Below are 72,089 nucleotides of genomic sequence, written 5' to 3'. Positions count from 1 at the left end.
TATCCAAATTTTGTGGTGTGTTTATGGTAACCTATTCCGTTAATAGGAATTACGTTTTGTTTAGCCTACCTTATAAACGGGTCAGTGAGTATCCCATCCTTGTATTCTCCGTCTATCCATGGTTTCTTAACTGCGAATATAATGCAGTTTTCAGGACAGCTACCAAGACCAGAACACTTTGCTGTTTGACGACCAATCGTACAAGCAAGCAGCTTTTTTGTTGGAGTTATTTTGTCTCCAGATCGTCTAAACTGAAAGTAGAGAATAATGTCTGTATTTGTAGAAAACATTATTTCTGGAAGATTCTTTTTTAAGATCCTCTTCTTAAAAAAGATATGTCCTTGTCTTAAGTCTTGTCGAACTTGGCATCTTGGTTTCTAAACAGTAATTTGATTAAAGAAAACAATTAATATTCATTCTTTGTTTAAGTCACACGTATTTTACAATAATAATTTTGTATACAACCGCAGATAGTATACCTTTTACAGATTGTTAAGGATACACCACATACACCCACATAATGTAAAATTACGACAATATGTCTTCCGCAAATACGACAATATGTTAGTTTATAAAACCGCGGAAACGAAAAAATATTCTAAAATATTCAGGAATCAAAATGTTATCATAATTTTTTGTTTATATTGTTTTTTTTTCTATAGAAAATAAAGTAATTTTAAATAATATGATTTATAAAACCATTTTATTACATACTAATATTTCTTAATTTCGATTGGACAAAAGTATGGAAACTTGTTCAAACTTGTCACTAAACATAAATAAATCTTATCATTTAGAATTAAAACGTGTTAGAATTGACATCTTTGTTAGTTCATCATAGTTTAATTTTATATTATTCAGTATGGCACCGCGAAAATATTATTCTAGTGATATTAAAAATAAAATAGTTAAGTGTTTTAAAAACGTAATAAATCAATTGATATTTCTCGAAATTTTCAAGTTCCAATAGGTACACTTTCAAAAATTATTAAAAAATTCAAAGAAAGGGGAACTGTGGAAGTGAAAATGAAACCTGGAAGACCAAGAAAAACAACAAAAAGATTGGATAAAGTTATAAAAAATACTTCTACAAAAGATCCTAGAAAGTCATCAAAGGATATAAAAAAAGAAATCTTGGAACAGCATTGAGTTTTATTATCTGACAGGACAGTTCGAGAAGGTTAAATGATGCGGGCTTATTTGGAAGAGTGGCTGTCGAAAAACCGTTAATTTCTAAGAAAAATAAGATGGGTAGATTATTGTTTGCAGGGGAACATTTAAAATGGTCATAAGTTTCCATACTTATGACCAGGCCTAATTTAAAAATTTAATTTTTTTTCGTATATGTTAATAAAAAAAAATTGTTTTATTTTATTAAATAGTTGTATTACGACTTCAATAAACATATGCATAATAATGTAGTAAGTGTTGCATTTTTTATAAATAAATAAAAAAGCATTTTTGAAAAGTTTCCATACTTTTTGCCGCCACTGTATATATATATATATATATATATATATATATATATATATATATATATATATATATATATATATATATATATATATATATATATATATATATATATATACATATATATATATATAAATATATATATATATATATATATATATATATATATATATATAAATATATATTTATATATACATATATATATATATATATGTATATATATATACATATATATATATACATATATATATATACATATATATATATATATATATATATATATATATATATATATATATGTATATATATTTGTGTATATATATATATATATATATATATATATATACTATATATATATATATATATATTATAAATATTATATATATGTTACAAATTTATATGTATATATATATATATATATAATAATAATAATAATATTAATAAGCCTCTAATTTTATCTATAAATGTATAGTATCCCTCCCCCCCTCCTAACATCGCAGAAAGAGTATATATTGACCTAGCAGAAAGTGAATGGAAGAAAAGATGGGCTAACCACAAGCACTCATTCACAAATAAAAAAATGAAAAATTCAACCTCCTTTTCAAAGTAAATATGGCAGATAAAAGAAAACTTAAAAATAATATTAAAATTAACTTGGTCAATAATTAAACAAGTCCCCGCCTACAGCAACGTAACAAAAAAATTATTGCTTTGCCTTCTTGAAAAACTTTGCATAATATCATACAAAGGTAAGCAAAAATTATAAAATAAAAAAACTGAAACTATATCTAAGTGCCGTCACGAAAACAAATTCTTGCTTGACAACCACGAGCCCAAAGATTAAAGAAACAAACCACGCTCGCATATAGTTATAGTTTTAAAATTGTTTTTGAACGCCACGATGTTTACTGAGTATATTTTTTAACGAAAAAAACAATGTATTTTATACCTGATTTTTGCTTAACGTATGAAACTTTTAAGTTGTAAAAATCATGTAGTTATTTTTATTTAATCTCGTCAAAAAATCAATTAAATATATATATATATATATATATATATATATATATATATATATATATATATATATATATATATATATATATGTATATATATATATATATATATATATATATATATATATATATATATATATTTATATATATATATATATATATATATATATATATATATATATATATATATATATATATATATATATATATAATTGATTTATTGACGAGATTAAATAAAAATAACTACATGATTTTTACCACTAAAAGTTTCTACTAAATGTTTATTACTAAAAGTAAAAATCATGTAGTTATTTTTATTCACTTTTGTCAAAAAATCAATTATATAGCTCTAATATCATTCGTCGAACACTCTTGTTGAATATATACTCACAGCAAAACTAAACTTACTTATTTATATATACTAGCAGTACGCAACCCGTAATACGAGTTAGTAATAAATAAATAACAATTTGACTCTGAAAAATATAAAATACAAATTCATCTATTTGGGCTGCCATTGTCCCGGTTTTTTCGCCAAAGAACGCTATAAAATATTTAATTAGTTTAGCATTGTGCTCTCCTCCGTAAAAATTGGGACAATAGCAGCCTTAAGCTTTTATTGGTCTTGGCATTTAGTAAAGACCGCGTAACTTTAAATATTAGGTTGTTTTTAATAACAGCAAGCACCAGAGAAGGAAAGCCAAGTACAACTTACCAATACCAAAAGAAAAAAAACAAGATCATCTCAAACTACAAAAGCATTATTTTACAGATTTATTATTGTATATTAGAATAAGTAAGTTTATTAATGAAGGGGAGTTTATATTTATTGCGTTCGTAAATTAGCGACTCGTAGAACATTTCTTAAACATAGTCAAAATCAATTATGGTAACAAAAAAATACATTAGAGCTTAGAAATAACAGAGTGTTCCAATAGTGATGTCCTTTATTAATAAACTTTCGTTAAACAGAGGAGATAGACTGTTTTAAGGACGCTGTGTTAAAAAAAAAGGTACAATAAGTTATTATATTAATAAATTAGTTATTGTATTTAATGGCATCGGCAAAAAATATATTGCCCTAAAATAGCTATAGCACAATTAACCATTAAAAAAAAAGGCTTTTAAATGTTATCACTAAACAAAATTATTTTTAGCTCAATAGTTTAGAATCCCAATATCTTCTTAACTATGAATAATGATTAACACAGTAAATTTCATATCATATGAATTTACTAAATTAAAACCATGTTTCAACAGTAAGTAAACTAATAAAGCAATGACAACTAAAAAAAAACAAAAAAAACAAAAACGAATACAATTATGTTTGAACTTCAAAAAATATATAAAATCATTTTATTTTTGGATAATCAGTTATTTGAAAATATAATAAAATTTGATTCGTAAAAAAAATTGGTGACTAATATTAGAACTAAAATATTTATAAGAAATCTGATAATAGTCTAATTTTTTACAATCATAAAAAAGTTATTATAATAATCTTTGCCTTATCAGTCGTGATATCGTAGAATATTTGAAAGTAATGAGAAACAAAGTTGAGTATAAAAAGTAGATATACATAAGGTTGAATTTTAATTAAAATATAAATTATAGCACTTGTCTGATGGGTCCAAGATTTAATTGTTGTTTATATATAGTTGTTATATGTTATTAATTATAATTGGTAACTTTGAAAAAAGAAAAAAAAAAGAAAAAGATATGTAGCTTAACAAATTCGAGTATTTTTATTTTGATTCTGATTATAGTAAGATTTATACTTGTCTTAGTTCTAAAGTGTCTTAAGTAAAAAATAATTAACAGAAATTAAGACCACCCAGCACAATATAGTGCCAAGTAATACCACAATTTAGTAAGATCTCTTGACTTGGCAAGGATAACAATCTTGCTTTACGCTAGATTGTATCCTTGCCTTTTTCTTTCTTCCAACAAACCATTATAGCGGTTGCAGGCAAAAGTAGAAAAAAGATTTACCAGATCTTTTTATTACTTTAACTTTTTAATTGTAACCATAGCATTTTCATAGTTTTTTTTAAAGACTTTCTAAATAAATAGAAAACTATAACGCACCCTGGTCTAAAATTATGATTGTTACCAAGGTTGCTTACATCTTTATGTAAGGCATCATATTGCATGCTTCTCAGTTTGCTTTGGTTATTTCTTTGAAAGCAAAACACTGCTCTTCAATTCTAACAAATATATCAGTAGCATATTGCTTAAATAGTGTCTTGCCATGATTTAACATGATTTCTAACCAATGTTGTATGTTTAGGGTTGCAAACTAATTCTGCTATTTCTTGGAAAAAAGTGAATAAGCCGTAGGATCTAAGTGAGCTAACATATTCAATATAACTTTTAAATGACCTTTTGGGTAAATAACTTCCCTGGAAGCAGGTGGAACACCATCTTCTCCAACGAATACAACCGCAACTTCACTAACTATAGCTTGCAAATAAAACATTAAATTATGTAAGCAAAATTGATTGCGATGTTATTGCTTTCTAAAATTTACTGCTGCAAGTGGGTCAGAGATAATCAGTTGATAATGTTGCGGAAATACCTTGATCTGGCCTAAGATTACCTACACAATGAAAATCTTGACCACATATTTTAAAACATGGCGACCTTTGATTCATACCTTAAACCACATTATTAGTAAATAAAGCAAAACAAATACAGGCATATTAAATTCTAATATATTTAAAAAAACTGTTATTGGAATTATGATATATATAACTTCCTGTGAGTATTTGTAAGTCTTGTAAAGATTGCAGAAATAGTGAAAAAGGAGGCAAAACTACCTTTCTATTATAGCAACATGAAAAATATGCTTCATCAAGAAATTTTTTAGCATAACAATGCTGAGAAATCTGGTTCATTTCTCCTAAATTATTATAGAATAGTATCACTTCTTGCTATACATTGTTGTAGTCTAGCAACATTTCTTAAATTTTGAGAATGATTTATCTCGTCTAGGCCAATCTCTTTCATTTATGTGATTATTCCTTTCAACTCATCTAACCATGATGTTCTAATTTAGGTATAAATCAATGTGAAAAAAAAAAAAAAAATCAAATGCAATTACTTTAGAACATATATGATATATAAACCTCTAGAATAACTTATTAGCTTAACTACTGGTTTACCATTGAGGTCAAAAATTAATAAACAAAAGTTAAAACAATTTATTACAACTATTATTCAAAATAAAAACCTCTAACAATTTAATTTAGAATTTATTATTATCCATATTTTTTTGGCAATGTCAGTTAGTATATTTCTATCTAAAGTAATAAAAAAAAAATGGAAAAATTGACTGCGTTAATGGCAGTTTTATTTTTAAGTATTTTTTCCCTGAGTTCGTGCGTTGAAAAGTATATATTTTTCTTTTTTTATGAAGGATACATTACTTTCGCAACTAAATCCTGGTTCCGAAAAATAGTTACTATAGTAATCCATTTATCTAAACATATAGCTACTATATATTAATGTTATAAAACCTCTTTAGTGAGCAACTTAGTGAGCAAACTGGATACTGTAAAGTAACTTCAATCTAAAGATTAAAATAAAAAATATTCCCTCAGTTTTCCCTGATTTTAGAGAATTTCAAGAAAAGTTCCCTGATTTTTCCAGGTATTCCCTGATTTTTTAAGTTTTAAAAACTTTTCCCTGATTTAAGAACAAATTTAAAAACCTAAATATATATTCAGATACCTTAAAAAGAAGCATAGCACAACATTCTTTTGAGAACTTCCAACATAATTTTTTTACATTCTACTACTTTTTTCTATTTTACTTTTTTTTTACCTTATTTTTTTTCTAAAAGAAAATATACATCTAAAAGGAAATATACATATAGATACAGAGAAATATATAATACACTGAAATATACGCAAATTTATGTAAATACACTCTAAATTACATGTCCACAAATAACAGTCTTAAATTATTTAAAGAAAAGGAAACAGGCTATAAAAAATAGAAAAATACGAATAACCAACAACAAACAAACATTTATTTAAATTTTTATTGTAAAATTAAACAAAATACAACATCAATTCCACTTGAATCTAAAAATAAATCAGCTCTAATCGCCTTGTTTACCTTGCTTGAAAAACTGCGTGGTGTAAAGAAACGCTTTTAGAAAAGCCTAGAAAGTTCTTTATTAAAAACGAAAGTGAAACGACACTACTATTAAATTACCGCCTTCATATTAAAATTAACTATAGAAAAACAAAAATATAATAGTATAATTATATCCTAAACCACAATTCATTCATGCAAGAGAAACTGTAATCTTTTTTTAAATTTAAATTTAAAAAAAGATTTCAATAAATTAATTACTTAACAAAATTTTAAAAAGATTTTATTTAACCTACCATTTCAAGCTACTAAACATTATCCTACCTTAAGTTTAGAAAAGTCTGGAAACTACTTAAAAATTAAGAAATAGTGTATTTTACAGAATACAGAACTGTAACTAATATTGAACAATATGCACAACTATGCGCACTAATAATAATAAAAATATTCACTGTGCTATTTATATTAAGAAACAAAAGCAGTGAGGAGATCTAATAATGAAACTACCTATTAATCATTTTTAACAACAGACACTAACATAAAGATAAGCCAAAGGTAACAACATTACACAAAAAATTATCAAAGATGTTATGAATTTTCAGAATAGTTATATTGAAGGCTAGACAACACTTAGACCTAAAGCAGTAACACTGCTTGACTGGTAAGGTTGACGAGTCCTACTCTAAATCTATATCTCAAATATATTATGTTTTATAGTTATACTAACTATAAAACACAATATTTTTTATATGTTATATAGCATATAAAAACACCTCATTTAACAATCATGTACACATTAGATAAAATATATTTCATACTATTGTATAAACACATTTATAAAATAACTATATAACATATATCACCATATACACGTATTTATCAAAAACTTTTTAATTTTGAACATAATATTAACATATATGCAAACCTTTAACAACTATAAAACAACATTTATTAGCATCAATTATTTTTAATGTAACAAAGAATGCAGACTACAATTCACAACATTGTAATGAAAAAAATGAAACCATTTAAGAACAAAATTAAAAGATTCTAACAAATACATATTTAGATGCCTTAAAATGAAGCATCACACTACATTCTTTTGAAAAATTCCAGAAGAATTTTTTTTAATTTTTCTATTCCTTATTATTTTTCCTAAGAACGTAAAATATAAATATAGATATAAAGAAATGTAAAATAGATTGAAATAAACACAAACTTATGTATATAAACTTACATGACCACAAACAACAGTCTTATTTTATTTAACTTTCCATATTAAATACATAAATAAAATTTTATTCTCATTTTTCTTTCTACAAAAAAAAATCTTAATCTATAAATAAGAAAATGAATTGCACTTACTAAAAAAGCCATCAGCTCCTCCATCTGCTCTAGAAAATAAAACAACACTTGCTTAAAATGTTCTAAAAAGACTAACGACAAAACTGAAACAGCTTACTAAAAAAGAAACATTGTACTAAAAAAACTATTTTATCAGTCATTTTAGTTCTAACTTCTTCTAAAAAATGAAAACAGGCTATAAAAATTAGAAAAATAAAAACAACCAACAACAAAGAAACGATTATTCAAACTTTTATCAATTTAGAGCAGCAGAGAATGCTGTGGTAATGGGTGCAAATGAAATCAGAGACCATATAAAAAGCATTTCTAAGCATTTCAAATTCTCTGATAACAATTCATTTTGATGGAAAAAATTGTGAAAGAACTTACTGAAGGAAAACAGTTTTCAAAAGATAGGTTAGCTGTTCTTGCTAGGATTAAAGGACAAACCGAGTTACTTGGAATTCCAGTAATCGACTAAGGTTCTGGAGAACACCAAAAAGAAGCTATAGAAAAACTTATTTCTCACTTTGGATTAGAGGATAAAGTTCAGTGTCTTTGCTTTGATACCACTAGCGCCAACACAGGTAAAGCAAAAGGAGCTTGTAGCAGAATCATTGTGCACTTACAGCGCCCTATGTTATTAACTGCATGTCGACGCCATATTTTTGAGCGTCATGTTACCCATTTTTGGGAGCTTTATCCAAGTAGTCATACTTCAGGACCAGAAAATAAATTATTTAAACTTCTGAAGAACCATTGGAATGATCTAGATACTGAAAATCAAGATTTAAAAAGATTATCAACTCCTGTTGATTCCTGGATTAATGAACAAAGGCTGAGTGCTATTCAATTTTGCAGATATATAATTAGCACTAAAGTTTTTAAGATGGTGAGTAATAATAGCTTTATAAATTAATTTAAAATCTAATTATCTTTTCTTATTTCCAAAAAATAGTATGGTAAAGTAGTACTTTACATATAATTTTCCAGTTGTACAAATTTGTAGTAATTTAAGTTATTATAACTTAGGAAAAAAAATTTGTTTAGGATGGAAAGTTTTGTAAAGATTATCAAGAGTTGGCTGAACTTACATTGATGGTACTGTCACACACTGACAGGTTTAAACTTCACAACCCTGGAGCTGTTCATCATGCCAGATTCAGGTAAAAGTTTATTTTACCTAAAACTGTTTCTACTTATGGAAAAAATCCCTGAAATCAATGAAGAGAGCAAGAATGAAATCACTAAAATGACAAAGTTTCTTTCCATTTTTTACACTGAATGGTTTCTTAGAGCGGAGCTAAGTTCAACTGCTCCAACGCAGGTACACGGTCTGAATATTTGTTTTAAAATAAAGATATAATTTTAAATAAATACAAAAAGTAGGTATATTATTTATTTTTAAATTAAACATTAAAAACCTAACCCTTAACTATTAGGATATGAAAAGATACTGGCAGATGAAAAGGTATTATAGTCATATACTATCCATATTTAGTCTTTATAGCAATTGCAGATCAGCAGATCAGAAATGTAAAGAACGTAGCAACATGGCTAAGAGACTATTTGGTCTAAAACGACCCTCTATAGAGGAGTATTCCTTAGAAAGACAGGTGTTGGATAAAGACATTCTGAAGAACTTAAACTTTTCACAGGATGAGCCTCCCAGTTTAGTTCCATTAGTTACAGAGAAGTCCTGGCTTATATTTGACATGGTTGGTCATGGAAAAGCTGAGGTTCAATGGATGAAGCTTCTGCAGAGTATTGGATTTTAAATGATTTCTATCAAGAATTTGAAACAGCCGTCATGAATCTTGATGTTGTGAATGATTGTTCAGAAAGAACAGTCAAATTAGTTCAACAACTTGTTAATAAAGCACATTCAGAAGAGAAAAGGCAAGATACGTTTCTTTTTACTCATGTGTACAAGCGAAATCGAAATGGTAGAAAAAAGTTGGCTCATGCCAAAGCTGCACTCAATAGTATTATTTAATATCTATTTTTTGATCCATTTTATTTTTGAAACACTTGTAAATGTTTGGTTTTACTTTTGTATTCGTAAAGTTTTTTTTTATTGTATTCAAACAAATACTTATTTTTTTTTAAAAAAAAATTTTATGTTTTGATGATTTTCAATGTTTTATCATTCTTCTGAAAGTTGCTTAAAAAAATATTTATGAAGAGAGCCCCTTAAAATTAAGTTGCATAACTCATTACCATGTTATTGGATAATTTTTTTTTTATTGGTTAAAATTTAAGGGTCCCACAAACGGGGCAAAGTTTTTCTTAAAACGGGGCAAAAATTGACTCTTTTGCCCTTTGTGGGGATCTTTCCGATGATCAAAAAAATTTTCGTAAAAAATTTTAAGTACTATTTTGGGGTCAAGGCAGATCATAAGCTAGGGCTCTTTTCAAATTTTTGACATGACCTATTTTTGAACCACCCTAATATATATATATATATATATATATATATATATATATATATATATATATATATATATATATATATATATATATATATATATATATATATATATATATACATCCCATGTACCCAATCACAGATTGGTGGTGAAGATATACGAATATAAATCAATACAAACTTCGAAATATACGAAGTAAATAAAAATACAGTTGCATACAACTCAGAGACATGATTAATGTAAATACCAATTACAACAATAAAGTAACGTCTATGTAAAAATATTCCAAGAAATAAATCTCTATATTATTTCAATTAAAATAAAAAATACAATAAATAAAAATAAATCTGCTGTTTTTTCGGAGGAGTGTTTAGATGTTTCATAATAAGTTTTTTTACCACATTTCAAAATAATATTAGTGTATAAATATGATAAAAACAAATTTTGTGTAAGATTGATAAAAAGAAATACCTATTTGCAGCTATAGGAAGCTCGCAGAAGACTTAAGTCAGTCTTGTCATCGAATACCTATTTCAGAGACGTGTAATACACATAAAAAATTAGCTGTATACGTGGTATATATGTATGTGTTACATATATACCTTGTTATTAATAATATTTTTATCGATTTGTATTATAAGTTGAGTTACATTTATTTATTATTTTATTCAAATTTAAAAAAATTCCTTATAGTTGTTTAGTTTGAATATTGTAGCTTTTAATTTTATTTTTAGAGAGTGTTCGTTGTTTAAGTTTATTAGTGATTCGTTTCTGGATACTAATTTGTTAAATAAATAGGGACCACGATAAGTAATTGAGAATTTTGAGAGTCTTGTTGTTTCAAGAGGTATCTTAAAGTTACCTGTTGCTCTTGTATTGTATTTATTTATATTGTTTTTAAAAAAGTGTGTTGTAAAATGTTCTGGAACCAGACTTAGTTTATATTTAGTTATAAAAAAATTTTATTTTATAGTTTATTGCAGAAGAAATGACTTTTTAAACTAAAAACGAAAAAAGTTTTTTTTTTAATTATAATTTTAAAAAAATCCTAAATAATAATTTTTTTAAAAAATGATTGTTATTTTTGAAATTTTTATAAAATTTTGCTTCTTTTGAGACCCAACATAACATACTTTTGAAAATTTTTTTTTTACATAATATTAGGGACCCATTAAAATTTTAAAGGCCTTGAGGAACCTCAAGATAATTTCCTAGAGCATTGATATTTTTCCAGAGTATTTCTGAAATGAATAGACAATTTTTGCACACCCAGGCTAAACGAATTGTAAAAAAAACTAAAATTCACTCCCCCCTAATATATATATATATATATATATATATATATATATATATATATATATATATATATATATATATATATATATATATATATATATATATATATATATATATATATGTATACATATATATATATGTATACATGTTTATATTAGGATGGTCCTTATTCATTACAAAAAAAATTTTCTCCAGTTTTCTGATGGGGCACCCCCTTGAATGGTTGACGTATATGAAAAAATAATTGTACTGAAAATTTTATATGAAACAAGTACATTTTAGGGGTCCCTACCGCAGAGTTTATATCTATAAAAGTGCCTACAGAAGGCTCATATGCTCAGTATTTTACAATATGAATGATTAGGACAAATATGATCACAGAGCACATCATTGCTTTATTGAAGCACATTTAAACATCTGTTCCAGTGTTACATATTGTAACTATTATTGTCTATCTGTGTTGAGACTGTCAAAGTTACAAAAACCGTCTAGTTAGTCCATTGCCAGGGTATTCTTCGCTCGATCAGGAAATCGTTGGCGGTACTTTTTTACAATTAAGAGAAGGCACTGTTTCTGCTCCTCATCGTTTGTGTGCAGCTTGTTGTATTCGTCCATTAAGGCAACTCCACGTTCTGCTATGTCATTCACAACTCTCATATACTGACAGTGTTCTTCGCTAACTGATAGTTAGCATCTGCAGACCAGAGCTTCACATCTTTGTTGAGGAAAGTTGACGGTAGACCAGTGATGGTGAAGAATCTACGACTGTTCTCGGTGACAAAGTCTTCCAAGTTCTTGGTGCTCACCAACGTAGGATCAACAGTTATCTTCTTCAAAGGATGTTCTGCACCCGGTGCTTGCAGGGCACTGACCATCAGACGTTTAGTGTCATAGGAGACTTCGTCATCAAAGAAAACCAATGCAATCAGTTCTTCTGACAAGTACCACAAATGTCCTAAAATTTTCTTTATTGCGATCTGAGAGACTGCTTGATTCTGTGCCTTGTATTTGTCGATCTCCTTGATAAGCTCAAAATCAACATGAAGCGAAGATGGCGCTGACGGCGCTCTAAACCAGGCCTTGACATACAGAGTCACTGTGAAAAGACACGCGTCTGCTATTCCCTGTTCTTCTTTCTTTGTCATCTTCAACTGGCCTCTCAGCATCCATATTTTCAATGAATAAATAGCCTTGGCCAACCATCTGGCTCGATGCAGTCCTGCCGGAGCTTTGAATGAGCTTCCTTGAGATGGAACGCCTCCCAGAAACATTATTGTCAGCTCTAGCAGTTCGCGATAATCATCACTAGGCTGAAACTGTTGCAGTTGGTTTTCAGCAAATGCAATAATTTCATTTGCAACACTGGAAACGGCACTGTGCACGATTTCATTCGAACTAGGTGCCTGAAAGTTTGACCAAAGGTGCCTGAAAGTTTACGTTTAGTTCTCTTTGAAGTTGTGCTTGATGATGGCTCACCAAATGCTTCATTATCATTACCAGACTCCTGTTCTCTTTCGGAATTCTGAAGAATAGCTTTCTCCTCTCTGGCCACTCTGTCCTGTTCTTCTCTCTCTTTTCTTCTCTTGAAGTTTTCTTCTCTGCTGTGAACATCTCTTTCTCTTTTGGCCATGGCTTTGTCAACACTTCCCATCCTACCACGTCGTTCTGCCTCACGCTGAGCTAACAGGAACTCGCTGTCCTCCTGCATGCTAATCATCTTCATGGCGTCTGCATGAGTAATGTCAAAAAGACTCTCTGAGCCATCCTTTCATTCTTCTTCCTTCTTCAGTAGACTTTCAGAGCGCTTTGCTTTATTTTCCTTATTTTTCTTCAGTTTGTCATATTCATGGAACAGACATTCAACTTTTTCAACAACGTGTTTCTTCAACCGTGTCGGGATGCGGGCTATAGCCCACACTTGAAGAACGTTATTAGTTGTTGAATGTGATGCTTCACGAACAGTCTGTTTGGTGGCCTCTTTTTAATTGAAGAAAAGTGCCATAACTTCCTTCTTTGACGGTAACTTTGTAGAGCTGAGAATTTCAGAAATTTGGCCTATCACCCGCAACTCAGCTTCTCGTCTTGTAGTTGGTTTCGAAGTCCTGCAGCAAGCATTGGCCATCTCCCTTAAAATAATAAATTTTATTTGTTACCATCCATTTTAATTATTCAAATTACATGTAATTTCTAACAAAAACTTATAGAACTCAGAAAACTAACTGACAAAATTTATGTTATGCAATATAAATAAACAACAACGACATATGAAAACTCTGACAAGGTCTAAAACCAATAGATATAATACAAAATTATGCGCATAAATGAAAAGTCAAGTTCAATACTATGGCACTCAGGCAATTGATATTAATTAACAATATAAAATGAATTTAGCACAGCGGATTGGTCATTTTGTCTGTTTTATAATAACTCATTGTTAAATCAATATAATATGGCAAATTAATATTTAAGCAAAAATAAACAAAGAAAACACTCACTTTTGATCTAGTATCTACTAGGTCAGTTGTTACGGAAGTTTCCCTGAGAGAGTCAGTAGTCACTTATTCAGATTCATCAAATATTATTGTTATATTGAGTAAATGTCTGTCAATGTCTGATTACAAATGGCTGACAGCTGGTGAAATGCATTCTGGATTATTTAACAATAAATAAGTAACATCATATTGATAAATTATGCAGGCGGTATAGTGTGCAGTAAAAGAGTTCACCAGCATAACAACTAGTGAAATGCAGCCACGGAACCCCACATGATACTTAACTATTAATTATGTGGTAGGGACCTTTAAATGTTTTCAGATTTAGCTGATTTTTTTTGTGAATTTTTTATGCATACATATAAACAAAATTCAAGGGTGCCCTGTACAAAAATCAAACTTTAAAAATTAAGGGCCTTCCTAGTATATATACATGTATACATATATATATATATATATATATATATATATATATATATATATATATATATATATATATATATATATATATATATATATATATATATATGTATACATGTATATATATACATATATATATATATATATATATATATATATATATATATATATATATATATATATATATATAAATATATATATATATATTAGGAACTCCGTTCCGGTATATCCCTAATTTGTGGTATTCGTGACTTTTAGCTCATTCCGACTCCGGCCGAAATTACAATATTTCCGGTCAGAATGCCAGAAATTATTTTTTAAGTTTTTTAAAGACATGTGACGCAGACTGTGTAAATTAAATCACAAAATTATTGTCCGACAGGCCAATCAAGAACTTTAGGTAAACCTAGGTAAAAAATTTACACTTCTTAACAAACTTAATTTAATTGTATTTGCAAAATTCAATTATGAAAGGTATTTTTGCAGTTTAGAAATATTGTGATGCAAAAAAGGTTTAGCAACATTTTTGCGTCACAGTATTCCAAAATACAAAACAAACTAGCTCTTTTTTCATCAAAAGTTTTACCTGACTCTGTAAATAGTTTTATTTTAAATGTTTCTTAAATTTTAAATAATGTAAAAGGATAGGATATCTAATACAAAAATGTTTTAAGTTAAACCTAAATGGAAAAATAGAAAACAAAGAAGTAATTTTAAATATAAATATCATTCAGGTTTAAACATTCAGTAAATAAAGTTATAAGAAACGAACAAAAATAACATATTAGGTTTAAATGAAACAAGAATCAAGTTAATGAAATAGGTTATATAGGGGATATGTATTTATATAGGGAAAAGTCGAAACATTAAAACATTAAAAAAAAAATTGCCATAAAAAAATCATTGTGATGTATAAGGAATGGGAATAAAAACGTCATCGTTTAGAAAAATAAATATTACTTTTTTACATCAAGTGTTTAGTTTTTACTCAAAATAAACACCTTTTAAAAACACTTTTTTTAAATCTTAGGTATTTTCATTGGAATTAAATCAATTACTATAATGGGCTTGTGTATTATATTAAACGTATTATTACTTATATAAAAAAGCTACTCATTTTTAACAGGTAAATGAATTAATTTGTCCTTAACAAGCCTCCAAATACGTGTCCAATACCACCCGATCATACCTAATTCACAAATAATAGTTTTAAAACTAGTGAATTAAAGTAACAAACAATTCTTTTTTTCAATAAATATTGTAAATAAAAATGTATCTTTAATCGATAAAAAGTTATTAAATTATATAAAAATTAGATATACTATTATTTGAATCAAATATTATGATACATCGCCCTTCTGGAGGTGGGAAGCAACATCTAACACTCCCAGTCAATGTGACATATTAGGGTAGATATTTTGCATATGCCATATTTTAACTCAAATGATGTTTTTATAGTATTTAAAGTCACATGGCTTCCGGGTAATTCCATGTCCAAACAATAAGTTGAGATAACCCACCATCTCACAAAAACTTGATTTTTGGCACAAATGCAGTTAATACCGTCGTTAGGAATAATCAAAAATAATTTGGAGCCAATTTCATTATTTTGAGAGTTATGGGTCTTTGAAGTTTGAGGTTTTTTACATTTTTTTATTCTTCGCCCTCTTAACAACGCTTATAGCAACACTTAAATGTTAAAGTATGCACAGTTACATTAACCATACGTTAACAAAACTTAATTGGTATAGAAACTTTTGAAGAAAGAAATCAAAATCATTACTTAAAGATTTCAAAACTTTTGAAGAAAGAAATCAAAAATCATTACTTATTAGATCTTATATTTGAATAAAAACTTGAGGATTTTACCCGGGTTTTTAACAATAATTTTTCAGTAAACATGTCTAGTTTAAGATTAATTGCAGAAAAGGTATTGATCTATTCATTTTAAATCTTTACAATAATAGTTTATATATAAATACCTGTAAGAGGCAAAAATTATTTCACTGTTTTTAATGCACATATCTATTTTATTATTGTTTTATTTTTGCAATTTTATTTTTGCATTTTTACTTTCCGTTTTGGTTATTATCTCCATATAGAGATTATAACTAAAACAAATTCTCACAAAAAAATATAATTTCTCACATAAGTATTATTATATATAATACTCAAATGTTAGAACCATTTGCTCCATTTAATTAATTAAACAAGAAACCAGAAATTCATTTTTATTTTGAAAATAAATAAGTGTAATAGCTATGATTACACTTATTTATTTTCAAATAAAGTTTTGATTATAATACTCATGTTAGAAATTATTATTTATTTAATGTTGGTTTTAGAAAAATAAAATATTGAAATTAAATATTTTTATTTTTATGGCTGGAACATCACAATGCTCCATTTGATTTTAAAATCAAATTGTCACAAGTTAACATATACAAACCACATTGGAATAAAATTTTTAAAGATTTAGCTCCAGATGAGCAAAATTTAGATGCGCTGAGGTCTGGTGTTTCTCCTGTTTTGATTATTGACTTATGTTTTCATCATCAAAAGTTCTATCTTGAGAAGTTCCCTGTGTTTCAGAACAGATGCTGTGATCCACTGTTAGTTCACAAAAGACCGTGCAAAGGTTAGTAAAGCTTGTCATAAAGTTTTTTATAAATGTAACTTTGTCATAACTTTAAGGTCTTTATTTTTGTTAATACTAGGCGCATTTTATTTTATTAAGTTATATTTTTTAAAATAGCATCTCTCAGAGAAGTCATGTTAAGAACCATACCTTTAACAACAGGTTCAAAAAATGTGTACAAATTGCTTAGTCAAATTAAAAGCTTCCACTGAAATTAATACTGATAACATTGATGTTTCTGATGATTACACAAATGAAAATATAAATAAAGAAAATGTATTTAACGTTCAACCAGAAGCTGATATAAATAAAAACAGACAAGAACTTTCAGATTGTCTCAGCATAATTGGCGTGTCACCAGTCAAGCTTCACGGAAAGCCATTTGCGAATCGTATGAGTATTGGGAAAAAAAAGTTATAATAGTTTTCATTAAAAACTATTACAACAGTTTTTAATGAAAAGTTATCAAGTTCTTTAAAATTCCATTGACAGAAGTTGAAGTTTTTGATAATGAATGTATTCTTGATTTAAAAAAAAAAGTTGTTCAGTTCGAAAAAATGTTAGTTTTGATAAAAGATAAACTTGAAAAATGCTGTTCATTTAGAGACAAAATTCAAATATTGACTTTTTGCCCACAAGATGGCCAATTGAAGCAGCTAGTGAGTATTTTGGTGTTTCAAAATATCTAATAATAAAATCTAGATCTTTAGCAAAGAAGGAAGGAGTTCATGCAGTTCCACAAACTAAGCGAGGTAAAATGCTCCCTGATCAAATAAATACTTTAGTAAAAAATTTTTATAAAGATAATAAAAACTCCATATGTAAGTGTTAGTTGGAAATTCCATATGCAAAAGCGACTACTTTTATCAAGCTTAAAAGAGTTATTTGTTTCATTTAAAATTCGATACCCACATGTAAAGTTACGTTTTTCCAAGTTTTGTATTTTAAGACCTAAATGGTGTAATTTACCAAACTCATTAGAAACCCATTCTGTTTACGTTTGTATCTACCATCAAACATGAAGTTAATTCTCCTACTCATTAAAATTGATTACCATGAACTATATAAATTTATTGTTTGTAATATGCAAAACAAAGAATGTATGTTACATCGATGTACACAATGTCCAAAAATACATCTAAGTTAGAAGAAAAGCTATTTGAACTAATAGGACAGTTTGAGGAAGAAGATACTATCGAATTTAATCAATGGGTTACTACAGATAGATCAGATTTAGTCATACAGCTTGTAAGCATACCAGATTATGTAAATATGGTGATGGAAAAACTAGTCAAACTAACAGCGCATTCATATATTACTAAATGCCAGTCTAAATATTTAAAAAATCTTAAAGAAGAACTGCCATCAAATAGTGCAATAATTCTAAAAGATTTTGCGGAAAACTATAGTTTTGTTGTGCAGGATAAAGTACAAGGTTTTCCATTGGAATAATCTTCCGTGCACATTTCATGCAGTAGTTGTGTATTATAAAAAAAATCAAGTGTTGCATTCCACTTCATATTTCATTATTTCAATCGTAACACTCATGATGTATTAATGGTTTACGAGGTACAAAAATCAATTATCAATAATCTAAAGCAAAAGATACCCAGCATTGTAAATGTTATCTACTTTTCTGATGGCTGTTCATCTTAATATAAAAACTGCAACAATATTTTTAATCAATGTAAGCATAAATCAGACTTTGGAATAGATGCAAAATGAGTTTTCTTAGCAACTAGCCATGGAAAGCAACCTTGTGATGGTATAGGAGGAAAAGTTAAACGGCTTGTAGCAAATGCTAGTTTGCAGATTTCTACAAATCAAATATTAAACTCACGTGATATGTTTACATATTGCACTAACAACATCAAAGCTATAACTTTATTTATATTTCAAGTGAAAGTTTGACAAAAACAAGATTATTACAATCTGAACGATTTAAAAATGTAAAAACAATACCAGGAACAAGAGGCTTTCGTGAATTTATTCCTGTATGTCAAAATGAAGTTAAGATGAAATACTGCAGTGATGGCACTATCCCTATCTTGGCTTACAAGTTTAAAAAATTGTGAGATTCAAAGTGACGTGCAAAGTTGATGTGGGATTTAAATTTATGCACCAACATACCCTTGAATCTTAAAAAACATTTGCTTGCTTCCTTTTATCAATTATTTCTTAGAATTGACAGTTTGCGTATGTATATGACAATATTTTTGCAAAGGAATATGTGAAGAAGTTCACTAATTTGTACATAAATTTGTCAGTTCATTAAAACATGGAATTCAAAGAATTATTGTGGTTTGATATTTAAAGTTGAGTTTATTTATAGAAATGGATACTATTTATGGACATGGATATGTCATGAGTATTGCATTTTTATACCTAAGTGAAAATATCTCTTATTTTTGACTAGCTCTGTGTGAAAATACCTGTTTTTAATATTTAAATATTTTTAATTGAGTTTATTAAATATGCATATAGTAGTTTTACAAATAAGTAAGAACTCTTACTTTCTGGTTGTGCCTAAACATTAATACCTATCAATTTTCTGTGGTAATCTCAATATTCTTTCAATCGAAAATAAAAATTATTGTAGTAATAATTGACTTTGCAATTATTACTACGATAAGAATGGACTCAAAAACTAAATAATTTCTTATTATAGGGTAAGATGGCAGCTTATTATGTTGCCATTTTTAAGCTGCCATCTTACCCTATTTTAGGCGTCATCAAAGTTAACAGATTTTCAAGATACAATTTCAATACATCAACTAAAAAAGAGAACATGTTTCATATAACATTAAAAAATTGAACTTTAAAAACAGATTCAAAAAATTAAAAAAACGCATACTATTTATAAATAGCATAGAGTAAAACCGGGTCAAACCGCACACTAAATTCCGCACACTGATCGAAATCATCAAATAAAATCTAAACGGATATGGCTATGAAAAAAATTAAAATAGTTTCAAATAAAGAACTATCTCTTCTATTCAATTTGATAAAATTGTACGCCAATTCAACTCCAATTTCTTCTTTTTTTTTTACAACTTTAACGGGGAGTCAAAATTTTTAAAATATTTTCGTTGCGAGCAAAACAGCGCTTGAACGAAACTGATATAAAAAATTTTTAGCACTACCTTGTTGGAAAATTTAACTCTTTTTTAATTTTACTCTTATAATATAATTTTTATGCAGCTAGAACAAAATGTTAAATCAAAAATCAAAAGTGTAAAAAAAAACTATTTTTTCTGATAAAACTGCACCCTCAATTAATTACTAAGTTTAAATTATCGCAAGTGACTAAGCACATATCTTTACTTTATTAGCTTAGTATTAATTTTGGTTTAATTAAAAATGAACTATAACTTCATTTGTTACTATAATCATATCTTACTCATTAAAAACGAATAATTATATTATTTCTCAATATAATCATCACTCACTCATTTCAGTTTAACTCACTCATTTTTACATGTCAACTTAAAAAACAAAAGTATACAAGAAAAGCGATATACTAGCCACATTTACAGATTTGAAAGAATGTAAAGCATCACTGAGAAATGCTGCATTCAAACATGGCGCTCCAGCCTCAACGCTCAAAGATCGCAAAAGAGACAATAACAAAGGTTTCCATGGCTCAGGTACAACAACAATACTCTCAATTGAAGCAAAAAGATTTATGGCGCATGCAATCCATTTTCTTGGTAACTAGGGTTATGGCTCACCCCAAAAGAAATCCTAGAATTTGTATGCGGTTACTTTATATGCGAACATCAATTGCACTTATACAAAAATGGCAAGCCTGTTAAAGATTGGTTTTTTGCCTTTATGAAGAGATGGTCATAAGAGATTTCATAATGAAAATGGATAACTTAAAACTTAGCATTTAAAAGAGCCATCTCTTGTACGCCAGAATCAATTGATCCTTATTTTGAATGCGTTGCCTAGAAATATCAACATTCTGGTATAACTTCTGGGTCGCATATTTGGAATTGTGATAAAACAGGTTTTTCGGGTGATTAAGGCAAAGCATCGGAAGTGTGTCGAAAAGGGACAACAAGTAAATTTAACTTACTGGTAACAATGAAAAAAGTCATTATACTGTAAAAATTGCTGCAACGCTGATGAGCATTTTGTACTACCATTTGTGATATGCAAAGCCAAAAGAAACTTTTGTCCTGACTTAGCAAGAGGTGGTCCAGGTGGCACCAAGTATTCAATTTCAAAATCATGTTGGATGGAGCACAATACGTTTATTGAATGACTGAAAGAAGTATTTATACTCAAAACCGAGCAATTAGTGGTGTTTATATTTTAGTATTAAATGGGCATACAACTTACATAACTTTGGAGGCGGTATTGCTGTGCAAAAAACACAATATAATCTTTATTTGTCTACCAGAGCATTCTTCACATATTCTACAAGCATTGAATAGAGGTGTCTCTTGTCATATCAAATAAGCTTGGAAAAAAATCTTACAAAGTATTACAAAGACTTGTAATGTAAGAATTTAGATAAACAAATTTTTCCACCGTTGCTCAAACTGCTGTGCGAGAGTGGTAAATGTTTTACATACTTGCAATTGGAAACATGCAATTGCTAGTTTCCAGTAAACTGGCTTATTTTAATCACACAATTGTTGAATTCACTTTCATCAACTTTAGCAGCCTCCGCATTACCTACACCATGTTGCTTAGCACAACTTCATTATCTTCAACAGCCGCCGCAGCACCTATTCCAACTACACCAATTACCATCTTTCTCAACTACACCAGCTATAAGTTTTGATAGGTATCAAGCATGTGTTGAGCGTTGCAAAAACAATATCGAGGTAGAGTTGAAGCAGTTTTTTCATGCCAGAAATTAATAGCATGTTAAGATCGAAGCGGTGCAATATGTCAAAACTTGGTGGAAATGTATTACCGAAGAAAATGCAATTTTGTTCCTCAAAAAAAAGATGAAGAAAAAGCAAGGAAACCGTGAAAATCGCTAAATTTAACTCTAGACTCTCTATACCAAGTACTCAAGTACCTGAACATAACAGTGTTGAGCAACCTCAGCAAAACAATAAGAAAGAAAGAGTACCAGCAGTCTAACGAACAAATATTGCAAAATGCAAAAAGTGTGTAGTACAGTTACACACAGTAATATTGCAATTCGAGAATTCAATGTGTCGGGAATGGTTGTGCCAAGAAACATGTTTACCAAAAAAGTATGTAGTTGGAACTAATTTTTTTGTAGTAAAAAATGTAAAAACTTTAATGCAGTTTCTCAAAATATAAGTAGTGTTAAAAAAAATAAAAAAATAAAAACTTAAATTTTAAAAAATTCAATCTTTTCTAAAGTGTGCGGTTTTATCAGAATGTCGCCTAAAACCCCACAATTTTTTTATTTTCACATCTAATGTTTTCAATAACTTTATAATTATTTTGTTAATAAATATTTATATTATCTTATGTAATTTTATAACCTATTTCATAAAAAAAAAAAAATGAAAATCAAAAGAGGTATTTAATTTTTATTGATAAGTGTGCGGTTTGACCTGGTTTAACTCTAGTCAATGATGATATTATTTATAATAATGATTATATAGGATTCAAAGATACTTCAAGATATACAAAAAACTTAATTTGTGCACATTTACAATTCCTCGTGCATTATCATAAAGCATAAAATCGTCCAAGTTGACTCTTCCAATATTATACATTGTATAATGCTGTTCTGATGATTTTCTAAATTCTGTCATAATATAACTGTAAAACTCTATATTTCCTTATTACTTAAATATTAAATACTTTTAACTTTTGATTATTTTTTAGCATTTTGAACTCAATAAAATGATGTATTGTAGATACTAAATTAAAATTTTGAATTCTGCTCTAACTAAAAACATATTTTTCAAACCCCCTTGCTATTTTATAACGTTTTCTTATAAAACTAAGTGCTGCGACATTTTCTCGCCATTACCTCGGTTGCAATAGCTGCAAGGGTTTCTTGTCAAACACGCTCGTAGGGACACTACTACTACTACTACTACTACTACTACTACTACTACTACTACTACTACTACTACTACTACTACTACTACTACTACTACTACTACTACTACTACTACTATTACTACTACTACTACTACTACTACTACTACTACTACTACTACAACTACTACTACTTATGCTATATATATATATATATATATATATATATATATATATATATATGTATATATATATATATATATATATATATATATATATATATATATATATATATATATATGTATATATATATATATATATATATATATATATATATATATATATATATATATATATGTATATATATATATATATATATATATAAAGAATACAAAAGACATCATGCTGTCAAAATACGTATTGGAATTGAAAGACAAAAATATTGATAATTTTACATTAAATTGGTTTATCATTAAAACAGTACCTGCATTTAACAACATTTCCAAAAAAAAGCATATTATGCCCTCAAGAAAATTTTGAAGTCATTGCACATCCAAACCAAGACTGTTTGTTAAACATAAATATACAATTGATTTTTAAATGCATGCATAAAAATAAGTTTCTCCTTAACAATAAACAAACGTGAGCTCAAAAAATAGTTGAATCAAATCCCCCTTTTAAAAAATAGATCAGTTTAATTTAAAATTATTTTTTTTTTCTTTTAGTTGGCAAATATATTTTGACAGTATAGTCTCTTTAGAGTACTTTTTATGTTTAAAGGATTGTTTGTGGTTTGCATAACGTTTCTTCCATTTGCCATCGGTTGAACGAATATATTGTTTATCAGGGTTGTTTTGTGAGGAAATAAATAATATTTTTTAAAGCATTTGCCATTCATAGGGCAAATGCTTATTAAAAATTATTATTTACACATGCATTTTTTTATTTACAAATGTATTGTTAATTTTTTGCTTTGATAAGTATTTGCCATGATTGATAAGCATTTGCTATTCATAGAGCATATGATTATCAAAAAATATTATTTACTAATGCATTGTTTATTTACAAATGAATTGTTAATTTTTTGCTTGTAATTAAATTTTTCAGTATTTTTTCTTTTAGAAATTCAGTTTTACTAATTAATGCAAAATTATAGCATTTTATATTTCTTTCAATATTTTTTGTACAGCTATACCTTACTTTAATAGTGTTTCTGTTAAAAATTTTGCGCAATTTATTAGACGGAGGAAAATGTTTGTCTATTAATTTTAAAAACGCTTTTTCAACATTTGTTGAAACATTTTTGCTGCACGGAGGTTTGAACCAAATTATATTTGTATTTCAATTTTCGATTTTTTAAAATTTGAAATAAAAATTTTGCAATTTTTGTTTCAAATTTTAGCTCGAAATTTTTAAATCTGCTTTTTTGGAGAGCATCATTTGAGTTCATTAGAAGGCTTTTGATTTAGTATAGTGTTAATTGAATTAATGTGATAAGACAAAATAATGTCTTCTACTTGTTCCGCCAATGTTTTTATTTATAAACTCCTAAATTGTAAAAGTTATTAAACGGCGACATAAACAAACAAAAACAAAAAAAACAAAAGTTAGGGAATTTTTTTAAGGTTTGAGGGGGATGATTTAAATTTATTATTATACGATTATTCATCCGAGGTTTTTTAAGGCCTATAAGAATTTCCCAAGAGGTTAAATGTGACATAAAATAAAATAAATAAAATGAGTGGGCGGAGGGGGGTGGGGAGAGGGAGAGGCAAGTGACTAAAATGTGCCGGCAACTTTCCAAAATAAAAATCTATGAATTAAAAATTGTCTTTCATTTTTTTTTTTTTCCCCTATAAAAATACAAATTATTCATGTTATTTTAATAGTACACATTAAAGTAGAGATAAAAAAAGGTTTAAAAATGGTTTTTTTCAAGTCTACCTTGATTCTGTTCTTAAAAGAACAGAACCAAAAAAAATTGAACGGAAAATCACTTAACAATTTTTTTAAACACAGAAATACACATATATTCTACGCAAAGAAAAATAAACTCATGTTTGCTGAATTTATTCATCTGACCAAATGGTTAATCAAATGATGTCAAAGAATTGTTCAAAAGTATTTATGAACATGATATTGAAACAATTTCGTTAATTGTAGCAGGGCTGCTTTTCTATTTTATCAAATGGTCAGAAAAATCTATACTTTGTAAAATTTTATAGTGATTTCAAAAACTACGAACAATTTTTTGTTTAGATTTGTATATTTTTTGTATAGATAGTTTTTATATATCAGCATTTTATGATCAACTTTATATATCAACTTTATGATCAAATATAAATAAGTATAGTACATTTTGATATAAAATAAATTCAATAAAATATATAAAACTTATAAAACATACTAGCTGTTGACCTGATATATAATGTGATTCTAAATATTGTTTCGATGACGTATTTTCAGATTTTAATCTTTCTTTTTTTTATTTCTAATTTTTATTTTGGTGCCCCAAGATATCTTTTTGATCTTATCACAGAGCACCACGGATGAGCATTTAATTGGAAGTTCACGCCACCTATTTAACCGATGTCGCAAAACTTGCCCCTAGGTGGGGTTCGAAACACGGGTCCTTATTTTAAATCTAGTTTTAAATTTTAAATTCAATTTTAATACCACGTATTAATCAAAATTACGTTTAATCGTGCCGGTTTTGTAAAATTTTAGTGAAAAGTTACTATCTTGTTTTAATAAAAAACTTATATTCTATAAATAAATTCTGTAAGGAATATCAGGTTTATATGAGAAGCTACATGAAAAGTTTTCATATAGACTTTGCGACATATGTAAAATGTTTTAGCGGAAGATATCTCTTAAGAAAGGATATCCTTCTGATAAAGTATCTCATATTACCTATTCCTTTTTTTATACTATAATACTATATAATATAATCGACTTATAACATTATATTATTATGTTATATTTTATCAAGTTCGTTATCATAATATTAAGTTATAAGATAAGATATCGTTTAGTTAAAGCACTATCACAGTTATTATACGCTATTATACGCTATTATAATCATTTGCAACTCATCAACACATTATATACAACATTAGATTGTTTTTACAAATAGATGATTTCCATCGGTATATTGAAATTTATAGAGAAATAAAAACAAAAATGTATGATACAAGTATAAAAATTTATTTATTTAATTTACATAATTTTTTCCTTAAATATAAATATTGCAAACACCAAACATAAACCAAAAACTAACACATTAAGTTTTAAATAAAAACAATTCCCTATAAAGTTTATGGCTAAAATATCAATGGAAAATTCTATTTAAAATCTGTTTTTGAAAAAAGGTTATCACAAATAACTTATAAAAACAGCGTATAAAAGAGCAGTGCTATGGTAGCAGTGCTGGATGTGGTTACGGCGCTCAATAACCTAATGGCTACGCTAACACTCACGCACACGTTCATTGGGAAGCTCCACAATGCACGTCGGATCAGCGCTCGCTGACTATGTGCTCGGATCTAAAATCTCACTCCATAGCACATCATTCCACACCAGCACGGGGCAGTAGCTCTTTTGCTAAGAGCGATGGCTTGTGGCCTACGGTGACTAATGTGTGCATTCGATCAATTGAAATCCATTCTGTAGGTCTTACGTCTGGCTCAGATGTGCTAGCCCATAAGCGCAAGGAGTGAGTGTGTTTAGCTTTCTATTCACCCGATTTGAAAGTGAACGAAAACATAACGAGACCATACGAGACGACCAAACGATACATACTAATGCACTACACCATCACACCTGTAGACATCAACAGTCTCTCAAATCAGTTTATCAAATGTTTGTTCTTTATTATATACTTTTGTTCGTAATCTTTTTTTGACCTTATCCTTGTATATTTATTCAGATTTGTGTTATTACGTGTGAATGAGACCGCATATTTGTGAGAAGCAAAAGAGCGCAATAATTTTTCACAAAATTACGTATTAGCGTATTTTTATAACAAATGTATTCTTGGTTTGTATGTACTGAACTATACCACTAGATAAGTTTAGACATATCACAATCTCATAAGATTTTTTGTTTCTTTTTTGTTTCTATTTAGTTTTCTTGATCTGACGTCGCTAAGTTAGTTTGTTGTGGTTTGCACTATACAGTGTTCACTAACGTTCGTTAGGTCGTTTTGTCAACAATATTGTTTTTAAACGTTACGTTTTTCAGTGGTTATAAGCTATTAGTAAAAAATCGCATTTATTGTCTCATCTGTTTATTTTCTTCACTATTCTCTGCCTACTGATTATATGTTTGTATTTTTTTTATCTCTGGGTAATCATTTTTTTTTTTTTTTAAATTTATCTGAGTCTGTTTTGTGTGATAGCTTTTGTCTCTACTTATCAGGCAAGATTTATATTTCTCATACTATTGGAGTCACCAGATTTTCTACCATATTTTCAACTAACTACTTTTATACTAACGACAAACATTCTGAGTTTCGATGATTATGAGTGATATTTACTTATTATATTTAAAAGACACATTTCAGCCATAAAAGAAACGGTAAGTTACTCATAATTATTACTTTATATTTTTTATTTACTTTGTGTTATTTCTATACATTAAATTGTTTATTTTCATACATACGCATACATGCATGTGTACACGTTTGTCTTTTCTAATGTAAGTGTACATGATATTTATATGTATCAACATACTTGCTTATATTTACACCACTCGCATCCCTTACCACCCTCATGAGATCTCTAAGAATGTTGGAGCTGTATTAAAAACTGGGATAGGGATTGGGACTTTTGGCTTTTGTAGTGTAGTCCTGTTATGTTGCAATATTGACTAGCATGACGTAGAGTGCAGGCGGTGAGATCTGTTGAAGGACACGCCCCTGACGAGTGGCGTTAGTGCAGGTCTCGGGCTCTCCAAAACGTCATTGGTGATCGAAGTGCATTCCTGAGGAGGGGGATCACCATTATCCACTACTTAATTCTGATTGGTTACCATAGCACCAACATTTTTTTACCTCTTACACCCACTATTATAGCGCTTTGTGAGCTTTATATTATGAATTTCCCAGTGAAAAATAAAACCGCGTCCCACATGGGTTCCGCGTGGGTTCCGTGTGGGATTGATGGGATTTATGTGGGACGGATTTTCCCATGTGGTATCCGTATGAAAATTTGTCACCTGTAACCCATGTGGGTAATCCCACATGGGTTACATGTGGGAACCATATGGTATTTACACACATGGAAAATCCCACGTAGGTTTCCTGTGGGATTTGCATGGGAATTAATTTGAAAGCTGGAAACTAAAAAAAAAACTTTTAAAAAAAAACTAAAAAAAAATTTTTAAATCAACATTGCATTGCGTTACGTTTACATTGTGTGAAAATATTTTATATTAATATAGAGAATGACAAGCAAGTATGTAAGTACCACGAATAATGTTTTTACTTTCTTTATAGAAATAAGATTAAGATTTGTGCAAATAGACGTATTATTAGGATAATATAATAGTTATTTGAATATAGATCTTGAGTAAATTATTTGCAAACAATTACCTGATGCAAGTTGAAATGTTGTCAAAAACCAATCTTGCATGCATGGGATACTGCAGTGTCCCACAAAGAAATGCAGGTTTGAAAGTCAAAGAATTCCCAATTTTCTTTATTAAAAAAAGAAAAAAATAGATGCAGGTTTCTGTAACTTTTTTTATGCTCCAAAACTTTTAACTTTATATATAATAAGGTACTTAAGACTTAAGGGACTTACGAACTACATTGAGGAACAAAAACAGGATATTTACAGAAACTTTTCAATTTTTAATCTGGAGTACCACAGCGTAATTGGGAATAAAGTCTCTGGGTTCAGTATTCAAAGTCATATGATCTAAAGTAATATATAAATTAAATAAAATGCTTTAAAATGCATGCAGTTATACATATAACTCCTGATAGTTAACTATATGTATAACTAGCTATACATAAAATTTATTATATAAACTTATTTTTTAAGGTTATGCTTGAACAAATTAGTACCAATTGATTCAAATTCAAGATTTAGTTCAAGTTTAAGTTCTTATTTGTTCATTGTTTTTTCACTATTTTATATTTATTTGTTCAAATTTGTTAACTAGTACTAATTCTTACTACAGTAAGAATATTTATCATTGTTGAACGTGATTTTATTAGTAACTTAATTTTACTTTCAACATATTTTGACAACACCCTTTACATTTTAAATGATGACAGCTTTACTTTTCTATTGATGCTAAACTTATTACGTTTCAATAACTCAGATTGAATTTTAACTGAATTATTGTGAGCTTTGTAAGGGTTTGTTGTATATCAAATGGTGTTGTAAATAAAGTAAAAATAATATATATATATATATATATATATATATATATATATATATATATATATATATATATATATATATATATATATATATATATATATATATGTATATATAGAGGGGATGCTGAGACCAAAATAATGTCAATTAAAAAATTGAATTTAAAAAAAATGTAAAATATTTTATTTAAAAAAAAAGTAAAACAATTTATGCTTGCAATGAGCAGGTTTTAGAGGTATTTACACCAACAATGTGTTCTAAAAACTTTTTGCTTTTGTTGCTTAACACTGTTGAGGATCATAGGAAAAACAATTTAAATTCAAAAATTAGCTTGCTTTTCTGAAAGAACAATTTATGTTTGTTTTTTTAACTTTAGTACTGTTGAGAATAAATGTATAATTGAACTAGAAAAAAATTGATGGTATATGCATTTTTTATATTATATTAACAATTCAGATATACCATTATAATATGATAACAAAAACTGAAATCAATTTTCAATGGGAGATGGCAAAAAATTGACGGAGTTTGATAAAGGGTGAAGGTGTTCAATAAACGGGTCATCATCTGGAATCATTATGCATAGATGACCCTATGATTTTTATAATTTGTATTTATTTCCATTAAAAAGAATTAGTACTAGTTAACAAATTTATAGTGAAAAAACAATGAACAAATAAGAACTTGAATTTGAACTAAATCTTGAATTTGAATTAATTGGTACTAATTTGTTCAAGCATAACCTTAAAAAATAAGTTTATATAATAAATTTTATGTACAGCTAGTTATACATATAGTTAACTATCAGGAGTTATATGTATAACTGCATGCATTTTAAAGCATTTTATTTAATTTATATATTACTTTAGATCATATGACTTTGAATACTGAACCCAGAGACTTTATTCCCAATTACACTGTGGTACTCCAGATTAAAAATTGAAAAGTTTCTGTAAATATCCTGTTTTTGTTCCTCAATGTACTTCGTAAGTCCCTTAAGTTTTATGAACCTTATTATATATAAAGTTAAAAGTTTTTGAGCCTAAAAAAAGTTACAGAAACCTCCCTATCTCCCCCCTATTTTAATTTTTTTTTTTTAATAAAGAAAATTTGACTTTTAAACCAGCATTTCTTTGTAGGACACTGCAGTGTCCCATGCATGCATGCTTGGTTTTTGACAACATTTGAACTTGCATCAGTCAATTGTTTGCAGATAGTATACTCAAGAACTATATTCAAATATCATATGAACATGTTAGAGAATGTTCATATGATATTTGAACATCACAAATTTAATAATATTGTTGTGATATGTTATATAAATAATACCATAATAGATTATGATATGAAAATAAGGTAGGATATGGAGGCAATGATCAAAGAATAAATTTACTTATAGAAATTTAGATGTTTATTTATTAGTTTCAGACTATTGTATTATGTGTGACCACGACCTTCTGCTATAACAGGCTTTGACATCGCGCAACAAAGTTGTTAAACTGAAGGCCTATTCCTAATACTGTGTTTACATTTTCATCTTTTAACACTAGAGGAAAGTTTGTGTTCGCGCTTTTTTAATAAATCTTTAAAATTTAATTGGTTTATAAATTAGATAGCGCAACTTAAAGACGATAACGTTGTAAGGTTCAAGGCGTTACCTTGTAAGGTAATAATATTGTCAAGTTTTTTAATAATTTCGATAAGTTTTTTTAATAATTAAAATGCCTTTAAAATGCTGTGTATCTCTTTGCAAGTCTTCAACTACAACAAAAATATCAATGCTCAACTACAACAAAAATATTAATTTATAAATTCCCGAAGAATCTAGAGGAGAGAAAAAGATGTAGTGAAGCTATCCCAAGAACTGGTTTTATTGTTACAGACTATACAGCAGTATGTCAACTTCATTGGCCAAATGAAGCACCTTTTGAAAGCAAATATGAGAAGCAGCGACCTTTAAACCCACCATCTGTTTTTAAAATATTCCGCCTAGTTGTTTTGCCACACCAGCAAGTAAAGTTAGAAAAGCTGTAACTTCAAGCGGTTTTCGAAGCATTTTACCAGATAAGTTAAATAATTTTCTAAAAGAGGATGAACTTATATTTGACGATATTCAATCTTTTTTAAGTGATAATAACAATGTTATTGTTTTCCGGCTTAATAAAAAAAGTTTACACATACAATCAAAAATATACAAACTTGGTGTTCCATTATTTATTTTAGTAAGTTTCAATGATTATTCATTTGTAGCTAACCATAATGGCACAACTTGTAATATTTCATCTTTAGCTGTAAACAAATTTAAGTTAATAAAAATAAAATCAGCTTTATTTGAAGCAGTTAGATTTTTAAAAAATAAAGAAAGTTCGCTTCAGTCAAATATTCTATTCGAACACCTTAATGCTATGAGAAAAGGTAATGTTGGTGAAGTTTTATATACTTCAGCATATGAGTATTTTGCTATGCGACAAAGTTTATATGATTGTTTGTGTATTGACTACAAGTTGCCAAGTATAAGAACTTTAACACGATTGACTTCAAAAATAAGCTCAATGGAGGACCTAAGTTTCATAAATAGTATTTTTATGAATTTAAATCCATTGAAAAGAACTTCCATACTACTAATTGATGAGGTCTATTTCAAAGCTTCATTACTTTACCAAAGAGGTGCTTTGTTTGGTCAAGCAGTAAACTACCCTGAAAAATTAGCTAAAACAATTTTATCATTTATGATTAAATGTCTTTTTGGAGGTCCAGAATTTATATGTAGAGCTCAACCTGTTGCAAATCTTTCCCCTGAATTTTAGTTTGCTCAATGTCAACAAATTGTTGATACGATAAATAGTATTGAAAGTAGTAAGACATTGGTAATAATTACTGATAGTAACCGTGTAAATCAAAGATTTTTTGGAATGTTTAAAACAGTTGATAGTAAACTATGGTTAACAACATCAGGTATATATTTATTGTATGATTATGTGCATCTCTTAAAATCTATACGAAACAATTGGTTGACAGAAAAGACTGACGAACTTCAATTTTTGAACAATAAAGAACTGGATTTGGCTAAGTGGAGTGATTTAGAAACTTTATATAAAACTGAGTGCAATAGTCTTTTTAAACTTGCTAAACTTACAGCTAAATCAGTTTATCCAAAACCAATAAAGAGACAATCTGTAAAGTTTTGTTTGTCTGTTTTTTGCGAAGAAATAGTAGCTGCACTAAAAACGCATCCAGAGATTGAAAATAAAGCATTTGAAGGTACTGCTGTATTTATTAAAAAAATAATTTTTTTTTGAATGTTGTTAATGTCAAAGCACCTGGTGCTGGCATTCGGCTTAGAAATGAATCATGCGGAGAAATCCACTCAGTTGGTGATCAACAGTTACAACTGCTACGAGATATTGCTGAATTGTCAAATTTTATGAAACCTACAGGCAATAGCGCATTTATGTTATGGCTTTATTGATCTCGTAGAAACTTTGTTGAGTAATGGAGCAAAGTATGTCTTATTAGGTTGGTTTTCAACAGATCCACTTGAAAAAGCTTTTTCTAAGCTTCGACACGGATCTGGAGGTACTTACTTTATAAACGCTAAGTCTGTAATTGAAAAAATTAATATTCAACATACTAAATTGATATTACAACTTGACATTCCTGTTGATGGTATCCATGGTCATACTTGTGACATATGTTTTAGAGATATTTCTACTGATGAAAAAGAACTTCTGGATAATATACATGATCTTGAAAGCTCAGTTAATAAATCTTCATTAGTGGCTAAAGTTTACATAGTTGGCTATGTGCAAAAAAGCGAAATAAAAATTTATGATGATTCTACCAATTATTATTATAAATATGGAAGTTATCTGTATAGCCTAAACAGAGGCAGACTTGAAATTCCTTTTGATACTCTTGTTTAATGGTCAATATTTTGGTTTTTTTTTTTCAAGGTGCTGCTGACCCTTTATGCAGAACATTTGTGTTACTCAGTTTCAGTTCATTGCTGCTAAATATAAATTTAAAATCACAAAAAAACAATGCAGAGTATATTCTAATATTCTGCTAAAGAATTACTCACTAATTACCACTCCCAAAATACTAAAGCTATCATAATTTATGTGAAAATTAGTTTTGTAATTTATTATGCTATTTACTTTTTATGTTTTTTATTTTCTCATTAGCGTATATGTCTCTCAATATGTTTGGATTTGTAAATATTTACCCTGTTGAGATATTGATAAAACTTTTTTTTTGCTTGAATCCATTTTTGTTGGTGTTTTTTATTGTTGGTGATTTTTATTGTTACCATTTTTAGCAAAAAAAATTAAAAATACAGTTATCTTTCTATTATATAGATATATGCTTTGTTATGGTTCTGCTTGTTATTGATACTATTTAATATTACATAAATATTTTTAATGAAATTTGAAATACGAAAAATATGATTATTTTTTAACAATTTTTTGGTTTTCTTTTTATATTTCCGTCTTTACTAAAGATTATTATTAGAAAACATAGACTGCCATTACACCCTACCTAATATAAAAATATATCAATATAAGTAAAAGTGAAAGTTTAATCGGCCTTCAGTTTTTACGGCATTTTGCGCGATGTCAAGGCCTGTTATTATAGAAGGCCGTGTGTGTGACGAAAAAGTAAAGATACTTTTGCATCCAGTGGCTATTGCACCCAACGTCTACATCATTGAAAAAGTAGGTTTTTACATTTTTGTTTTTGTTTTTTTGTTTAACTACTTATCCTAATTGATCACTTTTTTTCAGGGTTCTTATCATGGGTTCAAGCTCATTACGCATAATATGTGTTCAATTACCCATAATACGTTGGTCATTGTAAGTAATAAATTAGGAAATAGTTATTTGTGAAATATTGTAGTCATTAATGACTTCGACCTGGCTAATAATTAAAATTGCTCGACTAATAAGGTTCCTTATTAAAATTGCTCTCTCTCTCACTCTCTCTCTGTCTCTCTCTCACTCACTCACTCACTCACTCTCTCTCTCTCTCTCTCTCTCTCTCTCTCTCTCTCTCTATATATATATATATATATATATATATATATATGTATATATATATATTTATATATATATTTATATTTATATTTATATTTATATATATTTGTATTTATTTTTTTTTTTTTTAAATGTTTGAAGAAAGATAGAAGATACTAAAAACCTTGGTATTATGCAAGCCGAAGTGATTTAATTAATTCCATCGACAAAAAACGGCATGTAAATCGCAAAAGAAAAAATAATATTTTTAATATTCATTTTGGATGTATTGATTAATAGCATTTATTTTAAAATAAATTCATTTTGCAACACGTTTTTTAATTTTATAAAATTTCGTCATAATAGTTTAAGGTAAATCCCACATAGGTTATAGGTGGAAAACATCACATGTAAAAGATCAAAAATGCTACACATTTTGAATACCAAATGGGATAAAGTAGCAAATACCAGATTAAGTTAAGCCTCTCTGAAAGCTTCGATGATTAATTTTAAATTACTATTTAAGTAATTTTTAAATTAAAAGAATTTTAAAAATTATCATTAGAAGCATTCGGACTTTCATTTGTCTAGTATTAACTACTTTTATACCATTTGGATTAAAATATGTGGCATTTAAGATCTATAACATGTAGTATTTTCCACCTATATCCCATGTAGGATTTACCACATAAAACCCATGTGGGATTTACCATATGAAACCCACATGGGACAAAATAATAATCCCCATATGGGTTACATATGGTAAAAACCCACGCGTATCCCATGTGGGATTTACCATATGGAATCCATGTGGGATTTACCATATGAAACCCACATGGGACAAAATAATAATCTCCACATGGGTTACATATGGAAAAAATCCACGCGTATCCCATATGCGCTTTTTCACTGGGTTGTTACATTAACGACATTTATATACTTTTATCTCACACAGGTGATTATCAGTTTTCAGTTTGTTATCTAGAGTTTAGAACATATATAGTAGCACATTTACCAGCCTGTTTTTTCTTTTTATATTACTCGTACTTATATTTTTTATCATTTTACTTTATATTTTGTTATCTACTTATTTTATTGTTTTTGTATGGCGCGATAATTTTAGCCATGGTTGCTTTTAATGAACCAGCGGATCGATATTGAATTGTTTACTCATAGACCATTGTTTTATCATTTGTTTAGTATGACTAGAGCGTGAGTTATTGTTCACCTAATCCCTGAGTCCTTAAATTTTCTTCCTCCTACAAAACAGTCTTTACATTCATTTATTATTCTCACCCAATGACATCATCTACAACCTACTTCTATTTTCACATCTCCCAGATCTACGTGACTGGACGGCTCCGTTGGTCACTTTTTGCGACCATTGTGTCGCATAAACAAACTAATATATTTTTGTAACATCCTAAATAAAGCAGCACTAAAAATAGCAATAAAATAGCATTAAAAACACAATAAAATATAAATATATATTAATAATAAATAATATTATTATAAATTAGCTATATAATAAATTTCAACAACAAACGTTGTGTATCAGCCTAACATTATATACAACATTAGATTGTTTTTACAAATAGATGATTTCCATCGGTATATTGAAATTTATAGAGAAATAAAAACAAAAATGTATGATACAAGTATAAAAATTTATTTATTTAATTTACATAATTTTTTCCTTAAATATAAATATTGCAAACACCAAACATAAACCAAAAACTAACACATTAAGTTTTAAATAAAAACAATTCCCTATAAAGTTTATGGCTAAAATATCAATGGAAAATTCTATTTAAAATCTGTTTTTGAAAAAAGGTTATCACAAATAACTTATGAAAATAGCGTATAAAAGAGCAGTGCTATGGTAGCAGTGCTGGATGTGGTTACGGCGCTCATAGCAGTGCTATGGTATATAAACTTAAAAATTTTACTGCCGTTTACCATATGTTCAAATTAATCATATTTCTGAAAAGTCAATGACTTATCCGGTAAAAAGTCATCTGATTTTGTCAGAAAGTCTAGATCAATGGTAGAGTTTTAAAGTATAAAAAGTATAAATGATTGTTGGAAAATATCTATGGATGATAAATTAGCAATAATTTCTTGTAACTTGCCATAGTGTTGTCAAAAGACCTGGTACTTCGGTACCAAGTCGGTACTAAAAAAATGTAAACATCACGGTACCAAGTTTTCTTAAGTACCGGTAGTACCAAAGACCCGTTCAAACCCGATTCCTTGATGCGCATGCGTGCAGTAGCGCGTCCTCTTTATTAAACTGCTGAGAAATGGCGACTGGTGGTGCAGCTGATGTGGTAGCTCTAAAATCAAGCAGGTAAGCTTCAAACTAATTTCAGACATAGAGCTTCTGTTATGAATTATATATCATATTTTAATTTGAATGTCTAAACCAGTTGGATAGAAATAAACAGCAAAAAGTAAGTCTTACAGAAAGATTAAAATAACAATAATAAGCTTAAAAATTAAATTTAAAAAATATATACTTTTTTTACGTTTTTTTACAACCTATTGTTAAGACTTTTCTTTTAATAAGTATTTCTTATAAAAAGTTGTTTGTAAAAAGTCTTTTCAAAAAAAGATTTTGTGAAAAGTCTCTTGTAAAAAGTCGTTTGTAAAAAGTTGTTTTTAAAAAGTCGCTCATAAAAAGTCGTTTGTAAAAAGTCGTTTGTAAAAAGTTATTTGTAAAAAAGATTTTAACGTCTTTAATAGAATGACTTTACAGAGAAAATAAAATCGGTGACTTCAAAAGCGAAATGTAACTTTTTAAGTGACTTCTAATTAAAACGTTTAAGCATTAAAAGAAGGGATGGCAAAAATCCCGGAAATTCTCAATCCCGGGATTTCGGTATTACAATTTTGTCCCCGGGAAATCCCGGGATTGAATGAAAAGCTTACAATCATAGAAGATAAAGCCTGCGAAAAACATTTAATTATCAAACACTATTATATGATTAAGTTTAACTGATGAAGTAAAGTAATTTAAACTATAAATACCACCTTTAAACGATAACACAAAATAACAATGTTTAAAAATAATATAAGTATACATTAATATATAAGAGTTATAATTCGTTTTGAAAGCTCCACCTTAAAAAACTCAAAGCGTCCATCATTTCATCGTTTAATCGTGTTCGATTTTTAGAGCATAAAAACCCAGCGGGTGAGAATGCTTGTTCAGACTCTACACTTGTTGGTCGTATAGATAAAATATAGTTATACACTTTTTGAAGGTGATCACCTCTTGTGCCACCACTTTCAAATAAAAAGATTTCTTTTTGAATCTTAGAAGTTATACTTTTTACCCTTATAGGTGTTGTTCGTATAGCTATCAATCCTTTTTCCATAACTTCGTTTAATTGTTCACTAATTGTTTTGACTTTCTTATCACCTTCGTCGCTTCTTAAAACCTGGTTTAGCTGAACATCACAACTGCTGTCTGCTGCTGATGCTATATCTGCGGGATGAAAACGCTTTATCATGCTTACTATAATCTTTTTATTTTGATTACTTGTATTTGGTACAAAAACATCTGTGATTTTTGTTGATGTAACCTGGCTATTATGAAGATAATAAACTAAGCTACTTAATGGTGTTCTCCTCTCTTTAATTCGGTGACTGAAAGCAGCATACAATTTTTTCCCGATTTCAGATTTTTGTTGTTTTATTTTGGTCAACATAAACTCTAATGCAATGTCAGCTGTAATTAAAATTGCGTCTCGTCGACTAAGTGCTTCCACAGTGGCTTTAACAGGAGCCAAAAGTGCTACTAAATCAGATACAATTTTATATTTATTTTCGTCCATCTTAATTGAATCGTCAATTTTGGAATCCAAATTTAAATCTAGAAATGCCTTTTTAACACAATATTTTAATTTGTCAAATCTTTCAAGCATAAGCAATAAGCTGCTCCATCGGGTTTTACAATCCATAATCAAATGGATGACCTTTCCAAACTCAATTTTTACGTACTTTTGTAAATAATTTTCATTTTTGGTTGGGGACCTTTTAAAGATTTTCACAATTTTCCTGACCTTTGTTATAACAGGTCCAAAAACTTGGTGTTTAATAGTAACCTCAGAGGTTTCATTGAACAAAAATGAAATATTTGAATCTTGAATACAATCTTCCTCTTTAGAAGCATAGTCACTAATACAATCATTATCTTTTTCTTCATCACTGTGGTTCTCTAAACTTGCAAAGGTAGTGTGCTCATCATCTAAAATTTCATCGATTTCCAAGTTATTGGGGTCATTTTTATAAAGAACTAATATTACTGCCAGCTGTAGAGCGTGGGCAAAGCATAGTTGTTGATCACTTTCTATAATTTTTCCAAGTTTCTTCATGACGCTTGCACCATCCGTGGTAATACCAGTGATATCGTTCTCAAGTTTTATTTTAAAATTGTTGAGTCTTTCATTTAGAAGTGAAACGCACTTTTCTGCTGGCATAGATCCTAAAATGCGAATCAAACCTAAATTCCAATAACTTTTCAACTCGTGTACGTTCACATTCATGTATCTGCAGTTTCCAAAAGAAGTCCACTCATCAAGCGTTAAGGAAAACTTGAAGCCTATTGATATTTGATCAATTATTTCCTTTATAAGTAGTTTTTTAACCTGTTCATAGTAGACTAACACCATTTTTCGAATAGTGTTTCGTGATTTTGGGACATTTTTAAAGCCTCGTGCAACTAACCCAGCTCGTATATCAGAAGAGTTGCAAATTGTATTAAATGATATACCATCTTTTGCTGCCATACGGGCAAATACTTCAGGTAAGCGTTCATCTTTTTTCGATGTTGTTGGAAAATAACTTGTGATTTTCGGTTTTTTATTTTTCGGTTCTAATAATTCTTTTGAGGTTGAAGGTGTCGTGGATAAACTTGATTCCTTCCTAATTTGATTTTGATGATTCAGTCCTAATTAATTTTATGTATGGAAAGTAAATGGGTATGAAGACCTTTCGTTGAACCACCAGCAATTTTTAATATTTTTTTGCATGTAATTACTTTGCATAAGGCTGTTTCATCTGCTCTATTTAAAAAATGCTTCCATATGAGATTTGTGCTGTTGAATTCAGCGTAGTTAGTCATGATATTAGGCTAATTTCACTCTTATTGAAAAAAAAAAAGTTATATTTTAAGCTATTTATTGACTAATTATCTTTATTCATAATTCAAAATGAACTTATGTGAAAACAATTATACTTCGAATTATTAAATAAAGTTTATTTAATATACCTTCCGTATTTGATAACTTTTAATGTTAAAGAACTTGTGACAATCGCGCCAACGTTAAGAATTTAAAAAATAAAAGGAAAACATTGCATGGAGAATAAGCAGCTCAACAAATTTTATAGCGAAATTTTAGACATTTTAAATAAATAAATTAAGTTTAATCAATGTTTTTATTTATTGTTTATTACAATCCCGAAATCCCGGGAAATTTTAGAGACTAATCCCGGGATTTCGGGATCATGAATTTGTCTGTAATCCCGGGATTTCGGGATCCCGGGATTCCGGGATTGCCATCCCTAATTAAAAGTTTTGAACGACGTTGAATGTTTTGAATAAAGTCGTTGTTGTTAATAAAATTAATATTAAAAATAGTTCTAAACGATTTAAATTAATAAAAAAAATTATAATTTAGTAAAAGATAATATAAATATATATTTTTGCTGATCTTTTCCTTGTTCAAAAAAATAAATAAAAAATTTCCAAAAAAATAAAAAATATTTATTGAAGAAAACATTTTAGCAAATAAAGTTTTATATATAGTTTTTTCGATTAAAGTATTAAAGGTTTTTATCGCATTATAAAAATGGAAATAAAATTAGTTATAGAAATAGTTTTAAATTTATTATAAAAAATACATACTTATAAAATAAATAAAACTACATATATTATATTTAATTATTGGGAAAATCCTTCTAATCCTTTACTTTTTTACTTCCATGGTGCTACTAATAGAAATTATGTAATTACCTACCGTGTAAAGGATTAAACAATTTTATACAAAAAGTATTTTTTAACAAAATTTAAAATATTTAATCTTTTTACAAGGACTAATTATTTATTAAAATTGTTTATATAGGCATTATATAGGCTATTATATAGGCTATTATAAAAACTGAGGTTTGTTATTTTGAGAAAAACTAATGTTTCATATGTTCAGACTCAGCCCATTTTTGACTTCTATACTTATAAAGTATATTTATTATATTTTCCTTTTACAGCTGCAAGCTGAGGAAGACCATGGAACACTCCCGCAAACTCATAAACAGGTAACAGTTACAGAAGCTTTTCAGTGGCAACAAAAATATGACAAAAACTCACCTGAGGCAAGAAAGCTGAACCTAGCGGTTGCTGAATTCATATGTATTGATAAAGTGCCCATTTATACAGTTAAAAAATGTGGATTCCAACAAATGCTCCATCATTTCAACCCAAAATACCAGCTTCCGAGTCGAAACTTTTTTATGTACACTGAGATTCCCCGCATGTACAATGACACCAGAGACCTCATAATCCAGCATCTCAGAGACAAATCATTTTACAGCTGCACAACAGATCTTTGGACAAGTAGAACTGCAGACACTTTCATGTCTTTAACTCTGCAGTACATTACTAAATCATGGGAATTGCAATCCTGGTGTCTTGGCTGTTGTGGTCTCAACACAGACCACACTGCTGAAAGTTTGAAGGAGGCCTTTGAAGAAAAACTTGAAGACTGGAAGTTGGACATTGCAAGAATGTCAGGCATTACAACAGACAATGCCACAAATAATAAAAAAGCCTTTGAAGACTACACCTGGATTCCTTGTTTTGGACACAATCTCCACCTTGCTGTAAATAAGGCATTAGACATAAACAGGGTGTCTGCAGTGCCGTCAAGGCTTCGAAAAACTATTTCTGCCTTTACAAGATCCCCAAAACTTTCATGCCATCTAACCAAGAAACAGAAAGATTTGTCCTCTCCAGACCACAAACTTATTCATGATGAACCCACTCGCTGGAAATTTTCATACAATATGGTGGAACGTTTCTTGGAGCAGCAGCAGGTTGTCTGTACTGTCCTGGCTGAAGACAGGAAAAAATGGCATCTGATGCCAAAAGACTCAGATATTACAGTTTTAGAAACTGTTAAAGCAGTTCTTAAGCCACTCAGTCCCTTTACTGATGCACTTTGCGGGTAAAAACATACCACCCTGTCTTCAGTCTTGCCGTTACTCTGGAAGATATTTGAGTGTCTCAGTCATGAACAAAGTGACTCTACATTAGCCTAAGAGATGAAGGAAAAGATTTACGAGTATCTTCGGCACCGCTATGATGACCTGCAGCTACGGTTTCTTTTGAACACTGCAACCTGCCTTGATCCACGATTTAAGAACAGCTTTGTCTCTTTAAAGGATGATGTGAAGCAAAGTCTCCTGGATGAGGTGAAAAAAATGGGCAATAAAAAAGAAAGAATTGCATCTCGGGTGTCTAGAGGATTGTCAAGTAAAGAAGTCAGGCCATCAAAAAAATCCAAAATTGACCTAAAGTTTTTGCTTTCCACCATACAAGTCATGCACCTCTTTCTGCAAGTGACGAGATAAATGGTGAATTCTTGGTGTACGATCAGATGCCTGAGGTCAGTGCTGAGGATGATCCACTTATCTGGTGGAAAACAAACATGGGTACTCTACCTCAACTATCAGAGTTTGCCAGGAAGTACCTTTGCATTGCTGCATCTAGCTGTTCATTTGAAAAAGTGTTCAGTACTGCAGGGTACATTGTTAGCCCAAGACGCTCAAGACTGAGTCAGGAACATGTTGATATGTTCTATCTGAAAATCTGGAAATGGCAAAGAAAGTAACTTAAGGAATAACTGTGTTGACCAGTATTGATTTGGGTGAAAAATGTTGTTATTTATCTAGTTATTTAATTACTCAAACGTTTACAATCCTTGGCTTGAAATACTTAAATTATGCCGTTGTTGTTTTGTTTTTTTACATGTATAATAATATTTTAATTTACAACTTGTTGTTCAGTTATGGCATATTTTGTTTAATTTATAAATATGTTAAAGCTTATAAATAAGAGTGATTATTCAGTCATGGCTTATTGTTTTGTTATTTATCTAGTTATTTAATTACTTAAATGTTTACAATCCTTGGCTTGAAATACTTAAATTATGCCATTGTTTTTTTACATTTATAATAATATTTTGGTTTATTACTTGTTGGTCATGGCATATTTTGTTTAATTTGTAAAAATTGCGTTTTTTAGGTTTGTAATTTTTTATTTATTATTTGTGGAAAAAGTTGAAACACAATTTTAAACAAGTATGAAGAATCGCATTGTTTAACTTTATTAATAAAAATAGTATGTTTTTCAGCTAGCATGTTTTTGTGTTTTGCTTTGATACAAAGAATCGTGAATTTTTATTGGCAAATTTAGTCTAAATTAAACTTTGGTTTGGTTCCGAAATTGGTACCAAGAACCGTGGATTTTCACTGGTATCGGTACCGAATACTTTAATTTTGGTACCTTGACAACACTAATTTGCCAGAACATGTTTACATATGTATGAAATTTATGTTGATGAGTTTTTTAATTATTGTACACAAGTTTTTAGTTAGATGTTATCAAAAGATCATCATTTGTACCTTCAATATAAGGGATCTTTTTTAAATGTTTTTTTGTTAAAACTTTGACTTAATCAACCAAAATTTTAATTTTGAAAAGTATATTATATCTAAAGAATTTAATTACTTGACTTTAAAGCTGTTATCTTATAAACCAATTTTCAATCAAGATGAGTTTTTTTGTTTACTTAGTTATTGTATTAAAATTCCAGAGCTTTTGTTCTTCATCCCATTCTTTGCATCTTAAAACCACTTGTGAAGTAAGCAATAAAAAAAATCTCAAAATCAACCTGCAAAGCTGAATGCTTCTCTTAGATTTACCTCGACAGAACGAACTAAATTAAATTTGCAAGAACAGTGTTTTTAACGCAAGCAGTTGGAAATTGCATAGAAAAAATGAAAACAGTTAAAAGTGGGGAGGTCCTAACAAAAGGGTTGGCGACAATTTTTTACAGAGCACGAATAAAACAATTTAATTTAAGAGTAACTTGCTGTCAAATGCGCATTTTTATAAAGTTGTTTTTTATAACTTCAATAGGATATGCTTACATTAATTTTATGCTATGGTGAGAAATAAACAAGAATCTATCTTTTGGCAAGTCGAAATTTAGGAGATTTCTAAAGGTTGACAATCTTTGAAGTCTGAATACTATGGAAGTTTTAATTTGTATCAGTGACTGATGTATATATTTTCTGATTTTATTTGTTTTGAGATGTTGTTTTTGTGTTGATATCAATTAAAATTTAATAAATGGAAGGAGAGAGTCTTAATGAGCTTGGGGTGGGTGGGAAAAATTGAGGGAAACTATTAAACATATTCTTGCTTGTATAAAGCACTTAGGAGTATGCAGGTATGTGAGTTTACCCAAAAGTATATGAATGCATACAAAGGGGTTCAAAGACAGCAAGAATATATGCAATTTGTCTATCTCTCATTAAAACTTAAATGAAAATTCTATATCTCTACTAAAACTTGATTTCCTTTTCTTTTTTTTTAACATAAGCATTTAATTTCAGGCAGAATAAGGAGATAAATGTAAATAAACTTTCTTTTGAACCAGATCATAAATGCGTATCAGATAACTTCAAATTTTGTGAAGTTAGACTGAATAGGTTGAAAGAAAAGTCGAGAAACAACATTTTATTAAGTGAATATGATAAAGTTTTAAAAGAATATGAGAGCAATAGAATAATAAAAAAAATTGCTGATAATAAAGTTGCTTGAGAATTAGAAAAATCAGACCATTTAGCATACAGGCCAGTTCTAAGAAAGGAAAAGGAAACTACTAAAATTAGAGCTTTACTTGACGCCTCATGTACAAATAATGGTCTACCATTGATATGGCTATCTATATTCAGGATCAAATCTTTTAACTAAAATATTTGGTGTTTTGTTATATTTTTGATTAAATTATATTAGTATTTATTTGATACTAAACAAGCGTTCTTGAATACAGAAGTCTCAAGAGTACATATAGGCTATTTGAGATTTCTCTGCTATAAAAACATTAATACTGATCAAAATGCTGAATTAAATGTGTCCAGGTTTTTATGGTAGTTTTTGGTCTGACAAGTAGTCCATTTTTATTTAATATAACTATGAAACATCACTTAAGGAAATATAAAGAAACTAAAAAAAAAAAATTGTAGATAAAACTTAAGATAATAGAAGAAGTGTCATTAAAGGTAAGGATTTTTATTAAAATAGCAAAAAAGGTAATGTCTGACGGAGGTTTTGGGTTAAGGAAATGGACAACAAACATCTAAGAGTTACAGCAAGATTTTGATTTGAAAGAAAAAATGGCAAATAATATAAATGTGGAATCAATATATAATTTTGATTGTATCACTTAATCAGAAGCAGAACTAAGAAGGTCCATATCAAATCATCTAATAGTCCCCAGTGTTCCACCTCAAATTTGCTTCAAAACCACCCACAGTATTTATGAAAAAAACACAAACCTCATAATTTCAGCTTACCCGATTAACCAAACCTTTCAAATTATATAAACCAAACCGTTCATAATTTCAGCTAAACCGAACGATTAACCAAACCGCTCAAAAGTTATAACTGAATTTGTATTGACCAAAATCGGAAAAATTTGAGTATCTTGAGCTTACAGTAGATTTTTTTGATTTTAACAGATCATAACTTTTAGAATAAAATAGATGATCACCTGAAATTTTTAAGGGTAATAGTTTTTCAATTAAAATATCAATTTTTGTAGATGTTTTTGACTGCTTTTATACAATTTTTGAGTTCTTGTACCTCAAAGTTGTTAAATAACTCAATAATAAAAATTTTTTTCGAAACTTTAATGTGTTACAGTTCAATACCAACAGACAAGCTGTGCCAATTTTTTTTTACTTTCGTGTACTTAGAGTAACCACTTGAGGATGAAATTAATATGATAAAAGTTATTTTAGCACATGCAGCAGCCTGTTATAATATCATTTTTTTTTAAAAATACAATAAATTACATTCACTTTGTAGGCTTAGAAAGTAATATAAAGAGTTAAAATAAATTATAAAACTTTTTACTGGCAAGGTTCTATGTATAGACAGTCGTTAAAAAAAATGTACACTAAATTTATATTTTTGCTCTTTTTCTGATACTATATCTTTTGGGTCTATATCCAATGCTGACGCTACTAGGTTTGTCATACTTGTTGCGATTTTTTTAGGTTTTTGCTTTCCATATCCTAACTTTTTGCATCTACTTACATTACATTTACATTTGGAGATTTTTCAAGTAAAGATACACTCTTATTAAGAACAGTCTTTTCAAGGTCTGAAGAACTAAATATTTCTTCAGAGGCTTCATCTTGACTAACTGCTATAATTTTTTACAAGTTTGAATTCGTTCATACAGTTAGTGCAAACTTTTTGAACAGGTTTGATCTTAAGTTGATTTGCTATTGATATGTTGACTTTACACAATCCACTGAAAATTTTTTTCTTGTGGATTTTAAATGGATCATAACAGTATTTTTAAAGTGCTTCATATCTAGAAATATAGGCTTTTTTATGATGAAAACATATCTTCTCATTTGGTTAGAAAGTGTATCCTTTTCTTGAATAAAAACTTCAATATCAGTATCTTTTAGTCTTTTTCTCCCTACCATTCTACAATATAGCATTTTATCACAATCTTTGTTTACACAGAACAATTCTCTGACATTTTTTACTAATCTAAAAATATTAAAATTGAGGGTTAAACATGTAACATAATAATTCAAAAAAAAAACTTTTTTATATTTTTCCAATAATAAAATCAGTAAGAATGAAATCTCAAGTACAAATGTGATTAAAACAGTCTAAAATGCAACCAATAAACTATTTCTACATATAACTATTTCTGCATACACTAAACTTGTTAGTTTTTGGCGCTTGCAATATTAAAAATAAAATAATAAAATCCAGAAAATACTGTGCACATTTAGATCTTAATACAAACTTTTGAAGCCAATAAAGTATTTTACACTCAAATTATAACCATGTGAAAATTAAACAATTATACTTATATTATATGCATACAATTTAAAAAATACATATTATAAAATAAAATAAAATAAATTAATTTATAACACTGATAATGTTTTTTTAAGAAAAACTCATTATATTTGTTCAGGGAAAAATTAAAAATATAATACCTAAATCATAGGAATACAAGTATGTCATAAGATAGAGTATAGGTCTTTAAGTTTTTTTTGGTGATTGTCTATATATAGAGCCTTGCCAGTAAAAAGTTTTATAATTTATTTTAAGTGTGTACGCTTCTTTTTAAGCCTACAAAGTTAATGTAATATATATATTTTTTTTATTAAAGTGATATTTTAACAGGCTGCTGCAAATGCTGAAGTAACTTTTAATACTTCGTTTTAATTTTTTCCTCAAGTGGTTATTATAAGTACACAAAAGTAAAAAAAATTGGCACAGCTTGTCTGTTGGTATTGAATTGTAACACATTAAAGTTAAAAAAAAAATTTATTATTGCGTTATTTAACAACTTTAAGGTATAAGAACTCAAAAACTGTATAAAATTAGTCAATAACATCTACAAAAATTGATAATTTGGGTGAAAAACTATTACCCTTCAAAATTTCAGGTGATCATCTATTTTATTTTAAAAGTTATGATTTGTTAAAATCAAAAAAATCTACTGTAAGCTCAAGATACTCAAACTTTTCCGATTTGGGTCAATACAAATTCAATTATATCTTTTGAACGGTTTGTTTAATCAAGCTGAAATTATGAGGTTTGTATTTTTTTCATAAATACTGTGGCTGGTTTTGAAGCAAATTTACAATATTATAACCCTCAGTTTTAATATTTTTAGATTAGTAAAAAAATTTTTTTCAGGGTAATACCTCAAATTTGCTTCTGATTTGGTACCCTGGGGCACTTTTGTGATTTCATATGGAATAACTTAAGAGTAATGCGGAGTATAAGAGAGCGCTAAGGGTAGAATAGGACACAAAAATTGATGAATTTGTTTTCTAATTTAAGGATTTTTAAAAATGTGTCATGAACTAAAACCAACAAAAAGAAATAGTTTCAAAGTCTCTGCATTTATTTATGGCCCTCTAGGGTTTGTCTCACCTTAAATATATAGGCTAAAAACTATTTTTCATATTTGAGAGTGGTTAAAATTTGAAAAATATCCAACTTTACCCCACTCCGTTACAAACAGAGTGGGACAAAGTTGGGAGTGAAGAGATAGTGCTTAAATAAAACAAATTAATACAAAATTTTAATGAGTTGGATTCACTGTAAGTGTAGAAATTTGTGTTTGTGAGAAATGATGAAGGAATACACAATCTAGAGTCGCATGGGTTTTGTGATAGCTCGGAAGTGGTTTGTTGTGCAATTGTGCATTTGAAAATAAAAACAAATATTAAAGTGAAAGATCTGCCTAAACAAAATTTGCGATATTAAAAGAGTTGAGCATTCCTTGTTTAGAGATGTTAGATTGTTTATTGTTTAGCCTGTTGGTAGGTGAAGTGATTCGAATGATAGGGAATCAGGTGTTAATAAACAATCTTTTTTATTGGATTGATTTTGCTATAACCTTGTGTTGGATAATAGTTAATAAAAAAAACTTGGAAACCAGGGGTAGAAAATCATGTTGTTATGATTAGAAAAGTGGTTGAGAGGGATAAATGGTGTCATATAGCAGGTGTATAGAATACAGCAGATATTCCATCTTGTATGTTTTGTTTTAAAGAATTTAATAGTAGATGGTTGCAAGAACCTAAAATGTTGTATGAGGATAAAGTTAAGGCAAGTTTATTTAAGGTTAAAGATGGTTTAGATATAAACTTAGATGAAGTTTTAATTTTGTTGAGGTGGAAGGTTGCAGTAATATTGGTGTGCTCATAAACATTAATAATTATAGTACTTTAAACAGATTGATAACGGGTACTAGACATACTCTGAGATTTGTGTCTAATTTTGAAAAATTGAATAAAAAAGCTAATGATTTAATTAAAGGACATATTTTAACTCTTGATGAATACTACAAAGTATTTAATTTATGATTACTAGTTGTAACCATAAATTAAATGATCAGTTTAAAAAATCAGTTGTGTTATAGTTACTGCATCTCTAAAGTTGTTTACTAAGAATCGAAACATAGTAAAACTAAAATGATGGTTTGTAAAATTGATTTTAAAATATTATGAAAAGAACCCAATTGTTTTACCAGATGGAAACAATAGTCTAACTGTATTAGTAAATCGAGATGCCCAGGAACAAGTTATGCATTAAGTTAAAGCAACATTAGGCAGTGAAGCAATTCTATGTCGTATTCAAGCAAAGTTTTGGACTGTGAAAGGAATAAAGATAGTCAAGGATGTTATTGATAAGTTTATTATTTGCAAGATGTTCAATTAATTTACAATAATGCCTCCCTGTACTCCTTATTTACCAATTTATTGTGTGAACTTGTTGATGTTTTCATTTTAAGCTGACGGTTTATACATCAAAAATTATATTAAACTAATTCTGTCTCAAAGGTGTATGTTTTGATTTTGTCCTGTGCATATAGTCATGCTGCTCATCTCGAATTAACTCCTAACATTAAGTACCAGCATTTCTTTGAGCACTTAAATGGTTTATAGCTTGCAAGGGATTATCAGATAGTATTACCTGTGATAATTCTAAAACATTTAAATTGTTGGAGATAAAAAAGTTTTGTTTTAAAAACAAAATTAAACTAAAGTTTATTTAACCGGCCTTTCAATGATTGGGAGGATTTTATAAAAGTTCTAAGAAAATTTCTTGATAGTTATGAAGAATTTCTGTTCTGCAAGATTAAATCTGTAATAAATAGTAGTCCATTTATTTACATGAGTGAAGTTGACGTGGAGGAAAAACTTTACTCCTTTTTATTTAATGTTTGGACCTAATATAAGATAAATTAGTTTAGAAATCGATTTTAACCTTTAGGTTTTATATATAAAAAAGCAATTTTAATAAATTGATCATTGATTATCAGAAACGTTTTAATATGGTTTATCTGAAGGAGTTAAAACAACAACATTTGTATAACAAATTTAATGTTAAAAACAAAGTTTTATTTTCAGAATAAATGACGTTGTATTAATCGATAATAAGGACTTTATACCCAGATCTCAATAAAAGATAGGAAAAGTCATGGAAACTGTGAAAGGAAAAAACGGCAAAATTCGAGGAGCTAAGTTAAAAGTTTTCTCAAGTAAAGGAATGACTAAACTGTGTTTTTGCCCTGGTCAAAAATTAATCCCCCTAAAAATTAAAGTTTATTTGGATAATCAAACAGTAAAAATTGCTTCAAAAAATATATACAGTGTAGTTGATGAAAAGACTCAGCAAACATATATGATGCATAGGTCAATTGATATGTGACAAAGAGACAGTTTGTCATAGAAGGACAATATTTAAGATAATTAAAGCATAAGTTTTGTTGGTATGTCAACAGGGGGAATGTGTAGAAAATGAAGATTTATAATAATCAAGTTGAATTAAAGATTTTTGTATAATTAAGTTTTTGGTTATTTTAAATTGGTTCCCTTCAGGCCCTTTGTTATATGCTGAGTAAGAACCATCTGTTGTAAGTTTAGTTTTTAATTGTTTTGTTGTAGTTTAACAGCGTGTTAAATTATGTGTGAAGTGCGTTTATATATTTTGATTGGAATACATTATATTATTATCAAACATTAAAGTTTATTCAGTTACAGTGTTACAAGATACAGTAAACTATTGCAAGATACAGTTAACTCTTACCTTAAGATTTTACATGTCCCTGTCTAACAAACTTGCATATTCTTCAACTATGCTTTTAAGTTATAGTGGGGACATTTTATTTGGATAATAAAGGATTTTCTGTATTATAAATTTTTGAAGAAAATTTATCAAAGTTTTCTGATATATCTGTCAATGCGCCGTGTCTATTTAAACGTCTAATTATTTTGTTTACTTTAGGACACTGATTGCATGCATGTTGCTTTATGGATTTGCATGGATATTCCATGTTTCCAGACAATGTATTCTTATGACTATGTTTGTTTTTAAACTAATTTAGATTTATGAAAGTCAATATTTTTAAATAATTTTTATGAAAATACTTCAAACAGGTGAAGTAAATGATACTGGTGTAAGACATTTAAAAGATTTTGTTTTCAAAGTGCAAGCTGTGACATATTCATTATGGCTACTCAAAGTACACTCGGTGATTTAGATTTTATTCATTTGTGGCATGGTAATACTGGTGGAGGTTGGTACGTTAAGTAAGTTTTATTTCATGTTGATTTGAAAGTATATCTATATATATATATATATATATATATATATATATATATATATATATATATATATATATATATATATATATATATATATATATATATATATATATATATTGATTAGGGTGTCCCAAAAATATGAAGTTTTAAAATATTGATGTCTCACCCCATTAAACATGTCTGTATGGTAACAGTAGTTTACCTGCCAAATTTTAGCCCATTTGGACAATGTTTAGAGGTCCCCCAAGGGGTCAAAAGTTTCCGATTTTGGTGTTTGATCGTTCGCTACCAACTTTTTATACAGTGTTATATGATGTGATTATAAATGTTTTATGATTTGTTTATACAAATGTTATAACAAAATAAATAATTCTGAAAAAATATATAAATCTGCAATGCCTTTTATTTTTTAATTTCAAAAATTAGGTCAAAAATGAGTGAAAAACAAGATTTTATTGAATTTCAGTTCGCTTGAATAATAATTAATAAGCATTTATGTAGATTATGAAAATAATTCAAATTTTAGCTAGCAGTTCACGATTATATTCTGCAAAGTTTTTCCTATGCTGTTCAACTACTTGAAGCAAAAATTGTTTCTGCTCTTCGTCTTTGGTGATGGTTTCATTAAAATGTTGTACCAACGCTACTCCCTGTTCTGCAGAGTCATTGATGCAAACCAGATTCCTTACAAACACTGCTGCAACTTGGAAAAAAGGAGTATCTGACCAGTTTTCAACAGGTACATCAAGAAAACTGGCATCAATATTATATGTTTCAAAAAATATTTTACACGCACGCAAATTACCAAAACTTTGTGGTAGTGTTTTCATCAGATGTGGGCCACGATCTGCTTGTATTGAGCGGACAAGATCAGTCTTTTCTTTGTCAGACAGGAGAGATGAAAAAAGAGCAAGAGTTGCCAATTCTGGACGCATGTACCAAGAATGATGCAGCATCATTTTTAATCCAGTCGAACCAAGAACTGCATTGTCGTAGTCATGCAAACGCTGTATCAACAAAATATCATTCACAGGTGCATCAGCAGTGAGCCTGCATGAAAACCATGACTGAAGATAAACAGGAATGATAAACCGATTCAAAAGTTGAATACCTTGTAAATCTCCAGCTATTAAGTTAAAAATGGTTTTATTTACGGTGAATAATAGTTAAATTTTTAATGCATATATGGTTTTTGCTATCCATCGTGCCCTGTGCAGTGCACCAGGTTAGCGAATGGCTACATCAACCTGCAGCCCAACCATTTGTGCAGCAAGAAGTAGAAACTCTAATTAGTCATCTCGTGAATGTCTGACCTCAAGTTGACATTTGATAAATACTTTAATTGCATCTGAAACAATTATCAAAGGGGTTGATCTGGCTTCTGGTGTGTGATTCATTTCTGTCCATTTTTCACAAAACCTTTTGAAAAATAAAATTTCTGGTCTAGTGGATAGTCCAAGACAAACATTGAATATATCGGCAAGCAGCACTTCAAACAAATGATGACGGCAAGCCATCCATAATAAATTACGCCCCATGGCTTTTTCTAGAAGAGTGCATACTCCATTAAGTTTTCCAGTATTGGAAGCTCTTGTGTCAAACACATGCCAATAACCATTTGATTCACACTTCTAAGATTTTATATGCTCATAAACTGCATCAGCAGCTGCTCGTCCTGATCCAGATGCTAACTTTGGAACTCCAAGAAGTTTTGTAGTGCCATCGACAAGTAATGAGAGCAGGGCAGGTAACCGATCTACGTTGACCACACCAGTAACTTCGGTCAAAAATTTCCCATCCCAATGAACAATGGATTTTGAGGGAATATAAATTTCTTTTATAAGAGCTGCAGATTGTTGACGATGGTGCTGATGATGTCTATGCATTGTACTCTTTGAAAATATTGTCTCTGATATCGGAACACCAGCTTCGAATTGCCGATGCAAAAATCATAGTTGACTTTCTAATGCTGGTATTTGTCCTATCCAGCACAGCTGCAACTTTGGGAGATATAATGTCTCTGCGATGTCTGCGTTGTGTTGTAGAATTTGTTTTACTTGAGCATGCTGATTGTACAAGAAATTCTTCATAAGGTTTATCATCTTCATTAGAATCATGGCAAACGGATGATGTTGTTGAACGTGTTGCACTGTCCAGTTGTTGGTCTGCAACTGGCTCTGCTGTTGATAAAAACCCACTCCGTCCATGGTAAACAATTTTTGATACAGCATCTTTTGCTTCATCATCGACATCCCTGATAAATTGTTTTTGACGTTTAGCAACTCGTTTTTCTTTAACCATAAGTTTTTTGTCCACAGACCCAATCGATCCCGTTTTTGATTGTTGTTGTAATTTCAAAAACTGTCTGTCTTCATCAGTTTTTATTAACTGTTCAGAGTTGGGATGGCTGATGTCAAAAAGTTGACTCAACTTATTTGTGTATTCTTTTTGGTTCATTTGATCAGTATAGTTATTTCTTTATGATGCTTCATCAAACGAACTTGGTCAGCATCTTTATTTTTTTGTATTATGTGATGAACTTGGTCAGCATACAGATCTTTTATTTTCTGTATTATGTCATGTTTTTGTCGTACAGACAGTCTTGGTTTTACCCAAAATGGGAGCAGTTGCTCGTGCACTTGTTGTGCGGCTTTATTAATGTTTAGCTTCTGTACACAGTGATAGAATATAAAATTTTTCATGACATCTTGGCCTGAAGGGAGGCGAGCACCTAAGATGGTTTCTTTTGGAAAGCCGATAAGCCATATGTTGTTATTGCTTCTGGTTACTGTAGATTTAGCCATACCCTAAAAAAATAATACACGTACCAATGACAGTATAAGTGTTATTAAGTATAAGTAGTTAAATATTGTATTTGAATATTTCAATATATTTTAGAAATATTTGGAGAATACAATTTAAAAATGGTTACATAATTGTTATATTATTAGCACAATAATTAACAAACTTACATATTGTTGCTGTATTTCTTGTTTTTTTCACCAATTTATACACAATAAAACATGAGCAAATTGTGTTTACTAAAAATAAAAGAAAACAAAATGGCCACTTGGTCATGTGACAATAGCACTGCAGCAAATATATAATAAGTAAAAGTAAAATTTGTTTCTAAACTTTTGTTTAAAATAGCAAGTTGACTGGTCAAAAATATACATTTTTTGCATTCTCTAATAAAGATTATTATTCTATAGGTAATTGTTAATAATATTTTAAACTCTAATTAATGTCAGCAGTGAGATAATTAAACTAGTTTGCGTTTCTAGCTTTATTTCACTCATTTTGTGCATATTGTTTAAGATTATTGATATGGAATTTGAATTAACTCGATAGTAAAATTTTAAAAGCCCTTGGGGGACCTTTCAAACTTGTTCAAATGAGCTGTAACTTCACGAATTAAATTATTGTACCCAAGAGACACTTTTTAGAGGGTGAGACAACTATTTAAAAAAAAAAATTTCTGTGCATTTCTGGGACACCCTAATATATATATATATATATATATATATATATATATATATATATATATATATATATATATATATATATATATATATAATGTATATAGATATATATATATTTATATATATATATATATATATATTTGTATATATATATAGATATATATATATATATATATATATATATATATATATATATATATATATATATATATATATATATATTTATATATATATATAGTATATATATATATATATATATATATATATATATATATATATATATATATATATATATATATATATATATATATGTATGTATACATGTTTGTGCTTTCATATATCTTCAGAAGAGTGCTCAATGAATTAAAGTAAATTAAAATAAATTGAGTTAAAACAGAGTATTTATATATTTTATATAAAATAAAAGGGTCATGCTAATTGCAAACATCAGGTAAAAAATATCATTTTTTTCATGGAAAAATTATTACCGCACAAGAGGAAACTATTTTTCAAAAATCTAATGTTTTGGTTTGTGGTTATCTAGAAAAAATTTGTTCTTGTGGCGACACTTGGATATTAGTTCACTTTTTTTGTTTAATAATTCTTTGGGATTTTGCAGAGGTGTTAAGTAACGAATTACGTTTACTCATGTTTCTTTAATTGAGTTGTTATTTTATGAATTTCTACTTTTTAAGTTTTTTTTTCAATATGCATTTTTACTTTTACTTTTTTAGAGTTGAGAGAGAGTTATAACCACAAGTAGCCTCCTCATCTGTAGTGGCCTTCTTGGCCTTGGGGAGGTGAATTAAAAAAAAAAAAAAACCTAATTTTTTTTATTTTAAAGTATTGTACTTTGCTACATTTGAAATCATATGTGTTTCTTAGTAAAAAAATTTATTATGAATTATTTAATTTCACAAATACTTTGATTTAATTTTTTTTTAGTTGATAAAAATAGCGCTTTTTTTATAACTTTGTTCCTCACAGTTTTTATTATGTTTTATATGAAGTTATGAAGACATTAAACCTATGTACCGCTGATGTTTCAAATTTATAATCGTTCTTTAATCGTTCTTATTAGAAATTTAAAAGAAACTTGAAATTGAAGTTTAACTACGTTTACATTTTGTACATAAAAAGCATAAAAACAAGAAGTTGTTATTTTCAGTTATTTATACAATTATAGTTATTTATATAATTATGCCTTATTTTAGCATAATGGAAAAAATAACATGCTTCAAGTGATGAAATGAATATTAAATAATGACATAATTTAAAATCGTATTTGTTTTAATAAAGACACATTTTAAAATATCAGTTAAATATAATAGTTCTAAATATATATAGTTTCCTTTTTTTTTGATTTTTTGAGTTTTTCTCACTTTAATAAAGATAACACATTTATATTGTTAAAAAAAATTGATTGAGCTTGCTCATAATGACTTTTAACTGCTTTAGCTTGGTTTCTTTTCACTTTTTACAACCATAAAAAAGTATTTAGTGCAAATACAAAATTCAAAATATTTAACCAAACCTCAATGTTTTAATAAAATAAGTCAACAAACTCATAGTTTGTTTTCTGTTGGTTTGAAGTGATGAGTAAAGATATAATGGAGTTGGACAAATTAGGCGCAAACTAGTGATTTCGCCGGTTATCTGGTTATTCGGTTCACCGGATTTTCTTCGAATATCAAATATCTATTTTCGAATAATAAAAACTGACTTAAGTCATAAGTAAGTTGTTGCTTTCTATAAAAATTTTAAGTCGGTTTTTATAATTCGAAAATAGATATTTGATATTCGAAGAAAATTTGGTTAACCGAATAACCAGATAACCGGCGAAATCACTAGCGCAAACCCAGTTAAATTGGAACTGCAACCAACTACTTTTGAAGCAAACCTGTGGCCATATTTAAGTGACCACTTTGAAAAGTACCCAAGTTGACTGAAATAGCAGCATATAAAAATTCTACCTCTACCTTCGCATACATGTTGAGGTAATTTAATATTAATTGTACACTTTTATAATATTTTAACCCTTCCAACACCGAATAATATTTGGTGTTAAAAGATTTCACGCAATCATTTAAAATTAGCATGTTAGATGAATATGACATTGGTTAAAATGATGACAAATCTTTTTTTACAGAGAAAACATCCTTCAAAAATCAAGGTCTTCAGTGACTTTGCGACAACAAGGAAGCAAAATCTGAAACCACCAGAAATCCCAACAAAGCAAGGAAAAATAAGTGACTTGTTTGCTATGGGTGCAAACAAATGTTTGTTACAGAAAAAGGTTGATAAGTTCATGATCCAATTTATTTGTGGCAGCCTTCATCCATTTTCTTAGGTTGAACAACCAGCTTTTAAAAAACGTTTACATGCAGTAAATCCGCATTGCAAAGTTATATTCAAACCGTCACTTTGGATCAGAATTGATGAAGCTGCCATTCAGTTAAAGCAGACTTTACTCTTAATCCTCATTAAAGTCAGGTATGTTGCAACAACTACTGATTGCTTGTCTGCACACCAGCAAAGTTTCATAGGGGGTGACACCTTAAGAAAACAAGGGAAATATACAAAATAAGGAAAAAAGGCACTCTTGATGACATTCATTTTAAATACAAATTAAGGGAAAAAGTGGTGAGAGCCACAACAGACATTGATTCAAATTTTATCAAAGCAATTAGTGTTTTTGGTGAAAAAAGCCAAAATTAGGAAGCGGATTGGGAACTTGAGTAAAATTCTTGCCAAGACTCCGAATCTGAGTACTTTGACATGTTTAATTGTCCTGGATAAGGACAGTGGTCTTGAGTACCAGCTTCCTACACATCAACGGTGAGCATGCCACTTTATTTTTACTTAAATTTAGCTGCCACAACTGATGCTGCCTCGGCAAAAAAAAGGCAAAGACACAATTATAAGGCTACTTTTGTATATGTCATTGTTTATATATATCACAAGCTACCTTTGGGAAATGCCAAGCAATGTGGAACAAGACAAGTCGGTCATACTTGGCAGCAGAAACTGTTGAAAAGAAATGCAAGCTTCAGCTCATCAGGTCAAATCAGACTAGGTGGAACTCGTCATACATGGCTGTTGAGAGATTCTTAAGGATCATAAAAGAAAAAATCCCAGATGATATCAGAAATGTGTGTGAAGAATTCAAAGTAAAAATGTCAGTTTTTATATTATATATGATTTTTATATAATTTATTCAGTGTTATCAAATAAATATAAAATAATACTGATTGAAATAGTTACTTGAAGTTTTTCTTCTCATACTTTTTAAATATTTATTCCCCACCTCTTCTTGCAAGAAATGTCTATAAATTTGCATTTGTTGTGGGTCGTACTGGCTGAATCCAGTTTCAATTGATTTCCTGACAGAATATTGCACTTGTATGAAACCTGTTGTTAAAGCAATGGACATTCTTCAGTCTGAAACCAACACACACATGGGATGGCTCCTGCCAGTGTTCTTTTAGTTACAAAAAAAATTAAGCTGCCTTGAGACATCCTCCAAATTATGTTTGCCCTTTATTAAAGCAATTCAGAATGGTGTCCAAAAATGCTTCGGTAGAATGATACAAGACCCAGAACTGATTGCTACAGCAATTCTCCAGCCAAGGTTTAAGAACACCTGAACTGATAGGACTGATATTATAGGAGCAGGTATGATTTTTTATTTCATAGTGTAATCTGTTTTGTCTACTTTTTTACTGCTTAATCTTCTATTGTTGTTTAAGTGAAATGAATCTTTGCATTACTAAAATTATAATAATTAGTTTCCAAACATCATAAACCTCTTTTTTGAACTGAATACTGCTGTTCCTGCTTCCGCTGACTGTGAGCATCTCTTCAGCAGTGCTGGACTCTTATTTACTACAAAGTGGATAAGAATAAAATCGGCCAACTTTGAAAACCAACTGCTTCTCAAACTTAACAAAAAGTTTACAATTTAAATTAATACAGAAAAGAATAGACTACCTTATATTTTTATTTGACAGATTTGTTATCTAACAGGCTGTTAAAGCAGTAAATTTATCTCTGAGTACATTTTTAATTAGCTACTTTTTACTTTTGAGTAAAATTTTTGTTTGGTCACATTTTTTGTATTTGAGTAAAATTTCACTTAAGTGACAGTACTTTTTTTTTTAATTGAGTACTATTTTTTTACTTTTTCCACCTCTGCGATTTTGTTACAATAAAATTATTAGTTTTTTGTCTAAGCATAGTAGACAATTTTTATTTATGTTTGTGTAAGCGGAGCACTTTTTATGATAAACCATGTTAAATTAATTGTTGTTTGTAACAAGATTATTTGTTTTTAACAGGGTGTTGTTTTTAACAACATCTTTTTAACAACATAAATTAGGTTGCATTTTGCCCCTGTACACACTGACGTATCCAGGGGAAGTGGGAGCTAGCGTATGTATCCCTTCACCAAAATCTGAAAGTTCTAAAATGTCTTGGACGTTTGAAATTAGAATTGAGGACAAATTTTTTTTTAGAAGATGCATGTGTGATAGAAAGTACAAAATTATTTCAACATCTTTTCTCAGCCACCACCACCACCAAAAATTCCTCTATTTCTGCATTCTGCTGATGCAGAATAGTTTTTCCACAATTTAAAAAAAAAGTTTACCTGATGATTACATTTATCGTGAAATTTATATTTAAAAATTTACACAATTTTATTTGTTTTATATATATATATATATATAAATATATATATATATATATATATATATATATATATATATATTTATATATGTATATACATATAAATATATATATATATATATATATATATATATATATATATACATACATATATATGTGTATATATATATGTATATATATACATATATATGTATGTATATATATATATATATATATATATATATATTTATGCATATATTAGTATATATATACATATATATGTATATATATATATATATATATATATATATATATATATATATATATATATATATATATATATGTTTATATATATATATATATATATATATATATAATATATGTTTATATATATAAATATATAAATGTTTATATATATAAATATATATATATAAATGTTTATATATATATATATGTTTATATATATATATATATATATATAAATGTTTATATATATATATATATATATATGTATATGTTTATATATATATATATATATATATATATATATATATATATATATATGTTTATATATATATATTATATATATATATATATATATATATGTTTATATATATATATATATATGTATATATATATATATATATATATATATATATATATATATATATATATATATATCTATATATATATATATATATAGATATATATATATATATATATGCAGCAACTGTTTATTCTGAAATTAAAAGAATTATTTATTACGAATTATTTTACTTTTTTAACTTAGTAAGTAAAATACGACTTAAAGCAAAAGTAACAGCTACACACATATTTAGTAACTTAAGTAAAATCTTTTTTCATAAACAGTTATAAAAATTTGTTTGTTTCAACTTAAATTATGTAATGCAAAACAATTTTAAATGGATCAAAATCATTTATTTAAATATTACCAAAGAGGCGATAAGTGACAATTTAGAATAATAATTAATTAATAAATGTTAGTTTTGTTAAAGGTATAATTAAAATATATATTAAAAGTATTTTGATTGGTACAAATTTTTTTTATATATTTTTTTAATTTTTTTTTAAATTTTTAAAATTTTCACTTTTTCATTTTATAAAAAAAAATAATTAAAAAAAAATCAACATTTATTTTAGGTTTTTGGGATATTGATTTCAACTTGCATCAAGTTTCCAGTCAATTTTATACTTTTGAAGTTATTTTGTTCAATAAAACAAATTTCAAAAAGCGATTCTCATAGTTGCTCATTATGTAATACAAACAATATTGCTCAAAAAGAGTCAAACTATTGTGTGCATCTTCGAAACAACAGAATGCAATCTACTTCATTGTTTGTTAGGAATTTAGTCCTCATTTTGATTAAATAATTATTTTTTTTACAGATCCGCGATCTAACATAAGAAAACTGTGCATATTAGTTGAAAGATATAAATTATACATTGCATGGTTTGTTTGTGTAGGAAATATTTTTACTTGTGGTTTAATTCTTATATTGTATGGAATGGCATTTGGAAATAAAAAATCTTTGAATTGGTTAGCAGGTGTCACTATTGATTTTGTACGTGGTTTCGTTAATTTATAGCTTATGATTTCTATTTTATAATAGGTCTTAATGGTTTAATATTTTCATATAAAAACATATATATATATATATATATATATATATATATATATATATATATATATATATATATATATATATATATATATATATATATATATATTATATATATATATATATATATATATATATATATATATATACATATACATAATTTTAATAATGTTTAATCAATTTAGACAAAAGGAATACTTGTATTGGATCTCTTAAAAGTTTTCATTGTGAATGTTGTTATGGTTCTTGTTAAAAAGAAAGTTGATAATGAAACAGAATTTTGCGAAGTTGAGAAGCAAGGTACCAAATAAAAGAATAATCTTTTTTTTTACATTGTTTCTTTAGCCTGCATTGTAATCATTTGTGACTCAAATAAATGCAGAGCAAGCAGCTCAAACTTTATTTGTGTTCAATGTAAGTTTTTTTTATTTATATATTTTGTAATAAAAACATTGTAATGTATATTTAAATAATAATCTAAGAAAAGTTTAACATTTCTTCATCCTAAATTTTTTTTTCAAAGTAGTTTAATCTTGTTTATATTAAACATCAATTTAGGTAAAAAATTGGCTTTTGATGAAAATTGGCTTCACAAACCTAAACATGAGTTAAGCATTGGTAGTGATTGCATCACAAAACAACCACTTGATTATTTTACAATGAAAAAGATGAGGAAGCTTGGATTAAATCACCAGAAGATGCACGCAATAGTAACAGAAACTATTTTGTACATTTTTTATGCATGTTTGTTGCTCTTTATTTGTTACTTTTCTCATGATAATATCACTTTTTATCAAACGCGCAATGTGCAAGAACTTTTCAGTTTAGAATTAAGATTGGCAGCAAACCCAAACATCCCTACATATCATAGTAAAATATTTAATTAGGTTTGTCAGTTGTTGTTTTTTTATTTAATTTACCTCTGTAATGCCAAGAAAGTCACTACAGTTGAAAAAGCTACTTAAGTTGTTGTTACAACCCTTTTTTAACTCTACAACTCCAAAACACAAACCTTTGTGAACAAGACTGCTGCAAAAAAAAAACAAGTTGAGCGTGTTACTACCAGGGACGTGGTGGGGATCAAACTTGGAATTTCTGGCTTATGAGGCTAGCGCTCTACCACTACACCACTACCACTTAGTTATAACTATAAAAAGTGTAAAGTATTTAAAAATTTAAAACCAGGTAGTTAATAACATTTGTGTGTTATTTTTCTTTCGTTGTTTTTGTTTTAATTCATTTTTATTTGTTTTAACTAATTATTTCAATTAATTTTTTTATTATTTTCTAAATGCGTAAATAGATTCAATCCTCGCACAGTGTTTGGGAATGGATTGAAGTGTTTTTTCTACCTCAAGTATTTCCTGATCCTTGGTAAAAATTGAGTGATTTTTACACAAGTACAAACATGAAAGATTTCCCTGGAAAACTATTTTTAAATGATCTTACCTCAAAAGTTGTTAACGGAATACGAATAAGACAAGTTCGTGTGAAACCAAGTAAGATTCCCACTTAGTATTTATATATATACATATATATATATATATATATATATATATATATATATATATATATATATATATATATATATATATATCTATATATATATATATATATATCTATATATATATATATATATATATATATATATATATATATATATATATATATATATATATATATATATATAATATTATATATATATTATTGTATATATAATTATATATGTATATTGACTATGCATAAAAATTATAAAATTTGATTGGTGTTTTAACAGATCACGTGATCATGTGATCATTATTTTATTAGTTATTGGGCAATGATCTGTTTGAAATTATAAAAGATTAAGTTGTCTAACTGTTATTCTATTTTATTACACACCCTCATATCATAATAATGTTAAGAGCTAGTAAGTCTACTTTTTATTTAGACTTCTAAATACTGACTTAAAAACTGTAGTTTCCAATTTTAAATGTGTTTTTTATTTTTGAGTAAAAGTTTTCTTTTAAGTGATCTCATTAATCTCTAGCTCCTGGTATAAAAAAGTTTTGAAAAAAAAAGAGGATTAACTAGTTCTTAATAAAATAATATTGATTTTTGAACCAAAATACAGCAATAAAATTTATTTTGACCTCTCTATAAAATGCTTTCTAAAAGTGAATCTCAAAATCAAATAATAAAACAAGTAGAGTTCCAATAAAAATAAGTTTTCATTTGAACTGAATCTTCTCTGCTGCAGATGCCATCGGAACAATTCTAAATGATTAAGGTTGATATGTTCCTTAAGGATGGAATATATTGATTTTTTAATGTATCAAAGATCTACTAGAAAGATGTACTATAACAGGAATGACCAGACTTTTTTAGGACGAGAGCCGCATTCAAATACTCACGTGAGCCAAAGAGCCGCATTCAAATACTCACGTGAGTCGAAGAGTCGTATTAATAATTTCGTTAAGATAATTATTATGCATTCTTCTTTTAAAGTTTTTTTGCGAAAGATTCAGATAAATAATAAGTGTTTTTAAATACTTAATAATATTGAAAATTAAATTTTTTATGAAAAGAAATAAATTTTACTGAAGAACTTTTTTTAAAAAACTTTTTGTGTACAAATTTTATATTTACTACTAGTTTTTATGTCTAAATTTAAAAAAAAAGTTTTTAAAGACAAAAACTTTACTTTAAATGTAAGTTTGTCTAAAATTTCAAATTATCTTGAGTGTTTCGAAAAATTCATTTCAATCAAGTTAAATAAAAATTTGATTCCCTTTTTACTCAAACTAGAAAACCATTTATAGAATTGTTAAAAGAAGTATATTCACATCATAAGTTTTTAAAAAAGTAAAAAAATTACAAACAGTTATAAATTTTCCAATCAGGCACTAAGATTCTGAACTTTACTTGCAATTCTAATAAAATCTGGCTTTAAGCTTGTAGTTGCTGTTCTAAGTAACTCTGACAAATGCTCAGTGGTGAGATTTGCACGATTCTTTGATTTGACAAATTTCAAAGTGGAAAATAAAGATTCACATGTGTATGTTGAACCAAAAATTGAAATAAATTTTATACTTATTTTTTTTAGTAAGGGATACTTAACCTCAGGCACTATCTTCAAAAGTTCCAATAAAGTCAGTGTTTTATGCAGCATCACAAGATTTCGATCTTCTAGTTTTAGGAGATCTATATTCAATTCCATCAAACAATTTGTCAATTTGAAACAGAACTATTAGGAGATCTAATAGTTCTGTTTCAAATTGACAAATTGTTTGATGGAATTGGACAACCATCACTAATAATATCGATTAAAAGAGGATATAATATAAATCCTAAAGATGATTTAAGTGCATACAAATCCATAAACATTTTTTGAAAGTCTTCTTGTAAACTCTGTAATTTTTTCCTGTATGATTCAATCTTATGATCATCATACTGAATTAAAGGATTAGAAATAATCATCTTTTTCATTTGAGGAAAAGTGTTAAAGGTTTTTAAAGTAAGATCTTTCTGAAAAAGGATAATTTTTTTTGAAAACTAAAAATAGTTTGAGCAAGATTAGATATATTTTTTTCTTCTCCCTGAAGAGACAAATTCAGACTTTGTAAATGTTGCATTATATCAGTCAAAAACAAAAGATCTTGCAAAAAATTCATATCATCAAGAATTTAAAAAGTCTTTTTCTTTTCAAATAAAAAAGCTTTAATTGGTTCTAATAATTCTACGAACTTAAATAAAACATCGCTAGTTGAAAGCCACCGTACAGCGCAGTAAAATGATAAATCATTTGGTTTGTCAGCAAGATCCAATTCATTAATAAAGTTTTTAAACTGTTGTAATTTTTAGCATTTGATTGAATATAATTTACAATTTCTGACACTGATTTCAGAACCATTGAAAAAGTAAAATGTTTTGCCACTAATTGTTCTCGATGAATCAAACAATGAACTGGAATGAACTCTGGATACTTAGGATCACTTTTAATAAACCAATAAGTCCAATATGTTTGCCAACCATTGCGGGTGAAATATTTGTAGCAACACTAACAAGTTTGTTGATAGGTGCATTGGCTTTAACTAGAACTGTTTCAAGAGCTTCCTTTAAATCAACTCCACGAATTTTAGCTCAACCAAATCTAGTATTTCTTCTTTCACAATTACATCTGATGTTAAATTTTGTAAATTTTAGGTTCTAAAACTAAGAGGGCATATGAAATATTTTGCTTTACAAATTCTCCATCAGTGGTTGGATGTTTTTTTTTTGTAATGTTATGTTTTGTAATGGCTTCCATGCTATAACAAAACTTGCTTCTGTTGTAATAATTGATTCTTTATTGAAAGATAAATCATTTATTTGATTGTTAATTATTGTTTTGAGCAACTCAATTTTATTTTTCATGTAATCTGAATTTAGTGGATATTCCTTGGAAAAATTTATATGATATGTTTCATAGTGGTGTTTAACGTTCCCTGACTTGTTATGAGCAAGTTCTTTATTACAAATTAAACAGAATAGTTTATTTTTTTTCAATTAATCAATCAATTCATATATTCTGAAATAGTTGTTAACTTCACGGAAGTTTACAAATAGTACATGTACTAATCTTAAGTAAAAACCTTATAAGAGTAATAATCATCCACAGCTGTAACAAAGCAAACAATAAAAGTTAAAGGAGTAAAATACTAATAATGATAATAATAAGAGTGGTAGTAGTAACAATAATAACAATACAATGATAAGAGTATAAAGACAATAATGAAAATAAAATGACAAAAATAAAAATAATTACAATAATCATAAAAAGAATAATAGTCATTTAGTATTAGTCACACACATACACCTTTTATTAATGTGATTTATATTATTATCATATTTTATTAATGTGATTTATTCTAAACTGTGATTTATAAACTCAAATAGGTAATCAAATATATTAATAAAGTTGGTTATATAAAAACCTTACACGACAGTAATTATATCAGAATAAAAAAATATCAGAATATAAAATTATGTTCATAAACACGTTATGTTACATACACACGTATATAGACACATATATAAACACGCATATATATATACACACATACATACAAAAAAATATACATATATATACATACACATACACATATATATACACAGACACACACACACACACACACACACACACACACACACACACACACACATATATATATATATATATACATACACACATACATATATACATATATATACATATATACATATATATACATATATACATATATATATATATATATATATATATATATATATATATATATATATATATATATATATATATATATATATATATATACATACATACATATACATACACATACACACACACAAATATATATATATAAATATATATACTTAGATACACACGCACACATAAATATACACATATAAATATATACACACATACACACCCATGTATACATATACACATACATACATATACACTCGCACTTATTCACATGCGCTTATCACAAACACTTATACATAGATACGCATATCTTTGGATTTATAAACTGTATTTGATTAGGAAGGAATGGAATAGGTTAATCTTAAAAACATTGAATTGAAACAAAAAAATTGAACGGAGAGCTTTTAGGTCATAGAGAAGGTAATTCCAAGATTTTATACTTTGGTTTTTTATGGACTTATTTCCATAAGTAACAGAACGATGATTTAAGACTGCAAGATTGAGATTATCAGTTGATCGAAGATAGTATCGGTTATTTGCATTTTTTGGGAAGAAATTGTTGAAGGTAAGAGGTAGGTTTTTGTGTTTGTGGTTCCAGACAAACTGGCAATTCAAGAATTGAACAAGATCACATAGTTTAAGGATCTTAGAAGTAAGATAAAGCACATTAGGATTGGATTTGTAATTCTGAAAATGTATTATTTTTAAAGCTTTGTTTTGAAGATGAGATATCCTTTAAACTTCTTGCTGTTGAGATTGTCCGCATATTTGACAAGCATATCGTATATGCGAGCCAAAAATGGCATGATATATGTTTAATAATGCTTTCAGATTGACATAATGGCGAACTTTAGCCAGCGTTTCATTTGATCTGCTCAATTTTAAGGCTAAGTCTTTGAGGTGGATACAAACGATAGGTTGGAATCAATTAAAATTCCAAGATATTTGATTGAGTTTACAGGAATGATTTTCTGGCCACTTAATCTAAAGTTTAAATTTTTATTGATTTTTGTTTTTTTTTATTTGACTATGACCAGTTCAGTTTTGTTACAGTTGAGGAAAAGCTTATTTGAGCGAAGCCACTGAATTAAATTGGCAAGATCATGAATAATGTATTTGTTAATTTTTTTTAAAGATTTGTTGATAATGAGCAAGTTAGTATTATCAGCAAAGTGGTAAGGAGTTGCATACTTAATTGAGTTATTGAGGTCATTAATATAGAGAAGAAAAAGTTGTGGTCCTAATACTGAGCCTTGAGGAACACTGTTGGAACATTTTATTTGAGTAGATTTTGAGTCACCGACTAAGACAAACTGAGATCTGTTGTGAAGATAGGAGGTAAACCATTTAAGAGGGATTCCTCTGATTCCATAATATTCTAACTTCTTGAGTAGGATAGAATGATCTACTGTATCAAAAGCTTTTTGTAGATCTACAAAGACGCTGCATGCAAAGTTTTTATTATCAAGAGCTTTTCTAATTGACTCAGTAATTTTAATAAGTGAGTGAGTCGTGGAATGATTAGCACGAAACCATACTGGTGTTTGTAAAGGCATTTAAATTTATTCAAAAATGCAAAGAGTCTCTTATGCATAGCTTTTTCGAAGAGTTTGCTTAGGTTTGAAAGAAGAGAGATAGGTGGATAGTTAGACATATCCATTATAGAACCTTTCTTCAATATTGGAATGACTTTAGCAACTTTGAAAGCATCTGGAATAAACCGTTTTGAAATGAGTTATTTATAATAATACTAAGAGGTTTAGAAATTATGTCTGGAATAAATTTAAGAAGGAATGTAGGAAGGCTATTAGGACCAAAGCTTTTTCCAGTTTTAAGAGTGGTTTTAATAAGACCAGAGATTTCATTCTCTCTGACAGGATCAATAAAGAACGTGTTAGAATTTGGAGAGTTGAAATAGTCAGTAAATTTGGATGTTGAAGGTATGTTTTTGTTTTGAAGTTTGTTTTGGATAGTAACAAAAACGTTGTTTAATACATTTGATACAGTAGTTGGATCTGTTATAATATTTTCTTTCAATTTAAGTTTGAGAATTGAACTATAGTAGGAAGGTTTTATATTAATGATTTCTCTTATCCCTTTCCAAGTATTCTTAATATTGTTTAAGTTTTTACTAAAATAGGTTGTGTAATAAGATTTTTTACTACTTTTTAGTAGATTGCTGATTCTGTTTCTATAAAACTTAAATTTAGAAAACAGCTCATTTTTAGTTCATTTTACATTACTTACATTTTGTGTGTTTTTTATATAGTTTGTTTTTAATAGAAATAGATTTAAGTATGCCATTGGTGATCCATGGTTTTGATTTAAGTTTAATTTGCTGCTTAGTTAGTTTTTTGTATAGAGCATGTAGGTCTAATATTTTTTCAAATGTCTTTAAAAGAAAACTGATAGATTGATATACATCATCATCTTTTTTAATATAAAGGGCCCAGTTAATGTTGTAAACATCTTCAATAAATATATTTTTGTTAAAGTTCTTGAAGCATCGCCTGTTTAATATACTTTTTTTAGGGTGATTATTTTTTCTTGGAGATAAATTGAGCCATATGATCATATTTTTTCTTGCAGATAAATTGAGCCATATGATCATATTTTTTCAATAAATGCAAATTTTTCTGTCCAATCTTCATTAAAGATTCTTTTCTCGTCATCAATTTTTCTTTTCTTTCTGCTGTTGCGAAGTGAATTATTGTTAGTAGTTACTTTATCCATTTCAAAAAATTTTGCGATTAAATAAAGTAAATACGAAAAGAGCCTTTATAAAATTCCTAGAGCCGCATGCGGAAAGCAAGCCGCATTGACATTCCAAGAGCCGCATGCGGCTCCCGAGCCACGTTTTGGCCATCCCTTACTAGATGATGGGAGCCGGAACTGACAAGAGGTATTTACAGAGTATACAGCCATCATCAATTGGCTTACTTACCCATTGATTTGTCCAGCTCGATAAAAGAGAACAGCTTATACGTGAAATTAGGTGAAATTATGAATAATATTAATATTTCTTTAGTAATCGTGCTGCTAACCATTGGTATTGGAAAATAATTTGTTTAAAATGTATCGTTTCTAACGACTGCTTGACATTAAAATAGATAGATGCCTTTAGTCATTTCATGGCTTTAATAGGACCTATATCCTATTTGAAATCAAATACTGTTACTATAACTGTTTAACTATTCTTTTAGCATTTTTTGTAAAGCTTGCTTGTATTCTGAAATTTTCTAGATTTTCCAAGTAACCAAATTTTTTGTCGGTGCTGATCAAGATAATAGTAGCAATCACATGTTGCAAACTTATTTAACAAAATCACTTTCAATATAGCTGCTCACTTTATGTTTGTTTTGTTTAATCCCTAATGTTAAAATTTTATATACAATATTACTATTTTCTTCTCAATTGTAAATGTTAATCTGCTAAATAAAAAAAAACTGCAATAATACTACAAAGTATGCACACAAAAACAATTTTATTTAGACTCCTGCGCAAAAGCCAACTCAATTGCTGAATATATTACAATAAACTGCTTGTCTACATATAAAACTGCATTAGAGGAAACAAGAGGTTTTGACTTGAATTAAACTATTTAAAAACAATATAACTCTACAATTAATACTTTGACAATGCCTTGAAGGTATCAAACTTGGAAAGAACTTGATGGGTATCCATATGCAGCTAGTTTAGACATTTACTATGGTGGAGATTATGTTATAGAAATGGAAAAATTACTTTATTATTGATCAAGCAAAAAATCGCAGATGGATTGATAGACAAACTCGAGCTATAATAATCGAGTTTGCTTTGTTTAATGCTGCTACTAATTATTTCATCATGGTTACAATGGCTTTAGAGTTTTTAGCTTCAGGTGGAGTTGTTCCTAACTTCACTGTTCAAAAGTTTAACTTGATTACATCAGTAACTGGATCAAAGGTTATGCTGGGTATCTATTTTTTATTTGTTTTTATGACTATGATATTTACAATTCGCGAGTCTCGGTTTTTGTATCGAGCTGGTTGTAAATACTTTTTTGAGTTTTGGAATTTAGTGGAAGTTGCATTAATAATACTATCTGTTATTGATGTGGTACTTTTCTTTTATAAAGGTATCTATTTTGCCCATTTTTTTAATTCTGTAATTTACATTTTTTACAAAAATTCACAACTGTATTTTTTATATTAATTTTAATTGATTTTTTTAAAATATCTTGCAAAAAAATTAATGGAGCGGCTTCCAGATAAAAAACCGCAAGTGTTTATCAACTTTCAGTTTGCATCATACTGTGACATGATGTATGTATGCTTTGTTTCACTCATTGTTTTTTTTGTGACTTTAAAGTTCATTAAACTTTTGCACTTCATCAAATCATGTTTCAATGATTTCTTATACATTAAAAGCTGTGTGGTATCCTTTATCAATGTTTGGAAAAATGTATTTTATTAAGTTGTTTAATCTACTTTTTTTACTCATATTAACACTAATAAACTGAAAGGCAAATTTAGTTTATTAATTCATATCAAACTCATTAATAATCATATTATATCATTTTGTATAAAATATATCATAATAATCATCATCAAATCATTACCATATCATTATCAAATGAAATATGTATAAAACCTGCCAGAAACTCCTTTTAATTTTTAATTTTGTTATGATGCAACAAATAGTTTTGTTATACCTACTTTTTTTTTTTTAATGTCATTTACTAGTTAAGTATATATACATCACATATTTAGGTAAAAATGTCTGAAATCCCAGAAACACAATATATTCACACATAATGTCAAAATTTTGAAAATAAAACACACATTTAGCAACTGGAATTATTGAACTACTTAAAACTATATTTAGTTCTCACAGTTATATTATGATAAAAATGCAATTTTCAGATATTTTAATTTTCTATTCTGCTTTCTTTTACATAAGCAAGGCAACAGAAAACAAAAAAGAGAATTAAAATAACTATAAATTGTATTGTTAAGATTTAGTTAAAATACAATTAAAAAAGTAATATTTTCAAAGCGATGATGTGCGAGAAAAAAAAAAAATTAAATAAATGTTTTTTGAGCACGAAGGTAAATTTACTTTTAAAAAAAATGCAAAGTTTCTGAATGAGAAGTAATGTAAGGTTGAGTTTTGGGTAATGAAACAAGAGATGACACCTTGTTTGAGGAGTGACCAGGTCTAACTTCATTTACAATTCATTTCTGGAACATATTAAAATTAGAAGAGGTCAATTGACAACAGGTGGAGAAAACATGTTGAACATTATTAACTATAGATGTAAAAGTAAAGAGAATTTTTAAGTAAATCTAACTCTTTATAATAACACTACAAACAATAAGCTAGAAGTTAAACTTATATTTTACAATGTTGTATTATAAAAGTTAATAAAAAATTTTAGGATTACCCAATTTTTTTTTTTACATAGGTGTGGTTTTACAGTCTGTTGATGCTGTTTGACAATTTTAAGTAACTAAATTTCTACTTAGTATTCAATATAGAAAATTAATAAATCATACTTTTTAAAAAAAAGTTTATCATAAAACCATGAATATAAAAATATAACTTAGTTTTTTAATATTCCTTAATGTTTTAATATAATAATTATAATAATCACTTAGAATATACAGTACCCGCAATGTATTGCAAGAAGTGCTAAAAAATCAAAAGTTTGATCTCTGTAGAAAAAATTAATTAAATTGGTTACACTCATTTCATTGAAACCAACCGTTTTCTATTATCACTAGCAGTAATTCCTCTCTATATTAATGCATACTAAACTATTTCAATTCAGTATATTGGAGTTTTCTTTCGTGTTCAATTGCGTTACTGCTTTCAGCAAAATAGCCTATTTTTTGCATCTTCGTTGAAAGACATGTATCCGTCTATCTTAAAAAATTTTGGCTGTATGAAGTTCTGTAATCTTGAAAATAAAAGATTGCCAACATTTTTCTATGACATAAGAAAGGGAAAAAATACTAGGGACGTAGGTAAGGAAATTCGTCGACATCATTCG

The 72,089-nt window shown here is 28.1% G+C and overlaps 1 long non-coding RNA gene across 1 annotated transcript; it reads left to right on the top strand.

The window, feature by feature from the left end:
* Positions 1 to 27,377: 27,377 nt before the first annotated feature.
* Positions 27,378 to 34,924, top strand: LOC136080707 (uncharacterized). Its single transcript, XR_010638601.1, has 5 exons — positions 27,378 to 27,515; positions 27,611 to 27,769; positions 31,003 to 34,295; positions 34,365 to 34,433; positions 34,755 to 34,924. It is a non-coding gene; the product is annotated as an uncharacterized LOC136080707 (long non-coding RNA).
* The last annotated feature ends 37,165 nt before the right edge of the window (positions 34,925 to 72,089 follow it).

Source organism: Hydra vulgaris, chromosome 05, assembly GCF_038396675.1.
Source record: "Hydra vulgaris chromosome 05, alternate assembly HydraT2T_AEP".
NCBI lineage: Eukaryota > Metazoa > Cnidaria > Hydrozoa > Anthoathecata > Hydridae > Hydra > Hydra vulgaris.
Note: the sequence above shows the minus strand (reverse complement) of the source record. Positions and strands in the feature narration are given on the sequence as shown.